We start from the raw sequence: 72,089 nt of genomic DNA on the forward strand, positions 1-72,089 counted from the left end.
TAATTATTTTGTGAAGATAAAATATTTATGTCATAAATTGATATAATTAGATGTCTGTTATATATAGCTGTTCTTTTTTATTTCAGAATGCGCAAAAAGTCAAGTCGATCGTTTCATCGTTTAAAGAGAAAGCGCTTGCAATTATCGCAAACAATACGATTAATTACACCAAAATACTTCTCGTCAACTGCATGTCACACTGGAGTTTGTCTGCAACAAATTACACCTGTGCTAACGCCCATTAAGTCACCATTTCGTTCACAAGTGTATAAAGTATCTCCACCCAAAAAGCGAGCAAAGAAAAGCATTTCTGCAAGAGCTCTTTTTGAGCAGCAACCATCTTGTGAAAAAATATGTCGAGGCGTTCATGACGCTACTGAATCAGATTATCTTCTGAACATTAGCCTAACGATGGATCAGTCAAAACGAAAAGCGAACAGTTAAGTGGAATCGATATCGTGTGAATCTCAAAGCTATGAGAATACTACAACACAAGCATACAATTTAACGAGATACATATTCATAAAATAGTTTGTACTAATGTGTATAAGATATGAAATAGTTGTATATTTACATCTCATACATTAACACTTCTCAGATTAACCACCCTCTTTTAATACAAATTTTATGAATTGTTATAGACTTTCCGAATGCTTTTAGAATGCTTTGTGCTATTTTATGCCAAATACAAATTATGTTAATGTTATGTCATGAAATAAAATTTAATGTTCATAAAGAAGTCATTATGACCTAGTGTTATATTTTATATGAAACATCATATAGAGGCCCTCGAATACATGTATGTGTTATTAAATCTTGACAGGGGTCAGAAGTGGCCACACGCAGGAAGTAAAATATTTTATTGACTCGAATAGCTAAATAACTGATAAAATAACTTCTGCCGGACATGTGCCCAATTTGATGGGGGGGGGGGCAGATATAAGACATTAGAAAATAACAGCAAATACACATTACACAAGTTATGATGCCTCAAGAGGAATTTACTGGATTAAGGCATTTTGAGGACTTTTATATATATTATCTATTTTATATCTATTATACCCGGTACATGAATGTCTTCCTATCAGAATATATTGCTGTTGATAGCCTGGCGCAGTTTTGAAATTATGCATTTGTGCACTTCAGCATGTGGTGCGTTTACAACTAGTGCTAAGGGCATTTTCTACATTGTCAGATACAAGTTCCAATAGACAACGTCAGTGCAGCAAGATTTTTTTTATAAACAAAAGTGTTAACAAGGTTTTGCTATAGCCATCAAGGTAAACTGCCCCGCTCCCTAGTGGCCATGTTTTTCAATGGACCGTAACAATTTTCGAATTCAGCCGAGGTATCATAACAACAAATGTTCGGACCAAGTTTCATGAAGATTGAAGTATAAATGTGACTTCTAGAGTGTTTAAAAGGTTTTACTATGGCCATGTGAGCAAATATGCCCCCTGGCGGCCATCTTTTTTAACGAACCTGAACCATTTTCAAAGAAAGCTGATATATCATTAAGACGTACGTTTTGACCAAGTTTCAAGACGATTGAACTATAAATGTGAATTCTAGTGTTAACAATGTTTTTCTTTATTTTGACCAAGTGACCTAGGATTTAACCTGGTGTTACCCAGTTTCGAACACGACAAAGATACCATTGGGACAACTGTTTTTACCAAGTTTCATGACAATCGAATGGAAATGAGGGACAACAATACAGAAACCCTCCTCCAGTCAAGTCTGTTGTTTGCTGCTTAGAGAAATTCATCCATGGAAAGGGATGTCCACTCTTACATTATCCATCCAGCTTTTCTTCTGACGGCCTCGGCGTCGACCTCCCTCTAACGTGCCATGGACAACAGTCTTGCACGGAGATTCGTGTCTGGTGAAGTGTCCAAACCAAGCCAGCTGTACCTTAGCACAAATATTCGTGGTCATGGTAGTGCAGTTATAAAATTTCCCTTACTGAAGCTTGTTTCATTCCGTTCACTGTTGTTTATTTCTCAATATGTTCACTGTTGTTTATTTCTCAATATGAAACAATCAAAAGTAATCCAGTGTAATTTGTCCACTTCATATTGATGGCTTAATTTATTTGCCAATCGATATGTATAGAGAACATTACCGGATTCGATTTGCTGTTGGCATATATGGTAAAGTCTTCTTGGACCTTGTGTAGTACAATCTGATCTAAGTTCTTAAATTTAAAGATATTATAGCATACAGTTGACAATATAACAGCAAATACATTTTAACACATTGAATAAACACACATTCACAGATGGGCAAGAAGGATTTCTTTGTCTATTAATTTTTGTAGTAAAATTAAAAGAATACTAGCGTCATAAAGTTATTGGCTGATCACAGACGTTATTACAATTTTATAATGATAAACATCGCATTAAAGTAAAAACAGAAGCAGTTCAGATGATGTACTCAAAACCGTTCAGACGATGTACACAAACAAAAAACGTTCAGACGATGTACTATTTTCCGAATTCCTCGCCACATATCTAAAAAAGCTTAAACAACGTACGAACCTAGTACAAAATATTCTAAGCATGTTATCAAGCATAACATGTTGTATTTATTTCGTTGTTTGTCGTCTTGAATAGCAAACACGTCAAAATAAAGTATGTTCAGACGATGTACAATTTTCATTGCTTATTGTTCCTGAATGTTTGAGAAAACTACAGAAATCTAAGAAAAACGATAATTACCAGAGAACATAAGGCGACTAAGCGGGTACTCTGCGCATAGTTATCATTTATTTTGATGTTATAAAATATGAGAATACCTTAATTTTCGTCATTAAGCGAGAGCTTTTTCCGCCATGTTGTGCGTACGATGTACTTTAAGTGATCACGTGATTTCCCGCAGTGGAGATGGGCAATGTTGATAGCTTGAATATATATATATGAATAATAATTGAATCTACATGATGTATAGAAACCTTGTGACATCGTTTGTCTTCACGAAATCTCAGATACATGTAACTTTAAGTCAGAGTAAAAACCTAGGTCATCATTTCAAATGATAATAATCAACATTGTATTCACAAACGTTTCGCAGTTATGAATTGGCACGTACGACAATGACTTGTTTTAAAAGCAGCATTTACTTTTAACCCCAATAGCTAAATCATATATTATGTTGCAGCCTGTCACCCTTACTTAATTCCATCTGTTTTATTCAACAAAGATGATTGGTTGGCATCACGGTGTATAGTGTCTTTACGACCACAAAATTTGAGCTAAATCGCCCCACCAGTACTTTCAGTACTTTGATTGTTTGTCATTCGCTGTTTTTACCATTTGTTTCATCAGATAATTTTGGTCAGTCTACCATCTCACTCTTTCCTGTATAAGATGGTGTTACAGTACTAGATGAACATTCGTATGCAAGTTCCTCGAAGCTTACCGCTCGATTCAAAGGTCAGCGATGAAAGGCCGTGGAAAAGATTTAATGACCATTCCCCCAAACAAGTTGTGTGGCCTGGTCGAAGATATATACCGCGGTCTTCGGATGCAAAGTCCAGAGTAATACAAACTAAGCTAACCGGCCGTGTCAACCATTTAGATTAATTGCAATTACTTGTTTAACAGGAATTCAAAATACGTTGAAGCCTTCTGCATAATATACTCATCAAGCTGTCAAGTGATATCCAGTCTCCGGTCCTCAAGCCCTAATTATATTCATGAAAACAATGACGAACGTAATTCTCTGGCACTCTGACCAATTTATCAACCGCACTGTTTTCAGCAAAATATTTTTTGAATTGAGGCAAAAAATTACTATTTTATAATATTTTAACTATTCTTAAATTGCTTAAAGGGGCCTTTTCACTTTTTGGTAAAAGGACAAAATTGAAAAAATTGTTTCAGATGCGCCAAATTTCGTTGTAGTTTTGATATTTGTGAGGAAACAGTAATACTGAACATTTATATGCATCTTTTGACGATAAAAAAAACTGACAATTATAAAGCGTTGCAACGCGAAACGATTTAATAAAAATATTTGGAGAGTTCTGTTGTTGTCGTTATATTTTGTGATGCTATGAAGATTGCTTATATAAATTATAAAAATAATAAAATACATTACTTATTGTATGAACACGGATGGCCGAGTGTTCTAAGCGATAAATTTTTACTACAGGGGTAAAGCGGTTCGAGCCCAGTGGAGGGTTACTTTTTTCTTTCTTTGATTTTATTCCTGTATTTGTAATGGAACTTTTTAGGTTCAATGTTAACATTTATCAATATAAAGTATTTAATTACAAACTACAATACATGCCAAAATCTGTGAAATGGTCTCTTTAATAGTTGAATCAACAATGATAACTAATTTTAATATAATTGACAATCTTTTATTGAAAAAGTTTTTAATACCAATATAAGAACCCAGATAATTTTTAAATGGTTTATAGTTAGTATGCTTGATGTGTGTATACTTTCTATTCTTCAGAATAGATTTATTAAACTATGCCAAAGGAAAATATCAATTACATTTCTAGTCAAGGAGTTATTTTTAAAGGAAATTATCTAAGCATAATCAAATATTGTCCCCAATTAAAAACCAATCAATAAAGAAATAATAATCAAATTTAGCAGTCTATATTAATGTATAATATTTTAATGTATATATGTCCACATAACTATGTGTCTTCTTTATCTGTGGTGTTTTTTGCGAAGCTAAGACACAAGTGTTGGTCCCTGGGGTCGCTCCACCCGCCGTTGGGTTTTGGGTCTTGAAGTGGCAAACTCGTGTAACTGCTTATGGACAATGTGTTTGGGAATAGATGATCCTTGTTAACGACCACAAGCTTGTCTATGTTCTTCTTTTTCTTCTCTGGTTGACACTTCTTCCCTTTCTGGTGAAAACCACTGCAAGTTAAATCATACACCATTTTATCACATGCTATACCCTGTTTCCCATGTAATACAACCATTACATATTTTTTTATATTACACATGTGTTATACAACATTTTTAAGCGTTTTCATTGGCTTAGTTTTCGTTTATTGACCAATCGCATTTTGTTATTTTGCTGAAATGACGTTGCAACGTCAAATGACGTCACGAAATGTAAACAACATGCGGGATTAATCATTATGTTTGCGTAAATATTTATTTAATTTGCTCATTTGAAAGCATGTGATAAAAAAGATCTGACACTTGTTGTCATATCATACCATATTTTATTAAACTCGTCCAGGAAATTCGTTAGTAAGCTCGCCAAAGGCTCGCTTACTAACAAAATTCCTGAACTCGTTTAATAAAATATGGTATGATATCACAACTCGTGCCAGATCCTATATATAGTTTCATTTCAATGGTATTCCGTTCTATTACAGAGAAATAATGTGCTTGTTTGAAGTTAAAAAATATGCATGTTATTATGGCATTTAATTTTCCATGAACTCAGAAATGGCACGTGATGTTAAATGCTGTTTAATTAGAGCATGGGCATATGCTAGTGTAATCATAATACGTTATTATATATATATAACACTACATAATACGTTACTATATATATAACACTACATTTAGCTTTTTGCGCATGCTATTTAACCTGGAGCATTGTGTCAATTTACTTTGAACTTATAAATTATGGACCTTTCATAGGGATATAACGTTGTTAAGTCATGCTGTCTTCTAAAATAGTTTAAGTGTGAAAATAAATCGATTTAAGATTGGGTGAATCCGTCGACAATTAAAGAAGATTGTATCGTTGCTTTTAAAGCAATTCATAAAAATAAAATAAATTGATAATCAACACTATAATTGGTTTAACAGTATAGTATCATAACTTCATGATGTAAAACATTTGTTGCCATTTATATAAGTAAGTTATTCGGTATTTAAAAAGCTTTTTGTTATCGTAAAATACATACAACGAATTAAATAGTTTATGTAGTGGTGCATTGTCGAATATGTATATTGTATGTCGAATTGATAGATTTTGTATAAAAATATATCAGGGATTAATGGCTGATTTTTGTAAACGTCACGTTGGTGTATTGTATTTGATTGCGCATTCATTTATCGTGGAAAATTATATGAAACACAAGGGTTGATTGCGTATGATTATATTTAACATATACTGATTTGGTATTATTTGATTACAAATATATTGATTATGTATTATATGATTGTGTGTCACATGGATTCATTGTGTATGATTGAAAAGTACCTGTGGGCTAAAATAACATGGATTCATTGTGTATGATTGAAAAGACCTGTGGGCTAAGATGACATGGATTCATTGTGCATGATTGAAAAGACCTGTGGGCTAAGATGACATTGATTCATTGTGTATGATTGAAAAGACCTGTGGGCTAAGATGACGTTGATTCATTGTGTATGATTGAAAAGACCTGTGGGCTAAGATGACTTGGATTCATTGTTTATGATTGAAAAGACCTGTGGGCTAAGATGACATGGCTTCATTGTGTATGATTGAAAAGACCTGTGGGCTAAGATGACACGGATTCATTGTGTATGATTGAAAAGACCTGTGGGCTAAGATGACATGGATTCATTGTGTATGATTGAAAAGACCTGTGGGCTAAGATGACATGGATTCATTGTGTATGATTGAAAAGACCTGTGGGCTAAGATGACATGGATTCATTGTGTATGATTGAAAAGACTTGTGGGCTAAGATGACATGGATTCATTGTGTATGATTGAAAAGACCTGTGGGCTAAGATGACATGGATTCATTGTGTATGATTGAAAAGACCTGTGGTTTAAGATGACATGGATTCATTGTGTATGAGTGAAAAGACCTCTGGGTTAAGATGACTAAAATACCACACAATCAACTTCACAATGTGTGATGTAGCCCACTGGAACATCAATATCATGAAGTATTTCATCCACATAATAATTATATGGAATTGTGTGGTTCTTTTAAAGTAAAGCAAATGTACATCGGCACAATTATTCGGATTTTTTTTAATTCCAATATCGCAGAATTTTATGATTAATTCTGCCATATTTATATAAATTTTAACCTGTTTGAATGTAATTTACTGGCATCTAGGAAAGACTAGAACAGGTGCTAGGTGGGCCGGCACCCCACCTGGCTGTTCCTGTGAGGGAACAACCTACGCGAGCTTCAACAACAAATGACGGAAAACACCCCCAGGGTCTCCCGAGAGGGGGGGGAGGATGAGAGACCCAACCGGACGGACACAATGGAATCGACAAGGAAAGAACAACGGACAATGACCGATACAGTGGCCTGTGCATGTGGGAAAGTCTGCAAAAACTTTCGAGGGCTAAAGATTCACCAGACGAGGAGCAACTGTCAGCAACCTGATAGATTGAGGCAACGCAAAGGGTTACCTGATAAGACGAGGGAGAAGACTGGTCCGGTGGCCAACCATAGTACCAGAAGTCTCTCAGCACCAGTTTTGTCACTAACTGGAAGTGGTTGCTCGCCCGAAGAATTGCAGTCCTTAGAATCCTTAGCAGAGACAGAAAAAGCAGCTGGGAACAGTTCAGAGGATGAACTGCTGATGACTCAGACAGACAAGACAGAAGAGTCTTCAATCTTCAGCCAATTCATAGGAGAAGAATCCCCAATATTTCCCCCCATGGCTAGAGAAAGCCCGTCTGTCACTCCCAATGAACAGAGCACAGACCAATGGTCAACAAAAGACAGAAGGAAAGTCTCCAACATCACCAAACGCCAGAAGATATCTTGGCCAAGAACCAATGACAAGAAGTGGGATATGTTCGACAACGATCTTGACATTATCCTTCAGACCACTCTCCAAGGTAGGGAAGAAAGGAAAATCAAAATCTTGACCACCCTAGTCTACTCCCTGGGTCTTGAACGATTCGGCACTGATGAAAAGGAGAGTCAGCCGAAACCAGCTCCTAACCCAAACAGGAGGGAACGTGAAAAGAAGAAGGTCAGGGAAGAGCTTAATTCCCTGAGAAAGAGATACAAGAATGCCAATGAAGTAGAAAGGAAGGGACTGGCGAAGCTTAGAGAAGAGCTTAGATCTAGATTGAAAATCTTGACAACAGCAGAACGACTTCGGAGGAAACGTAGAGAACGAACAAGGAAAAGGGCAGCTTTCATCGTAAACCCGTACAAGTTCACCAAGACTCTGCTTGGCGAAGAGAGGGGAGGTAGCCTTCAAAGTGACCAGGAGGAAGTAGCCCAGTACCTAAGAGAAGTCCACTCCGACCCAGAAGGGGCCCAGCCTTTAGGTGACTGTGACAAGATAACACCTGCCGATCACCCACAGTTCCCATTGGACCTGAAAGAGCCAACACTCCAAGAAGTCAGAGACGTTGTCAAGAAAGCAAGAGCCTGCTCTGCTCCTGGCCCAAGTGGTATTCCAAACAAGGTCTACAAGAAATGCCCATAGCTGCTGAGAAGACTTTGGCTCCTCCTTAGAGCTGTATGGAAGGCTCGGTTCCTGAATGCTGGCAGGCAGCAGAGGGCTGTTTTGCCCCTAAAGAGAAAAACTCAAAGAATGTCAAGCAATTTCGAACCATCTAACTTCTCAGTGTCGAAGGGAAGATATTTTTCTCTATCTTGGCAAGACGGCTTATCATATACATGACCACCAACACCTACATTGATACATCAGTACAGAAGGGTGGCATCACTTGATTCTCAGGGTGTGTTGAACACACAAGTGCCCTCACTCAACTGCTTCACGAGGCTAGAATAAACAAGAAGAACCTGACGATTGTGTGGCTAGACCTCGCCAACGCCTATGGCTCCATCCCCCACCAGCTAATCCAAGAAGCACTACAGCGTTACCATGTACCGGAGCATGCAAGAAGCCTCATATGGAGTTTTTACAGCAATATCCACCTCAGGTTCTCATGCAAGAGCTTCACAACATCTTGGATATCGCTCGAAAAGGGTATAGTCACAGGCTGTTCTATTTCCGTGATTCTCTTTGTTATGGAAATGAATATGATCCTGAGAGCAGGCGAAAGAGAAACACGAGGGCCACTTACCAACGCAGGCATCCGTCTACCAGCAAACAGAGGATTCATGGATGATCTCACCACAGAAACCCATATCCAAGCTAGATGGATCCTGAACGCCCTAGATGAGACTGTGACATGGGCAAGAATGGTTTTTAAGCCAAAGAAGTCCAGGTGCCTGGTATTAAAGAAGGGAAAGGTCACGACACAGTTCAAGTAATTCATCCAAGGCGAGGAAATCCCATCATTGGTAGATAACCCAATCAAGTGCCTAGGTAAATGGTTTGATTCTACACTCTCAGACAAGAGCAGCAAAGGAAGAATCCGGCAACAGCTTGAGGAAGGTCTTCGGAGAATTGACAGAGCAGAACTACCAGGGAAGTTCAAGTCCTGGATCTATCAGCACGGTCTACTACCAAGGCTTGTTTGGCCACTGATGGTCAACGAGATACCAGTTAGTCTAGTTGAGCAACTCGAACAGGCAGTAAGCAAGCACATAAGAAGATGGCTAGGGCTGCCACCATCGTTCAGCTCCATAGGACTATATGGAAGGTGTACAAAGCTGCTGATGCCACTGACATCCCTAGTAGAGGTATACAAGGTAGCAAAAGCAAGGCTGTTCCTAACACTACGGGACTCAGCAGACCAGAAGATCAGTAAAGCTGGAATAGAAATCCGAACAGGGAGGAAGTGGTCGGCAAGCAAGGCAGTTGAACAAGCCGAGAGTAGTCTGCACCACCAGGTCATTGTTGGAGCTACCAACAAAGGTCGGGAAGGCCTAGGGCATGGGCAACAGCCCCGATGGGAAAAGGCAGACAGCCAGGAAAGACGCTCCATGGTACAACAGGAAATCAGAAGGTCAGAAGATACCCATCGGTCTGCAAGATCTGTGCAGATGGGCCAATAAGGTTGTTGGAGTCGATGGAATCTGCCAGAGAGAAAGCTGACATGGAGTGAACTTTGGCAGTATGAACCCCTCCAGCTGTCCTTTTTACTGAGATCAGTATATGATCTTTTGCCAACACCAACAAACCTTGAAAGATGGAAGCTTAGCGACGACCCAAGCTGTCCACCATGCAGCCAGAGAGGGACACTAGCACATGTACTCTCATCCTGTCCTGTTGCTCTCTCTCAAGGTCGTTACAGATGGAGGCATGACCAAGTCCTGCGAGTGCTTGCCCACATCCTGGAGCAAGAAAGAAGGAAGGAGCGACCAATCAACACCAAAGGGCCAGGTTACATCAACTTTGTCAGGGAAGGACAGAAGGCAAAGGGTAGCCAGACCACAAGCCTGCTACAAGAGGCCAGACACTGGGAGATGAAGGTTGATCTCCAACATAAACTTGAATTCCCAGATGTTGTTCAAACAAACCTACGCCCTGATATAGTCATCTGGTCAACAGCTCCAAAGAAGATGATACTCCTGGAACTGACTGTCCCTTGGGAAGAAAGAACTGATGAGGCAAATGAAAGGAAGCGGTCAAAGTACCAAGAACTGGCAGACATGTGCAGGGAGAGAGGGTACACCACCTGGATCTTCCCTGTAGAAGTAGGATGTAGGGGCTTCCCTGCGCAATCTGTGTGGAAAGCGCTAGGAGCTTTGGGCATCAAAGGCAGCGCTAGGAAAAGCTCTGTACGGGCCCTTGGCAAGGCGGCAGAGAGAGCGTCCAGTTGGCTCTGGCTACGACGCAATGAAACGACATGGAAGCCATCACAGACGAGCAGTGATTGATCACCACTGCTGCCCCGCCATCAAGAGGGTGTTCCGAGATAAGGGGCGAAACACCTGATGACTGATGGGAAGTCGGCTGATGACGTCTGTGTTACGCAGTAACCACTGTATTACTCAACACTACATAAAGCAAATATGCATACACACAATCCTATTGCTTTACATATTCCATATGAACTTACACCATACTGAACAAAAATAAAAGGACAGTAAACGAACTCCGATGACACTTCCGTTTCCAATTTCAAGTTTTCATGAGACTGCAATATAACTGGAACTTTAATGTATCATTCGGACAAGACCATACCAATCTCCCATGTGGAACACCCTTGTGGCCTTCATCTGCAACACCTTCATCTGTGGGATGCACTTACTGCTCAGATGTTGCAGCGTCCAGTCATAGTTGTAGTCGTCAAAATTACAGAACTCCTAAAATATCGTCAAAATGTAGATATAAATCTGCTGACTGGGACCATATACAATACAATCATACTTTTAAAAATATTGTAAAGAAATTGTGTGAAAACGTTATCCAGAATATAAAACTGATGGCTGGATCAACAATAAACTGAAACTGTACTCCAAATTATGGCTTGTAATTGTTTTCGTTGTTTAAATGCGCTAGTAATTGTAAAACAAATTATAAGGGGCATTGAAACCTATATAAAATACAAATCATAAAGTCTGTCAACATTGACAATGTAATTAACTTAATCAATACACACAGACTATGTTAAATACATAAATTGGACAACAGAGATCTAATATATACTAATTTGCTATTATTTAATTCCCACAATAAACCGTTTACCTTTGCACAAATTTTGATTTCTTCCCAAAGGTCGCGGTTGAAGGCAATCCCCCTGTTGAGTCGCGATGCGTCCCAGTTAACTACTTCAACCTGGAAATATAATGTTTTACTGTGTTACCGACCTTTTTGGAACTTTTTAATTGCCATTTTACTTTGTTGGTCAACACGTACATTTTGCCGACTATTTCGGATGTTATTTTTTTTAAAGCAGTTTAGCATAAATACTTGTAAATTCTATCTGCTTAAACGGGATTATTCTTTTCGACTTTATCGCTTCTAAAAGTGCATTCAGTAGAAGTAGTAAGTACAGTCCTTTACCAAACTTCAATAGCTAATCTGGAAGTTTACTTTACGTACATGCATAAATCCCGGTTTTCACAGACACCAAATCGAGTATTCGCACAGAGATAATGAAAGATATGGGTACAGAGTACACGGATTTATTGCTTTTAATATTTAACTTCCATACCTTGCCAGCATTGACCCCAAAATTGTGATGCTCATCATAATTTCCTATTGCTATTATTTTACATTCCTTACAATCATTCCAGTCCCTGAAAAAATACATTAATGTTGTCTTTAAAACACCCACACAAATATTACTTCTAACAACATGAACACCTTATAGAAGTAGGGTTGGACTATTATAATTAAGAAACTTTATTGTGTAGCATGATACGATTGAATGAATATATAATGATTGGTGGAACAAAGGTTACCCTTATGTGAGGGCAACTACTGATATGGCACACACGGATAATTTATAATTACAATTGTCACGCACAATAACATATAAAATAATGATAGAGGTAACGTGTTACTTTGAGCTAAAACTATGTTTGGTTATATGGATGACACAATCCAAAACTGGCCAATAGGGGATTCTTAAATAAACCCCTACTCATGGTAACATAATCAAGGAATGGTTATTTCTACGACACGTATTCAATAGTGTCCCCATAAAAAATATTAATGTCATCAAGCCAAACAAAGTTTTAAACTCAACATGTAACTTTATCGTTTACAGGTAAGGTTCCTTGACAGAACAGTTACTTGAAAGTGGTTATAACCATTTAGACTTGTAATGCAATAAAAGATAGATAAATGCTTTAAAATCAATCAAAATGGTTTACTTCTCCCTCAAATTCTGCACCATCTGTATGATATGAATAATATCTGGTGTGACGTAGTAGTCCTCCTCCAGTAGTAGTATCTGTCCCTTGTAGCTCCGCATCACATGGACGTTGTTATACACATGGTGAAGCTGTGAATATGTAATTCAAATATATCAGTTGGGAATATATACATTTAATACATAGAACAGCTTGCATTATACATGGCAAACACATGGTGTAGCTGGAAATAAACATAGTCAAATACAAAATGCAGATGGGTATATACTAGTAAGACATATGTGCACAAAGAAATAAACAGTGTCAATCACCCGTTGTAGCTGGAAAAATACATTGTCAAATACATGGTGTAGAACATTTAGATTGATACTAAAATCATTTTAAGTCATAATCTTATTGTTCTTAATTAATAAGAAAACAAATTATTTCTTACGTGTTCCATTATCGATGGATACACATTAAACTGTAATAAGTTCTTAACGTCTTCTTTTAAATAACTATGGTGTTAATCACAACTTTACTCAGTATAATTATTACAACTGAAATAATAAAAGTGAGACAATTATGAATAAAATGTCATGAATTACCTTCCATAACCAGTGATGCTTCATCTGACAGTATTTTGCCTCACGATAATGACCATAGTTGTCCGGAAATGCAGCATTATTACACTTCTTCTTCATTGCTCTGTAAGTGAACATAATAATTTACCTTTTCTGATTGACATTTGATACAATGTGTTATCATTGGTTGAATAAGTTTGGCTGATTGCGTGGGCCAGTGGTTGGTTAGACCGCTGCGAAGTTGTACCTCCGTCCTTATGACAATTTTTAAAGGTTATCTCACTCGTAGCACATGGTCAATGGAGTCCACTATGAGCACAAGGAGGAGATTTTATTTCTAGGGAACCATACACTGGAGATAGAGCCAATATAACACCTCTTGATCACATGACATTCATGGCAAAGTACAAATGGGCTTTTTCCATTGCGGATGAGTGTGTCAACATGTCATCCCTAACAATCTAGAACGACCACCACCAGTTAGTAGGGAACTTAGCCCGGGCATTTCTGGTCAAGTATTAAATGCATGCAGTCAAGCAGTTTTGAATTAACAGAAAATTCTTATTTAAAAAATATAAATTACATCACGATACCCTATTGACTGAGCTGGCATTTTAAACTGGTTGGTATGGAAATATAACTCTTTAACCATTTAGTATGGACTTATTAATAATTGCACGTTTGCTATCTGCCTAAAACTGTACTTTCTTTAAAAAATATGCAAGACATCTAGTAAAACTGTATTTGTAAGCAAAATACGGACAAACACAGTAGACGTAGGTGAACATATTAAATTGCAGATATTTGTGTTATGTTTCTTTATAGACATTGCATACATCAATCAAAAATGCTACAATTTACTGGAATATGCTCAGATAACCTGCGTGAATTCACCAGTTCATTATATCCCGGAGTAGTTTTAAAAGTGTTAATAATAAACAGTATGTTTTGCGCTTGAAACGGATGTTATCTTCTCCTTGGAAAGGTATGAGAGAAACGCATTTAGTGTTATGTTTGATGAATTAAATGATCAGATTTCGATAATACTTCTTAGTAAAGCTACACAGAAACTAAATTCCAATAGAATTGAAGGCACTGATAACAATATTTATGAGTTTTTTGTCAATGGTAGAGACGTGCTTTTGCAACATTTGCATGTACTTTAAAAAAGTGGTTATTTTCCAACTTCTTGGTCTAAGGGCTTCGTTGAATTTTTACTCACGATTGATGAATATAAAATAATGATAGAATCATAACTTTATTCAGTACGTTAGGAAATCTGTTTACTCGCATTTTGAATATAAGACTCTCATATCGGGCGGCACATTACTATTTATACGTAGAAGCACGGGCGGGGTTTATAAACAATATGAGCACTCTCGAAAATATGTTTGCACTGCAAGGTCTTCTGACAGATTTATTAAATCGAGGCTTTTGTTTATTTGGTCACTTAAGTAAAGCCTTGGATTGGGTAGTTCGTGGTAACCTTTGATGTAAACTCATTAAACTGAGGCTAAGATTCAAAAATAGTATTTCATGCCACTACCATGATATTGAAATTGAGATAGTAACGAAGTTGAACAAGCTTTGTGTTGTATTAACGCCTGTTGGCTCTTTCTCTGATGCACAAAGTACACTAGCTGTTGGCTGTTAAAAAACCGTTCAAAATGATTTAATAAACGGCAAACTTGGGCGCCTTAACTGTCAAACAAACATTATTAATAATATTAATATTATTTATTGGGTAAAATATTAACACACTTAGGTTTTTATTCAGTAAAAATAACTTACATTGTTAAAAAATTGCGAAAGATATCATTACAAAAAAGTTTGTGCTCCCTACTACATGATTTGCTAAGCACACTATGTGTTTACGATGCCTGATTTTTGCAGGTTGTCTGTCAATATACTATTTTTATATGTGCTAATACACAAACATTAACATATAATTGTATGAAAGTTGGAATGGTCGATTCATAAACTCGAGTAGAGCTCTTATTTATAGGAGTATAGCAAACTTTCAAATTCAATCATATTAAGTATTATGTAATTTTAAAAAGTACAGATTTAGCCAATATATGTTACGATTAGCTTCTCATAGATTAAGAATAGAAAGTGGCAATTGGTCTAAACTCATTCCTAATCATGTTGAGCAAAGTACATGTATTGACTGTAACCGTCTAGAAGACGAATACCATTTTGTTCTTGAATGCAACTTATACTCCATTAGCCTTCTGGAAATATTGAAAATAAAAATCTTGAATCGTGAATGCTATACAGACACTCTATAAAGTCGTGTATGCAAACATAGACGCTATACAAAGCCTCTAAACTTCTGTCTGATTGATTAATATTGAATTGAACAAACGTAGTGATTCGAAACATTATAAAAGTAAAATGCTGCAGATGTTGCTACATCATTAATTATCAATATAATATTCTCAATATTCAAATTCAGATAGAAATGGGAAATAATGAGTAATATAAATATACAAATCAATAATACAATGACTTTTTATTATTGCTTCTTGACACGAAACAAGCAATTAAATATTGCGAGCTATTTTTTTACTGTCATTTATTCGCCAGACTGATGATGTATTACTGTCATTGATTATCCAGACTGATAATGTATTACTGACATTGATTCGCCGGACGGATAATGTATTACTGTCATTGATTCGCCATACTGATAATGTTTTACTGTTATTGATTGATTCGCCAAACTGATAATGAATAACTGTCCTTGATTCGCCAGACTGATAATTTCTTAATGCCATTGACTCGCAAGACTGATAGTGCATAACTGCTATTGATTCAGGCTGATAATGTATTATTGTCATTGATTAGCCAGACTGATAATGTATAACTGTCATTGATTCGCCAGACTGATAATGTATTACTGTCATTGATTCGCTAGACTAATAATGTATTACTGTCATTGATTCGCCAAACTGATAATGTATTATTGTCATTGATTTGCCAGACTGATAATGTATTACTGTCATTAATTAGCCAGACTGATAATGTATTACTGTCATTGATTCGCCAGACTGAAAATGTTTTACTGTTATTGATTCGCCAGACTGATAATGTATTACTGTAATTGATTCGCCAGACTGATGATGGATTATTTTATTCATTCGCCAGACTGATAAATAATTACTGTCATTGATTCGCCAGACTGATAATGAATTACTGTCATCGATTCGCCAGAGTGATATTGTTTTACTGTCATTGATTCGCTAGGCAGATAATTTATTACTGTCATTGATTCGCCAGATTGATAATGTATTAATATCATTGATTCGCCAGACAGAAAATACATTACTGTCATTGATTCGCCAGACTGATAATGCATTACTGTAATTGATTCGCCAGACAGATAATGCATAACTGACATCGATTAGCCAGACTGAAATGTATTACTGTCATTGATTCGCCCAACTGATAATGTATTACCGTCATTGATTCGCCAGACTGATAATGTATTACTGTCATTTATTCGCCAGACTGATAATGTATTACTGCAATTGATTCGTCAGACTGATAATGGATTATTTTATTCATTCGCCAGACTGATAAATTATTACTGTTATTGATTCGCCAGACTAATAATGTCTTAATGTCATTTATTCGCCAGACATATAATGTCTTAATGTCATTTATTCGCCAGACAAATAGTGTATTACTGTCATATATTCAGACTATAATGTATTACTGTCATTGATTCACCAGACAGATAATTATATAACTGTCATTGATTCGCCAGACAGATAATGTCTTACTGTCATATATTCGCCAGACTGATAATGTATTACTGTCATTGATTTGCCAGACTGATGATATATTACTGCAATTGATTCGCCAGACAGATAATGTATTGCTGTCATTGATTCGCCCGACTGATAAATGCATTATTGTCATTGATTCGCCAAACAGATGATTAATAACTGACATCGATTAGCCAGACCAATAATGTATTATTGATATTGATTCGCCATACTGATGAATTATAACTGTCATTGATTCGCAGGACAAATAATGTATTAATGTCATATATTTGCCACACTGATAATGTATTACTGTCATTGATTCGCCAGAATGATAATGTATTACTGCCATTGATTCGCCAGACTGATAATGTATTAATATCATTGATTCGCAAGACTGATAATGTATTACTGTCATTGATTCGCCAGACAGATAATGTATTACTTTCATTGATTCGCCAGACTGATAATGTATTACTGGCATTGATTTACCAGAAAGATTATGTATTTTTGCCATTGATTCGCCAGACTGATAATGTGCTACTGTCGTTGATTCGCCGAGACTGATAATGTATTACTGTCATTGATTCCCCAGACTGATAATGTACTACTGTCGTTGATTCGCCAGACAGATAAGTTCTTACTGTCATATATTCGCCAGACTGATAATGTTTTACTGTCATTGATTCGCAAGACTGATTATGTTTTACTGTCATTTATTTGCTTAACTGATAATGGACTACTGTCATTGATTCGCCAAACAGATTATGTAAAGCTGTCATTGATTCGCCAGACAGATAATGTATTGCTGTAATTGATTCGCCAGGCTAATAATGTATTACTGTTATTGATTTGCAAGACTGATAAAGTATTACTGTCACGATTTACAAGACTGATAATGTATTACTGTCAATGATTCGCCAGACTGATAATGGATTACTGTTATTGATTCGCAAGACAGATTATGTATTTCTTGCATTGATTAAACATACTGATAATGTATAACTGTCGTTGATTCGCGAGATTGATAATAAATTACTGTAATTGATTCACCAGACTGATGATGTATTACTGTCATTGATTCGCCATACTGATAATGGATTACTATTATTGATTTGCAAGACATATTATGTATTATTGTCATTGATTCACCAGACTGATAATATATTACTGTCATTGATTCGCCAAACTGATCAGGTTATACTGTCATTGATTCGCCCGACTGATAATGTATAACCGTCATTGATTCGCCAGACTGATAATGTATTACTGTAATTGATTCGTCAGACTGATTATGTATTACGGGCATTAATTTACCAGACAGATAATGCATTGATTCGCCCGACTGATAATGTATTACTGTTTCATTAAGGTATATATATGTAGACCCTGTAAAAATAATGGGAAAATTGTAAAAACTGCTATTTTTTCACGTGTTTGATTGTAAATAAAGTGAAAACAGAATCGTAAATGTTCTATTCTAATAGTGGTGATACAAAAACAGTTAACTTCAATATTCAGTGACAGGCCTTACATTACACGATAATAATATATTATTTTATTTCCTATATTCTGCACATTTTAGTTGCAAATACATATAAGAGGACTGGATACGTTCTACAGTCCCTGCAGTTTTGTCATCTGTCATGCAATTAGCAGATTGCGTGATGGTAGGTTTTTAGCAAAAACGTTTATATCAGAACACGAATGCGTTTGGCAGCTTACCCCTATAGACTAGATCAGTCATGTAATCCGAGTATTCGATCTCACTATTTTACTATAAAGAACACTTTATTGTTATTAGAACAACTGTCGTAAGGAAGTTGCATGTTGATAAGTGAAAGCTCGATTTCTCACTTGTTAATACAATCCTTCAATAAGGCCACACAATAAAAGTCATATTCTCTTGACGTCAAATTTTAAAAGAAATGGAAACAGTTTTCCAAATCATTACAGCTATTATTATATAAAGCAGACAATATTATTTGCAATTTTCATGATGATTTGTTAAAACAAGACTTCCGAAGTTTTCTATTTAAAGGCATTTCAAATTTTATAGTGACCTAGTTTTGACGCCGCATTAGCGAATATAAAATGCAGTCTATTTATCATTTACTCAGAAAAAATACACTTCCGGAAAATAGTTAAATGCATATATATTTTTATAATAAAACTTTCAATAAAAGTTATTTCTGAAATATGTATAATGTATATACATAATTATTTCATTTATATGTACATTATTTTGTCAGACATTCCATAATTAAAAATATTTTCAACAGAGAATCAGGTATATGTCCTTTCTGAAACATTCAAATTTACGGATGAATACTTTTCTGGATTCACCCAGTTAGCCAGTAGCTGGTTGTTTCTCCTGCAAAAAGGAAGCGAATTGTCCTTTTGTGATGAGTTTAATATTAACCGCCCCACCCCATGGCAACCATGTTTGTATACGGGTTGGCGCAATGTTCAAAATATTATTATAACAAATGTTGTTATCAAGTATTATTAAGATTGGAACAGAAATGCCACTTGTAGAGTTATATCAAAGTTTCACCACGATAGCCATAAATGAAAAACCCGTTCTTTCCATGTTATTCAACTCATCGCAATAATTTTCAAACTCGCATGCCCTTTTTAATTTAACCTTGTGACCTAGTTTTTATCCAAACAGCCCAATTTCAAATTCGGCCAAGAAATAGTTGGAACAAAAGTTTTGAGCAATTTGCAACCACATTTGACTAATGATTGCCTTTAAAAAAAGGTCAGATCTTTATTTGATAAAAAATGACCTTGTGTATTTACCGAACGTGACCCCGTTTTGAACTCGGAGAAGTTTAAAACAAATGTTCTGACCAAGTTGCCCTATTTAATATTACATCGAGTGTCAACAAATTATGTTAAATAAGCAGAACGCACGGCGAACAGCTGAAAGAAATCGATAGCAAATGCTTAAAACTCATTAAACATTATAATTGAAACAAACTTGCCCGAGTTCATATTGATAACATTCGAACATCACAAACATTTGCCTGCAAATGTAATTGCATATGTAAACCATGTAATTAACTTTTTGAAAATTGTGTAAGTAAATATGGGCATTTGAGCAGCAGAGAAAATTAAAAACACAGTAAAAGACCATTACTCTTCTTTTGTCATGTCCCTCGGACAGTCATTTGGGTCATCTCCCGGGAAGGACTTCGGGTGCAGTTGTATGGAAAGTGGGAAGAATATCTGCATTACCTGAAGGAAAAAAACAACGTCTTCAACAGTGCAGTTCTAAAACGTGAAGTCCTAAATAGTTCCTCCTACACCGTGCAGTCCGCAACAGTTCAGTCCACAAAAGTCCAGCACACAACAATGCAGTCTGGAGCAGTACAATCTGGAACAGTTCAGTTTGCAGAGTTGCAGTCCGTGCCAGTAAATTGTACAACAGTGCAGTCCACAACATTTAAGTTCACAAATATGCAGGGACAAAACAGTACAGTCAGCAACCGTGAATCCCCATCTGTGTAGTCTAAAAGAGAAGATCGCTATAACAAAGATGGGGGCAGTATTATTATCACAAATGTTCATTACAATATTATAGTCCGCAATAATGCAAACAAAGCATTCTTAGCAGTCCATAACACAAATCAATGTTAGTCCAGTAACCAGCGTAAACCAAAACAGTTCACTGATCAACAGTGCAGATCTCAGTCAACAAAATTACAGTTCGCAACTGTGCAATCCACAACAATACAGTCCTCAGTAATCATGTCGATAACCGTGCAGTCTACGACAGCTCCATCCGCAACATTCTAGTTTACAAAAATGAAATCTTGAGAGGGGCGGTCGGAAACAGATCATTCCGTAACATATAAGTATGAAATAGTGCAATCTGGATCAGCACAATGTACAAAAGTGCATTCAACAACATTGCAGTCTGCAAACGGCTATTGCACAGCTGTGCATTCCACAATCAACATCGGTCCACAACAGTGAAGTATTTAACAATACAACAGTTGATTCCAGAACAGGTGAGTACACTGTTTTGCAGTCTGTCACAATGTAGTGCATAAGAGTGCAATCCACATAGGTGTAGTCTAGAAAAAGTCTTCAAAATTTAAGTCTTCAACAAAGCGGTCCTTAACAGTTCGGCCCTCAAAAGTGTTATCTAGAACAGTGCGGTCTGGAACAGAGTAGTCCTGAACAGTGCAGTTCGCAACATTGCAGTCGACCACAATGCAGTTCGCAATGCTGCAGTTCGCAACAGTGCAGTCGACCACAATGCAGTTCGAAATGTTGCAGTGCACAACAGTAAACACGTGTGCTTGTAAAGTACCAATGTTAACAATCTCTGAACAAAATGTGCATACAAACCTTAGGTACGTGGCGGATTTTTAAATATTTTTTTAGAAAAAGCGAACTTGATAATGATTCAACTGGTTTCGTATGGTATCCTAAGCTATATATATATACATATAATTTCTCTACAACATAATTTAAACAAAGTTTCAGGCATTATATTTTAACAAAAAACTATATTTTGAGCAGAAAATCATTTATAATTATCCGTAACACTAGCCTTAACCTTTATTTGATTGGACCCAAATGACTTTTCATGCTCGGTCTGTCTTCAAGAAACCTACAGACACACATTCAGAGTAATAATACCGTTAAAACTTGAAAAACATACATGTTATCACTTTAATATTACTGTAACCTATGATCAAACTTGAAGTTAACCTGCGGTGTGTTGAAAAACTAAACAATAAAACATAATATATGAAAAAGGGCACATACCATGTCATACAACAGTATTTCTTTACCTATGGGTAAGGGGCATAATTTGAGAAGACTAAGAAGAGAACCTGTAATTATCACACGGCCACGATTTCAACCAACTTTGTATCAGCTGTCTGCTTGGCTTGAACATCAGTACAATGTACATGTAACATCAAACTGTTGATAGGTGTTACTGGCTCAGTTCAATATGTGTTTAATTTCAATGCGCGGAATCTCTATTTATAAAAAGAGCTTAAACTGTCATTATTCAAGTATTTTAACATTGAAAAATAACTTTTGATTTGTCTTTCTGCAAGCAATCGCGTATTTTAATGTTCGTATGTTTGTATGAATCAATTTAATATTTACGTTCCATGTTAAAAAATTAGGGAAATGATTCGAGCATTATATGCGCGGGACCTGTCTATTATTAAATACAAAATAGCCAAGCTCTCGGACATATGGTGTTAGAGATGAAGATTTTAAAAGTATTCAGTCGCCGCAAACGTCTGTCGGATCTTAGACAAAGCCAGTGAAACTGCACAAGATGCACACCAATTTCCTATTTGCCAAGAACAACTTGACCAGCACTCAAATCTGAATTTGGGTCATAACATTTAGTGTTTTAAACTAACGTAGATAATGATTATTTTGAATTATTTTCTATACTAGACTTAACACTATAATGTAAACCCTAAACAAATCCAGTTTTGAATCGATTTGCATGATTTAAACAAATTAAGTACTGGGCCATTCATCGCATAAATACTTCCCCGGACCCTTTCATGGTCATTAAGGTTATTTATTCCTTTTTTTAAAATATATTTCAACTCAGTAACCCTTCACATGCTGTGGGTCTAAATTATTTGAACAATTGTGAAAATGGATTTAAAAAAAGGACCATGTCAGTAGGTGTTGTGGTAATATACCCAGCAGCTTAGGTGATGACGTTGGAATTAAACGGATAAAGACCACATACGATCACCCTGTGAACGTTATGGACAGGTTTGATACAAATATAAACATATGTGTTTTTAGAATAGCGATTACCACTTTAATTTATATTGTTTTGTAAATTTCATATTGCAAGTCATATGTGGTAAATCAAGGGCATATCGGTGTATTCACAAATGCTAATTAGGAAGTGTTGCTAGTTATGTCATGTGTAAATGCGATATGATATTTACTTTTAACCGAAATAGTAGAATAATTATTAATATTAATAGATAAACTGTTAAAAAAAAAGAACTGATTAATGAAATAATACATTCATTAGCACTTTATTTAACTTACATTATCTTGAATTTCACATATCTTGAATAGCTCTCTTACCGGACAAAAGTCGACTTCTTCTACAAGTTGATTGAGATTATCAGAGTACAAGTCATGACTGATGATCAAGAGAGTTTTCTCAATGCTACGCACTTTTCTCAAGGAATCGAGGAGTATTCGAAGATGCTCGAGTCGATCGTGTACTTGAACCACCATCACCACGCTCAGTTGGTCAAGTTTAAGTCCATAGCGATACAAGTTGCGAATCTTTTGTTCTGAATTGATTCGTAATATCTCTTCATAAATTTGAGTTAAATTCTCCGAAGCACTGCGCATCAGGATGTTATTAGTTTGATTACGGATTGTATACGGTTTGATCATTAACTGTAAGGTATCTTTTTTTGCTGACTTGGCCTCTATGCCGGCTTTTGCATCATCTCGACATTTAATGTGTTTATATTCCACCGCCACGTAGTTTCCAATCTCTTGATATTGACTGTCCGAGCATTGAGGTTCAAATTGTAATGTAATGTATAAGTTCAAAATCACATACGTCAACAAAACCACCATCAATAGCCAGCGAAACACCCTGCTCATTCGACGCATTCGTATTGGTCTTCGTCTCTTATGCAATCAAACTTAATAATGCATCGTATCGCAGTTGATAGTCAGCCTTTGCACTGATCTTTTCTTCCACGGTACAGTATCTAAAGATACGTACGCTTCATGTTATGATAATAAAAAATGCTGACATTGACTCGTTATAACTGCTGAAAATGACTCAAGATCAAATACTGAAATCATCCACTATAACTACTGAAATTGACTTCTTGTTGAACTCAACACATGTGTTTATCATTCTTGAACAAGATTGTATCTACACGTTTTGTGTGCTTTAAAGCAGCAATCCACCGTACAAATTCAATGCATGCTAACATACATAAGGATATGATGTTCATTTTGCTAAAACTTTTTATTTTATCAGAAATGAATGTTATTATATTCGTATGCTTTGGAGCGCATGGAATATACTTAGCCATGGTTTTCAGCTTACCTACTCAAGATGCATCCTTCGTTACTGCGGCTATAGAAAATATGTGATTATATTTTGTAATTCCTAAATTTTAGAGCGAATCAATTAGGAATATTATTGGTCGTTAGGATTTTTATTAAAATCTTGTTTTGCAATAGCGTGTTTAAATTATTTGTTGAGTGGGGCTTTAACAGTCTTGGTGACGTTGCTTAGTGACGTGGCAATGTCTACGTAATAAACATGCCCGCAAATTTAAGTCAATACATACATTCATCCCTAACAACCCTAACATACTGTTACATTATGTTTGAAACTGTAGATACATGCTTTGTTGACACAGCCCACGGTTAGTACAAAAGGTGATCGATACGTTTCACGTGCTGTTAGTTTAGCAAATATATATGATCAACGAAGACATTATACGGTTTATTTCCCGGTAAGTTGTCTCGCAGTTTTCTTTAATATCATTGTCTCGTACGCCCTTCGTTATTGGTATGTTATTACATGTGGTTCTGGTAAATTTTGCTCCATTTCATTAAACACGTCTTTAATAATTGTGCATATTAGAATTGAAAGCAAGAGCAACGTGTTACAATAAACAAACACGTGTATCAGCTTTCACGTATATATTTGAGATAACGCGCATATGTTACACTCATATAGAATTTAAAATAGTTTTATTTTAAGGCAAAATAATTTAATTGTTAAGCGCATATTCTGTGTCTGTCTAAACTGTATTTTTTTAATGGATGTTTTAATACAAAACAGTGACACAATAATATAAACATGAAAAGCATAACGAGGAAACATTTTTCTGAGATATTTGTAGGCGAGACAAAAGTCTGCGGCATCTCTTTTTGTGCTGGTAAATACCCGTTTTGTTTCGCTGAAGACTAAAATCTGTCTGTATTTTTAAAGCAAATTAAGTCTCATTGGATATAAATTTAAAAGGGGAACTGAACACGTTCAGCGAAACACAAACACGGTGATTATAACTTTATGTTCTGTTTTCAACTGAAAGAGGATACGTTATTAAAACTTCATGACTCCACCAGCGAAGATGAAATAATAAAATACAATTACATGTATTATGTTAAAATAGAAACTTTTTGCGAGATTTTAACAACGATCCAAATGATACATTTTTATCGATTATCAAAGAACTTTCTTATATTGGTTACAAACAATCAGACTTAATATCTGGTTGTTAATACCTATTAACCTGTAATTGTATCATATGTTTTTTTTAAAGTCGATCAACGAATGTTAAGAATAATTCAAATTTTGGTATGGTAAGTCATGTGACTGAAATCAGGGTATCAGCGATATTCGACGGACGCTGGCGATAACATAAGTCCATATTTATTGATATATCTGGTTATACAATACCTTATCGCTTTCACGGGCTTAAGTTTGGCGTTTAAACGGCTTTTGGTCCGAACTCCTTAATTTTCGTTCACTTGAGCCTGTTGTCAGAAATGGGTCGGCTTCCGCTGAGACTTATAAAATCAGAGTATTTGTAGCATCTCGATATAGACACTATTGTTCATAAAAGACTGAATATTTTACGGCATTGTTGATAAATATCCATTTTTCGTATCTTTCTTGTTTGGATGTGATTGTACGTTACTTGCTAGTACGAACCCGCCTTTGACCCTGACTTTATGTACTGCGGTCACTTTGTTTGTTATATCGGCTTTTTATCGACCACTGTAGTTTTTTTAAAAGAAAACTTGCCAGCATCTCATAAGTAACTACTAATTTGTATGATTGTTGTATGGACTAATCAAGTGCAATCTATAGTAGTCACAAAAATCGTTTCGACCTTCTAATAGAGCGAACTCTGGAGTTGAAAATATGGGACTTTAAAATGATATCTTCGTTAATCTCTAAAAAGATTCATACCTTAAGTGTTTTATGTTTAAGTACCTGAAATACTGTTACAAACTAACTTGTTGTGTACGTTCTTATGCGTTATCCCGAGTGTTTTCAAGCCGTATGCGTGTGTTGTTTGTGCTTTTACATATCATTTATGTCATATCTTTTGGCAATATGTCACTTTCTATAAGGCAACGTGACATTTGCCATGACTTAAACACTTCATAGTGGTACGATTCTTCTCGAATAGTGTTCATTATCACATTTACTTATGAAATTTATCACAGTCAATGTCTTTATTTGTTTGATCGAATCTTACACCTCTGTTTTATTTTGAAAAACACATCTTTATGAACGATATTAGATACTTTCTTTTCATAGTTTACAATCAATTGGAATCAATATGTACATGCGTGATGAGTGATTGCAAAAGAGTGTAAAGCAAAACGGGTGGTTAAGAAATGTACATTGCAGTAAGGGACCGAAACCCGTTTTGCAATAAAATTATTGCATTTCTGGGTTTTATCCAATTAAGTTTGAAATATGTTGAGGTCACTTTATATATACATTCTGTGTTTGTTTGATCACATTTACTCATAAAATCGGTCACTTGCATTGTCTTTAAAAATTGTGTCGTATCTTAAACCTCTGTCTTATTATCTCCACAATCCTTAAATACAATTTACAAAATGGTGTCTATCATCTGTTTTTTTTTTGTTATTTGTTGAACGTGTTGCAAGTTTTAAATTTTCTTTGTGAAATAACAATTACTGTCAAACCATTTTTTTTTTACTTTTAATTTTTACAATTTTTATTTGGGCTCATATTTTTGCCAAATACTTTAAACGCAATGTTATAAATGAAATATGTGATAATTTTATTTCGTCATTTATATGTATTTTTTACGATGACTTTGGAATTGCTCAACCAGATTCGAGTTAACACAATTTCAGTCATTTATGTTTATTCTGGTTGTTTTTCTTTGCTTCTTGAGATACATTTAAGAGACATGAACGGCCGTATGACCGAAAAAACATGTCTAGTCGAGTATTTTAAACTCACTCATGCTATCAGCATCGTTCGCATTTATGAGTAAGAAATCAGTTATACTCAAGCCGCGTGTTGATGAAAATATTAACTGGTTTTCTTGCTCATTGTTTAAACGACCATTAGTAATTGTGTGATTTGTGGATTTACATAAGTTGATTATTGTTTGCCATTGCTATCAACGACTTTGTCTGTATTATTTTGTTCTATCGATATTACTTCGTTTGTATTTTCTGTGTTTGTAAGTTCAAGAGACTCAAGATACTTGTCGAATTCTGTGATATCTGCTAAATATCCTTGTATAGCATTTAGATCACCATTGATACATGTTTTACATAATACACACATATGGAAGCAAGATTAGTGCCTATTGTGTACAGAATTTCCATTCAATTAAATCAATCATCGTATGGAAAACCATATAAATCATTGATTACTAATATAGAATAATGCTCACTTTAAATACATAAATCAATAATAATTTTAAGGGTAATAATTCTTTTAGTGTGGACGCAAGAGTTATGGTTTTTGCAATGCACTACCCGTCAATTAGACAATTAAAAATAAAAGAAAGAGTTATGGCTTCTGTGTTAAGCACATCCCATCAATTAGAAACGCATATCTACAATGAACTTTAATGTGAGACAAATTATAATTCGTTTCGAGTTTTGCCCTAAACAAAATTAATCGAATCCGGGTGACCAGCTGTACAATCTGAATCAAGTATACCTACCCCCTCTTACAACTTTGTTGTTCGGGGTTATAATGACTTAGTGTTATTTAAATGACTAGTTTAGCGATAGTGAAATCAGGCATATGAATAAAAATAATAAACAGCAGGAGTCAAATTGTGTCCCTGTTTAAAAGAAACACTGCATCAGCGAATGAGGATGAGATCCATCAATTGGCATGAACAAATCCATTGCTCATTATTTTAGTAAATACCTTAGTTTTACACAGTACTAATATAACACAAGGTTATCTTATTATTTAAACTATATGTAAAAGCAGTGAACTGATTGGCCAAAAAAAAATCAAATAAATCAACCAATGCGCATTTGTTAGCACTGTTGGGTTCATTTCAACTATTGGTTGCATAATTATGCGATATGGCCAAAAGAGCCCAAATCCGCATTCCCTTTAAAAAAGTTAACACTGATTATTATAAGTATTGGCGTCGCCCTGGAGGGCGGCGACTAGTATGTTATGCATTTTTTTTCGCTTATGGGAGGAGAAGTTATTTTACGGATCAATGTATATATTTTTGTTTTAAGAATATCTTGCATAGTGGTGATTTTTTGTGTAAATTAGTGTAAATAAGTACTGCATTTGTTCCCATTACATTTATTACAACATTTATTGCCAATAATGCAAAGCTAATTGTTTTAATTAATAACTGATCCACAAATGATCACAGGGGAAAGATCACAGGGACTGGGCAATTACGCGAAACTTTCTGGTTTTGTATAAAAACAAATGATGTTTTATATAATCAAAATATATTTATTTTGTGGTTTTTCTAATTTGCTTATTTAGTGGAGAATCAATGTAGTACGATATTTGACGACCTATCGCGCAAGCAAGTTTATTGGAAGGCGTAGTGGTACGAAAACGAACAATGTATTAGTTTATTAATAGACATATAATAACGATCGCTATACACAACTTCACCAAATAGCAGTACATAAGTGAATGTCAGCCGGAATAGCTCAGTTGGGAGAGCGTTAGACTGAAGTTGTATACGCAACAGTCATCTAAAGGCCCCCGGTTCAATCCCGGGTTCCGGCACGAACGGAACAGTTCGGCGGCTGACAATTGTTTCAGTAAGTTTAATAAATATAATAAAGCTTTATTTTATGTAGACATTTTAAAATCCATTTTACTACAATTGGACATTTTTATTAAAATTAATGGATGCAACGTGGTGACAACGTTAATTAAAATTTCTTACATCACTTAAATATCTTATAAAAAATACACGTGTTTTTATATTAACAAATAAATGCAAACAGCACATCTATTATCCATGTATTTTTATGGTTGTCTATCATAGGCCTTTCCCTACCACATATAGAGCGCGAAGCGCGACACGTATTATTGATTTTAACAATGAGTTGCGATAAAGGAAGCAGCCGCTTATCAATGAGGAGCTGTGTCCCGGCAACCCGTTTCCCTAGAGTCAAGCACTCCTCGGAGTTTCTTTTTTAAGAACCACATATAGAGCGCGAAGCGCGGCACGTAATACTATCCAGGTGGTATGGGCCCTTTATCCGACCATTACGTCCATAGTTATCTTCCTTAGAATTTGATAAATTTTGAAATCCTTGTTCGAAGTCCAAAATTTTCATCCGATTGTTCCCAAGCTTTCACAGGTTTTTTTTATCAATGAGGACCCAACCCAAACTCTATATGAGCAATATCGGATCATAAGTCCAGAATTATGTCTCTTTGAATTTAAAAATAAAAGTAAAAAACTGCTTGGTTCGGTGATTATGTAAACATTTTTCATCAGATTCTTTCCAAACTTACAGTGTCTTCATATCAATGAGCATTTTGACCTCATTAAAAATGAGAAACATCGGAACAATAAGTCCAGAATTTTTTCTATTAAATTTGACAGAATAAACAATTTCCACTTGTTTAAAAGATTTCACAACTTTCGTCTGAATCTTTCCAAACTTGCTAAGTGTTTTTATATCAGTATTACTCGAACTCTATTGAAAATGATGAATATCGGAGCAATAAATCTATTATGATCTTTTACTGAATTTCAAAGTATTGTGAAATGCAGCTTCTTTATACAATTTACAGTTTTCATTCAATTTGTTTTCAAACTTTTACAGTGTTTTCATATCAATTAGTACTCAACCCCTATCGTAAATGAGCAACGTAAGAATTAGTTCAGAATCATCTCCCCTTGAAGTTGAGAAAAATATGAAATTACGTCACAAGATGAAGCAGATTTTTTAAAACCTACACAGTTCTCTTCCATTAATGACAACTGCACACGGATACCAGTAAAAAAAGGGAAACCAATGTAAATAAAATGAACTATGAAATATTTGGGAGTTACAACACAAAATCATAGATAATGGTTATTTGTGGGTTATAACACAACATCATAGATAATGGTTATTTGGGGGTTATAACACAACATCATAAATAATGGTTATTTGGGGGTTATAACACAAAATCATAGATAATGGTTATACCAGTATCTTTTTCTATTTTGTTTAAAATAATCGGCCAATATATTAATATTTACAGTAGAAAAAAAATCGTTCCATGTAACTTCATTGAGTGCATTTTACACTGAAATTCCCGACGCCCTTTGATGCATCAATACTTATCTTGTTTAAACATGCAACGCCTTTTCCAAAGCAATTCACATTTGCTAAAAAACCAAAAACAACGCAATTGTTGATTCGGACTGACGTTGTATTTAAGAGATTCGGGATTGAGCTCGTAGATTGAGAACTTGTCAAGCTTTTTGTAACTAGTATTGACTACTGTTCTTATTCAAACTCAATAATATGCAGTGTTTTGTTGTTAATAGTGACGCAATGTCTTTGAGTGCTTCTTATGTTTATGTTTATTTTTAAATCTCTGAAACTGATGCCGTTTGTGTGGGAACGAAACTTGTTTTAACAAATAATAAATGTACTAAGTGAACAATTCAATGTGCTCTTAAATGTTTAATAAGAAGTTTTCCTCATTGAAATTAAAAATACAAAGAGTTTAATAACAATAAAGGTGTTTGCACATAACACGATGAGTCTACAATGTTCTACAATGAGTACTAATCAGGAAACAATGCAAGAGATTGAAAACAGCAACACATTTTGAATACATCTATATTATTAAATAAATAAAACATGGACTAGTTGTTTTTAAAGATTATTTAATTAATGGAACGTCCGGGGAATACTCGGAGTCTGTTACTTCTGATTGTGCGAACTGAAGGTATGTTTAGGCTTATCTCTTTGCAGAAACGAAAATAAGCGAATCATGAAAATGTTCATACAGAGATCAAGTTTACAGTATAACAATTTATTATGGCTTTAAGATTAGGTTACCTATTCTTCGCAATATTTGCGTACACTTTTATAACTCAGCAAATAAAAAAAAAAACGCTTTTTTACTTAACATTGACAGCATATAAATCTTTCATAAAAATGTTAACGATTTACATAACGTGAATTTTAATACATATACTCCACACTAATGAACATGGAGTACTCCAAGAAAAAAAAGTAGTGGCAATAATTAATTATATGCTTTCCAATTCTAAAAGTAACATTCGTGTTTATATAAGCATAGTCATGCCATAAACATAGCCATGCCATAAACATAGCCATGCCATAAACGTAATGTGTGACAAACATATAAATAACGCTTTAGTGTGCGTTTACCTTTTTTATGCTGATTTGAAATATTCACGAATTGCAGCTTGCTGAAGGCCGTGTATCTTAGGCTGTACACGTCACAGGTGCCTGAACCCAATCCGTTGTCCTCGTACTTCACATACCAACAGTCATCACTGCAAAGTGCAGCGCATGCAAAACGCCCTTCAGCAGATCTGCTTGACATTTCCAAATATGGCATTTGTATTGCGTTAGACACTTTTATGAATTTTGATGTATTTGATGCGCCCAAACATGCCGCAAATGCGTGCACCAGAAACATTACTCTCAACAATTTCCCGCACATGTTGATTGTAGCAGCAAAAATGCAGCGCTTAAATTTCCAATGCGACATTCGCTCCTATATAGTAATATAAGACACAGCGCACATATCATTGGACAGTTCAGACATCGATCGCTGTTAGTCATGTCACGTGACAAAATTGCTACATACAAGTTGACGATTGACGTCACGCCGGACAAGTAAATACTCCGCCTACTGTTGGAAAATATGAGGTATTCTTATAATTGCAAAAAGAAATTATTGTAGCGCATTTAATCTAGCCCGAAATAGGGCTATACCTAGACAAAATTGGAAAAGAATTTATTGTATCATAATTTGAATCCCAAATTCTTGTACTACAACATACCAAAAGCTGCATCCCTATGTATTTGGTGAAAATGGAAAATTTAAGATGGCCGACAAAATGGCCGCCAATTTGGGGAAAAACGCCCATCAGACAGTATTTACCCAAACAATCACCCACATAGGTAGTTTTAAATGTTTGTTTGTTCACCAGTAATGTATTGCGATTACTATTTTGCTACTTTTTTTGTGAGTAAACGATAGTTCGTTAAACAAAATGATGGTTTTCAACAAAATGAATTGGTTGAAAATCAGAATTTTGCCACATTAAGCTTAGATTTTTACTTTTTAACCAATAAAAGTTACAAAAATGCGGACTTTAGCCAAATCATTTCTAGATACACTTTAAATGTAATATATATTGATTGTTTTAGGGACTCCCACTGCACTTCTGAACATTAAAACCTATTTTTAAAAGTGGGTGGGGCCAATTGAGATTTAAAACTCCTATGAACAGATTCATTTAAAACTATAAATCCATAAGATTATAGTAACACAAAAATGCTTATGAATGTGGTGTTGGGGTAGGGGCGGAGGGGGGGGGGGGGGGGTAAATTAGTTTGATGATGACAACCATTATAGAAAAAAAAGATTGATATCAATTATAGTTAAATTTATTGAAATTATCAAATCAATACCATCGGTCAATTTGCTCAATAAGCATTTATAAGTCAAACATTAATAATCAGTATGCATATACTTATATGATATATATAAAACTTCAACAAACATACATGTAAGTTATTATAATGCGACATTTATGATATATTTTTATTAAAACAACACATGCATTAATGTTTCATAACATTCACCAAAACTGACCAATACGCACAACACAACAGTGTTAAACCAGTGGCGAGTTAGGTTGTACATGAGGTATGAAATTATGGCACTATTTAAGACAAACATTATTTCAAGATGTGTATGTAACATTATTGATAACAGCGAGATACCAAAGAACTAAAAATGAATGATTTCCTAAATCTCTGGAAATACTGAGAAAATACACTGCACAATTATTCATACATATATAACTATGCAAAATACTAACAGTATTTAAGGGACATCACCGCCAATTTGTCACTATTGGTGTCTTGCATAATACTAGTTGGATGTGTTTTTCTACTTGCGTTATTTATAGTTAACTGGTAGTTACGTGGTACAAATACCCAGTAAAATTGTATTACCGAATATACTGAAAATATGAAAACGTAAGAACTTTTTCAAGTAATGTAATATACCAGTAGCCAATTGTATAAATCTGCATATCTCTTATCCAGCGGATAACTTTTGGTTATCTTCAATTTTATGATAGGATAACCAAAAGTTATCCGCTGGATAAGAGTTATCCAGATTTATACAATTGGCCGCAGTCGTGATATTTTAATCAATATAAACTAATAATTGTAAAAAATACGGTATTTTAGAAATTTTCATTTTTCATGAAATCTTGTTGACGGCCCCTTTAAAACAAAGTGTAAAATATAAGTGATGTTGCTTGCCGGTGTGTGGGTTTTCCGGTATTTAAATTTAGTTCCCGATGGCCAGTTTGGAGGGAGCTGGTGTGTTGAACTCCAATGACCAGTTTGGATTGAGCTGGTGTGTTAAACTCCAATGACCAGTTTGGATGGAGCTGGTGTGTTGAACTCCAATGACCAGTTTGGATGGATCTGGTGTGTTGAACTCCAATGACCAGTTTGGATGGAGCTGGTGTGTTGAACTCCAATGACCAGTTTGGATGGAGCTGGTGTGTTGAACTCCAATGACCAGTTTGGATGGAGCTGGTGTGTTGAACTCCAATGACCAGTTTGGATGGAGCTGGTGTGTTGAACTCCAATGACCAGTTTGGATGGAGCTGGTGTGTTGAACTCCAAAGACCAGTTTGGATGGAGCTGGTGTGTTGAATTCGTGTGTTTAGGTAGCTAGTTGCAATAATCCAACTCCAAGCTATTAACCCTCGATGTCGCTAGGAGTTGCAACTGGTTAAGGCATTTTCCATGTCAAGTCCCCCACCCAAAATCAAATTTATGCACGTTCAATACCAACAACGAAGGATATTCTTGTACTAGAGAAACAAGTTGTGTTTTGCGAGTGAAGGATTATTTAAAAGCATTCACCGACATAAACATTAACAAACTTTTGTAAAGTGTATATGCGATCAAAACATAGGTCGTACACGAAACTGTGTAGAGCTCTCAATAAATTGCTAATGGATTCTAGAGAAGTATGTGAAGAGAAATGTGTGAGTGTGTGTGGGGGAGAGGAACAAATCGTAGCATCAAATGGCCTTATGTCTCCCCATACCGAAAGCTGTTGTTAAATAGTCAATTCTGCTAAAGATACTTTTTCCTAAGTCAACAATGCAGGGAAACACAATCAGTGGAGTTGGTCAATTAATTGGACGGGTGCATTTGTCTTCCTGAAACAAGCCAAGAATCTTCTCGATGACTTTTCTTATGAGGCTGAAAATGTGCTCACATATGTACACGACGGACACTACTGAAGCACTGTAATAAAATGACAGTTTTTGAGTTAGTTCGATGCACATGCACATTCACCATGTTTTATACCGATGGCAGTAAAAAAAGTAGCTTCACGTGTTCTTGTGGTAAATAAGAAACTATTTAAATATGAGGGAATTATCTATGTTTATTATAAAAAAAAGTTTGTCCGGCCATATTTGATAAGGTGTAGGCCTTATGCAATCAGAAAGTCCTAGTTTGATGCCCATTTGCACTAGAATGAGTTCTCGAGATCTTTTCTGAAGGCACCTAGTATAAGTTCTACCCAGGAAAAGACTCGAGTTTCTCAACAAACCCCGGACTTTCTATCGGTGCAAACTAGCGAAAATGAATTTGTTTAAATTAAGATATATAACAATAGACATGCCATTGACATACACCACAGGTGGTTAGCGTGTGGCTATGATATTAATTAGTGAAAACATCATTTTGAATGATAAATAATCATATTATAACGAAAAATTAACTTTTCTGAAAAAAATAATTTCACTATCAAATATATATATAACAAGGTATGCAACTCAAAATCACCCCAAAACGGGGTGCATCGCTTTGAACAGCCATATCTTCATCAATTGTGCAGTGATTTTCACGATCTCGGTCTTATTCAACGCAGAAATGAATTTCCTTTCTGGAAATGTATATGTCTTGCAATATTTATACAAATGCTGGGTCAACTTTTAAGAAATAACACGATACACAACACGCATGACCCAGTTGACAGTGATCATGTATTCTTTATGAATGAAATCTCCAGTTGTAAAGACACACCTCCGCATTGGACCAATGAAATCACTCGTATTTTTAAAATGTCAGTTAGTTGAAATGTATGTAAACAAAGGTTTCAAACGGCGCTGGACAGTTAGTCTTGATGCAGAATGTAACGACAAGAACGGTAATAATGTTTTTTCATACGTTTTATTGAATTATGGTATCGAACTACATGAACTTTGTAGGGAAGTTGCCCTTTACTCCGTGAAGATTTCAGTCTTAAAGACAGCATGATCACTGTCAACTGGGTCATGCGTGTTGTGTATCGTGTTATTTCTTAAACGTTGACCCAGCATTTGTTAAAATATTGCAAGACATATACATTTCCAGAAAGGAAATTCATTTCTGCGTTGAATAAGACCGAGATCGTGAAAATCGCTGCAAAATTATGAAGATATGGCTGTTCAAAGCGATGCACCCCGTTTTGGGCTGATTTTGAGTTGCATACCTTGTTATATATATATTTGATAGTGAAATATTTTTTTTTTCAGAAAAGTTAATTTTTCGTTATAATATGATTATTTATCATTCAAAATGACGTTTTCACTAATTAATATCATAGCCACACGCTAACCACCTGTGACATACACATTCTGCGCAGTTATTTATTTTACCTGTACCATTTCAATCTTGGTGGTTAGTCACTCGTAAGTGAACTAGACTACAAATACTGTAAAAAAATAATTATTATTGACAGTTTTTAAAAAATAACGCCCATGTAGATCTCTCTCTATATAATATATTTTCGTGTATGCATACGCTCCGTGTACATTGTTGACACTTCCTTCCAACACAGTGTCACAAACTATTCCGGGAATGCAATGCTTTTGGTATATTACGTCATAGTTTAAACGTCATTTTCTATCTTATGTTTATTGAAAATGATGCAATTGTGAAAGAGTTAACTTTCGAGTGTGTTTTCTTGTACGGAACAAGTATAGGCGGATTGGGTAAGTTTATCTCTTATTCAAAGTTAGTATAAATACTTATCTGATATCAAAATAAGGTGTGTTAGTACGGGAGATTCTCTGAAATGTGATAGATCTATTGTGTGTATTATCATCATTTACCAGTAGGCAATACCGGCATAACTGATTTCGCCCGTCACCACTAGGCACTACGACACCAGACATGCCAGAGGCAGAGGTACACTAAAACTTTATAGGCGTACTAATTTTACCTTCCTGTATTTTCTCTTAAACTGTATTTATCCCGATAAAAATGCATATGTACGATATGCTTGTTGCTTTGGTATATATCCTCGAGGCTCGATTACCGTAAATTCGCGACCTTAATATTTGAGGTAAATATTTAAATCGTAACATATAAAAAATACAGCAATAACAAACACTAACCCTTCTAACCCTTTAAAACAAATCTACATCCCTCGCTGATTAAAAGGAAGTTCGTTCCCAAAAGGGGGGAGGGGGGATAACCCGTTATAATTCGGCATTAATTTTTAAATGCATTAATAGACATTAAAACGCATCGAGATAAAAAAATAAATCGTGATTTATGTTATATGTTACTGTAAACATGCATAATTACTGTTTATAATGAGAGAAAATGATATTCCAACATCCAACATCTCGAAGGTCAAGAAATTAAACAACAAATTTGTCGACGGTTTTGCTTCAATAACTTTTTTTTTCCGACGTCTACGGTATTGAAACAAAAAACCGATGGGAGCACAAACACCGTAGAGCCGAAAGGGCTTATTAAATTTAAAAGAAAAATATATGTAAACTGGCTAACCGGGTGAAAATATCCGCTACTCCTTCACGAAAAACACTAAAACGACGCCATCTTGGAAGTGTACTTCCAACTAACCTCACTTAAACCCGGTGGGCTCCCGTATATGCATGCTCCCCTGAAAACGTTTGATGAAATCATCGTGGATTCACGTCAGGCGATATATATACGCGTGTTCAGTTAGAATACCCTGTTCCGATTGGATGTTTATTTTATCAAATCTTTCAATAGTTCAGTGAATCAATTTTTTAAATTTCATTTGCACAATGACTATTGCAATCGAGCACACCCCCTTTCCAGCGCAGGATCACGTGACTTTGTGGGGTTCCCAATTTAACGTTAAAGGATGTAAACACACCGGTATTAAAGTGGTCTTTTTTCAAATAACTTTTCAAATTTTTCTTAAGAATTTTCAATTAGTGCATAATTAAAACTTTCGAGTGTGTTTTCTTGTACGGAACAAGTATAGGCGGATTGGGTAAGTTTATCTCTTATTCAAAGTTAGTATAAATACTTATCTGATATCAAAATAAGGTGTGTTAGTACGGGAGATTCTCTGAAATGTGATAGATCTATTGTGTGTATTATCATCATGCTGATGGCAATGTGAAATACATTAGAATTACTTATTTTAATAAGCTAGGCAGCGTTCTTGTTAAAAAAACATTGTGTACTGCACGGTTATGCTTTAAGCAACGTGATATTTTGTCAACGATTCTATACGTATTCAAGGATTTATTCTTATATCTTATCGACACAAACTACTCGAAAAAGTGTCTTATATGCATTAAAGATGATTGCAAATGTATTTCAATAACTTGAGATATTTGAAAAATAAAGTCCTTAACGGTGTTTTCACATTTTGTCCAGCCTGAAACTATTTGGGTACTGTTGATTCAACAGAACTAATATCCCACGTATACCCGACCGCAACACTCTCGGCGGAAGTCGATCAGGGCTTGCACGAGGCCAGTCAAACTGCAAAAATGAAATTCTTTCCTTCATGGCCATTACAGATTCAGGTCAAGTACCGACTGTGGTTAAAGCGAGTATATACGATTTCAATGCCATCTTTTATTATCCATTATTAAGCGTAATATGATCGTATATACTCGCTATTCAATGTTAGTTTACAGTCCTGAAAATATGTGATAAAGAACTTATTAAACTAAGCATGAAAATCTAAATTGCGAAAATGCATTTTGTTGTATTTTCCCTAAGCGGAGTTTTTAATAGAAATAAAACATTAAGATGAGATTGTTCATTACTTTTTTATGCTCCCCGAAAATTTTCGGGGGGGGGGACATATAGTCGCCAGTTTGAAGTTCCTTACTTCCTTCCATCTTTCCTTCCTTCCGTCACACTTATGTTCAGTTGCTCATAGCGCCTTCAATATTTTACCAATCTCTTACATATTTGGCATGTAGGTACCTTGCATGGACCTCTACCTTTTGATGAGGTTTGGAGTCACTGGGGTCAAGGTCACCAAGGCTATTAATAGATTTTTCAATCACAATTTTGTTATAGTTTCTCATAGCACCTTCAATATTTTTCGAATCTCTTACATATTTGGCATGTAGGTACCTTTCATGAACCTCTGAGTCTCCCTTTTGATGAGCTTTGAGGTCATTGGTGTCAAGGTCAAGGTCACCGAGGCTAATAATGGATTTTTCCGTCATAATTTTGTTACAGTTTCTCATAGCGATTTCAATGTTTTACCGTTCTCTTACATAGTTGGCATGTATGTACCTTGCATGGACCTTCACCTTTTGATGAGGTTTGAGGTCACTGGGGTCAAGTTCAAGGTCACCGGGGCTACAAATAGATATTTCCGTCACAATTTTGTTACAGTTTCTCATAGCGCCTTCAATATTTTACCGATCTCTAACATATTTGGCATGTAGGTACCTTGCATGGACAACTAGTGACTACATTTTGATGAGGTTTGAGGTCACTGGGGTCAAGGTCACCGAGGCTAATAATATATTTTTAGGTGTTTATTAACACATAGATTGACAAAGCGCATCATCGGGGAGCATCCATCAGTTTCACTGATATTCTTGTTAAGTTTAAAGGGAACATTTTGGTAGTGTTTTGGATGAACCTTGTATCTAAGAAACGTATAACGCCTTTTTTGAAACTTCACAAACATCTTTAATAGCTTTTCATATGGCAGAACATCTGCATCCATAAACTGCACTGTTCGTGCAGTGAGAATACCAAAGCAGGTGATGACGTATTGAATCTGTCATCAGCAATGCCGCATACACGTGTGTGATATTTTGTCTTAGACCATCAAATAACAACCGCTTGTTTGTGACTTTATTTTAAGAGCAGTTTGAAACGAACTTGTTAGGAAATCTGCTCAGAACGTTATATTTGTGTTTAATTTTTAATGTATTTCGAGATAACATATGTGTTATATAATTCTTGCAATCGTGGATTGAATTAGATAGGATTATCAGTATTGTCGTACATTTAAAACATTTCTGTGTTGATGTAAAAAAATAGAAGCCGTGAAATACTTAAGCAGCCGGACGGTATGCGTATTTTGTTGTAAGTCTACAGTAAGATTATACTGTAGTGAGACGAAGAAATATATACAAGTTAAACTAAAGAAGTATAGAATTCGTATTGCAGTTTTGTTTTAGTTTTTGTGCATGATTTAATGCAGTGAATTAGTTTGACGTCATGGAATTTTAAATCAAGAAATATATCTTGATAAAAGATACAAAAATGTCATTCAATAAAATGTTTGAAATTTCTATTATATTCATTTCGTTTTGTATTCTTCTGCCATATACAATAGTTAAAAGTTTGAAATGAACTGGGATAAAATAGCTTTTATTTTTGATAGTATATACCTTTCGTTTTGTGTTCGTCATTCATATACGCGAGACTTGTATTCAATTTCAGTACAAGTGTTTTCTATTTCAGAAGCACGCTATTAGCCGGACTACTTTTTAAATTTCAAAACAAAGTGCGGGACAAAGTGTCGATCAATTGGCAATTATCGTTATCCCGCGAAAAACATTGTATCTTTATATACATGTTTATGTTCTCCAGTCTATACCGGGCGACATATTGCTTTTGCCCTGTCTGTTTGTTGGTTTGTTTGTTTGCGTCAAACTTAAACATTGGCCATAACTTTTGCAATATTGAAGATAGCAGCTTGATATTTGGCATGCAGGTGTATCTCATGGAGCTGCACATTTTGAGTGGTGAAAGGTCAAGGTCAACCTTAAGGTCAATTTTTTAATCTTATTGATAATATGACGTATATAATACTAAATAATTGGTACATTACGCTGATATTGTGCCATGAGCATCGTATTGTATTATGTTCGACGGTTGTGTCAGGTTGCACCGCAGCGATCATTGCGATACCGGCAGAGCTCCAGATAAGGGTGGTATTTTCGTAATTACGAATTATTTTCAAGTCTGTTACGTATATATTTTAAAATCTTGTCGTACCATTAAGAATTACAAAATCAAGTTACGAATATTATTTTGACATCGATTCGTATCAATTTGTATTGAGTTATTTTGCGTATTTAAGATCTTTTCGTTGCTTATATAGAATGGTTATCTGGTTTGTTTAACAAAGCGCATTCTTTCCAATAAAAGCGGCGTGTACAGTCTATCTGTCAAAAAACAATGGCGGCGCCCATAGAGCGTCCTCAAAACTGCAAGGCGTGCAAAAACACGCTTTTAACATATTGTACTCAAAGTGAGCCGAAGTTGAATGTTAAGAAAGACATTATAGAAAAGATCATATACGATGTTGTATGTTAAGTTGCCAACACAGTCGGAAAAGCTATAAAAAAACGCGACACGACGGGTCCAAACTTTAAAAAAAAAAACATTGAACGAGTGGAAGGGACAATTCCCGTGGCTAATTGTTGAAAAGATTGAAGGGGAGACCCATTTTAATTGTGAAATATTAAAAATTCATCGAAGGCATGCAATCTAAGCACAGTTTGAGCATATGAAGGTATTTGAAAAATAAAATTGTATAATACTGAATAGACACTGTTGAACTCGTATAAATTAAGTTGCTAGTATGTTTATTTTGATTTTTTGCATGAAAATAATAATTATTATTTATTTTTAGGTCATTAAAAAAGTTAAGAATTATTTTCCAAAACTTAGAAGTAACGTTAAGAATAAATTTCAGAGTTAAGAATTCGGTTTGAAAATCTGGTAGTAACGTTAAGAATTTCATAAAACCTTATCTGGGGCTCTGGATACGATTTGACAGAACAAACACGACTTAATAGGACAGTTGTATAGTTTCATGTTCATTCATTGATATTACATTATGTACACGTACAGGTTACTCACCGTTACTGTGTTACTTACTGATGTTACATATTGTAACTTACTGAGTCTTGATTATTTCAACCAATAGGTAACTACAAAACAGTTGCTCATCAAAGTGGTTCGACCCGGGCGGGGGTAACGCCTCAAGTAAAACATGTCGTAAGTAAAACCATCTACGAGGTTGATTTACTTTATGTTTTATTGTAAAAGTACATCATGTTCAGTATAAAATATCACTTAATAAAATTGATAATTAACTGCTTATGAACAAACGAAAAAATAATAATATGTTATAAAACTATAAATTGAACGCACTTTCGACGTTGCGTATTTAAAATTCTGACATGACGTCATTATGGGAACGCCATGTCGTTATAATGCCCTCGAAACTTATCTTAAAAACAAGGGTAAACCAAAAAAAAACACTAAAGCATAAAGATAAGATGTGTAGATTTCAGTTCGATTAAGCATTTGATTTCAATCGTGTTTATATGGATATTAAAGTTTAAAAAAAAACATACGGTGTAAAAAGCATTCATATACACAGTAAATTTGTATACGCTAGGAAAAAAAATTAACGTTTGGTCAGGTACATGTAACGGGGATTCATATGACGAAGTCTTATGAAACCTCACATTCTTTTTATACATCTTGAGTTTTTTTAGCAGAACTTTGACCCATTTAAAGAATTAAATCCATTATGATAATAATAGATTATAATATACGACGTAAAACCATCATTTTGTTCCCACTGGCAATTGTTAGTGCGATCTAAAACAAATGTATTTCCGCACCATTATAAAGCGTCGTAACCAGATTGTGTGTGCTCAAAGTAATGTTACGGATGAACCTTGGCAGTCCAAGACGACACTTACCCACTTGCATTTAATCCAGTTTTCCCGCGAAAAGGCCATTTTATGTGTACACATGCATTTCCGAATAGAGTTCGTGATATCCTGGTGTCATGGACCACGTGGTCGAAACTCGCCGGCAACGCCGATGACGACTGGGCAGACCGGCTAAGCCATATCTACACGGTGGTGATCCTGTGTAGCTTCTCGATGTTCGTCCTGGGAGGCTCCTATATGGATGACCGGATCGCTTGCTGGATGAAAGGAGAATACACGGGTACGCACGTGATTAACAGGGGGCGCTTTGGGAAGGTCTAGCGGGTAATTGGTTATGTCTCATTGTTTGCAGCACACGAATTATGAAAGACTGACATTTCTGGTAACAATTTTTTTAATTAATATTATTTCCTGGTAAGAGGAAGGAAAAGTTTCCACTTACCCGGCAGTCCTAATTTTTTAATGGCAAACCTAAGATTTTTGTTTGATGGTGAGTTTTCAATCATTTTCTTCTTTTTTCGATCATATTCACTGAATTAATTATAAACTGCGTTAGCGATAATTTTCGCTACGATGTATCATACTCTCTTAACTAATTTGAAGTAAGACAAATTTATGCACATGTCATGTTAAGGAAGCGCACCCTTAATGATTTCCCGCGATTTATTTTACGATCATGCCGATCTTCAATGATCGGTTATTTCCGAGGGATGCATTTTTTTTTTCAAACTTCGAATTCTGATATACGTAATTCCTTTAGAATATATTATTTTCACAATAAATATTGACTTTGACCCAAATATCATCTGAAAAAAATACGATTTCGCGATTTCTTCAAAGATCGACGAGCCTTTTTACCTGTTTACTTATCCATATTTAATTTAAACTCGCACAAATCTGAAGTTGTCGTGGCCGAGTGGTTAAGGCGATGGACTTTAAACCTTTTGGGATCTTCCCGCGCAGGTTCGAATCTTGCCGACATCGCATACTTTTTGCAACGCGTTTTTTTTCTTTTCTAACGTAATTTGATTTAATATACCATATAACCTATGTTTATTGTTAAATATGTTGAGATTTTTATGCACATCCTTCAATTTTTAAAATTAAAACAACGTTATGGCTAAATTGGGTGATTTACTGCTGAAAATACGAATGATGCATGTTGCATTTTTATTTTTATCTCAAAAAGTAAACGGTAAATCTGTCTTTTTCTTGGTATTTTTGCTGTATATAGTGTTTCTATAAAAACTACGTTTAAAATATAACTTAAATGAAACTATTTTGAATTTTATGACACTTTGTTTTTAACCGACCCAATTTTTACGTGGCTAAAATCACTTACATTTCATGGCGCTCTTCCATAGATAAAAATTTGTAAAAAATAAATGTCTGTAAAAGAATACTTATTTTATTGTGTTTAAACTTTAAACAACTTTACTGCATCTGTACACACCAACTGCATGCCCATATTTGGAAATTTGAGTGAATTATGGAACTTTTATATACCCCAGGGGTAAACCGGACAAAAGCCGAGCGTGGGGTGGTTTTGAAAAAATCGGTATTTGTTTTAAAATCATGGAAAGCCTACCTACAAATTTGCATGTAGTTCAGTGAAATGATGCTGATTAAGAAAATAATTAATTAGAGTATATTTGGATATGTGGCCATTAGGGGTGCGCTACCTTAAATAGAGGTTAGGAAGATTACTGCATGTAATTATGCATGTAATTGTATAACAGTGGAGAAATGTAATTGTTTAAATCCATTTAAATCCATTTATGCCTAGCGTCTAGAAAAAATGCCTTGGCAAACAGCGTAGACCCAGATGAGACGCCGCATGATGCGGCGTCTCATCAGGGTCTGCGCTGTTTGCTTTAAGGAATTTCTGTAAGAAATATTCTAAATATAGAAATAAATATACTAGACATCCCTAATTTTGGAAATGAATTGATCCAATTTAGAAGGATGGGAGAGTCCACTAGGCATATATGGGTTAAATGATTGAGCCGTCCTACCTTCCAAATTTTGAGCGATGCTAGCGAAAACAAAGGACTTTTGTGTTGGCATGACAGCCAGTGCCAGCGGTAACATTTACACTTAAATTGCATCGAGATTCGTCACTCTATTACTTCTCGTACTTCTGTTAACATTCAGCCTCTTTCTTAGATTCAAGTAACGCAGATATCAATAGCTGGTATAAGTATGTACACTCGGTACAGATCTGATGAGCTTGGACAAGTGTGCGTGAGCTAACTATAAGCCGTCCTATGATAATAACTAAAATCACGTTATTTAAAATCGATACAAATCGACAAACAAATACTTTTACAAACAAACAAATAATATAATCTATGTTGTATTTTCGTTGACAGCGCATATGGCGAAGTACGCGGTGAACCACTGCTGGGTTCACAACACATACTTTGTGCCCATGGATGAGCACATTCCACGTGGAGACACTGGTGATCTCGACATCACGTACTACCAATACGTGCCACTCATTCTGCTCTGCAGCGCCCTCTTCTTCAAGGTCATTGTTTTTTATATTGCTTGCTTTAGAATACTCGTTTTTATTGGCTAAATCCAGGTCACATTCTGACTGATTTTTTCCAAATGAGGACAGGATCTTGTCATTTTTAGTCGTTAAATGACGTCACATAATAAAACAAGATGACGTCATATAGTTTCTTGCCCCATATGAATTTACTGCCCTTGTAGCATACACGCCGTACGCAGTCAGTAAGCAGTCGTGTAACTAGTAATAGGCATGCATTCACCAAATAACGTCATGAAGTGTTAATTAAGCAGCTGTATTACCATCTTGTTGAAAACACGTGCAGGATAATGACGTTATTGTTTATGGTCATTACGTCTTTTGACCTGAGTATGTTTAGTCATTTTATTTGATTTTTATTAAACATAAATATACTATACAAAACGTGAAAATACTGATAATAATAGTCGTATAACATTATGTAAATGTCGAGTGCAGAATACTTGTATTGCTCTTCACGAAAACCTGGATCACTCGCAAAGGCCTTAAGAGATCAAGCTTTCTAACTATCTAAGACTCCCTTCAATAATATCTTGTATCCAACACATTAATTTTATATACTGGTATATCAAAATTATCTATGTAATTGTAACCTTCATTAGAGAACCTAAACTATGAGCCTTGATGACAGGCTATTAATCTGAGTTCAACACCTATTCTAGATACTATATCTCATTGTGTTCGTATGTGTTAAGTTTTCATTACGAAAACACAATTGGCACACACACACACAACACCACTCATGTCGTGCAGGTACCGTGTCTGCTGTGGCGCTGCTTTGCGAGCTTCTCTGGAATCGAGATAAACAAGGTCGTGGAGATGATGGCCGCCAGCCACTACGTAGAGGACGCCAAACGGGACGAGAAGGTGGCAGAGGTGCGAGCAGTATAGCAGAGTTTTGGTTTCCAGAGAATTTTCATTACAAAACCGTTGTCTAACTTTCATAGCCAGTACTTGGTATTGTTTTCAATACCGGTAAATGGTTGTGTAACCACCATCATTGCAAGAGATCTTGTGAAAATATTCATTTAACTCTATTGACTACCATGACATTACCACTTCTAGCCTTTTCCGCACCACGCATATGATAAATAATGTCTGACTCCTTTATGACGTCATTTACCGCACATGTTGATCAAAACAGAACACAGAACGTATGACGTTTAAGCTTTCTTTGCGTTTTTTATTTATTTATTGTACTAAAGCTTACAAAAAAGACCATTGGTTGATTTTGGGGAATGTTTGAATATTGCTTTCACGAGTGGATTTAGAAAACACAATGTTTACGAGTGGCACAGTAAAATTTAATTCGGTCAAAACATCCTTTATATCAAACAAAGGTCATTATATGCCTTACATAACTTAGTTTATTAATTGCACTGCTTCAGATCGTCTGCACCATTGACCGCTGGCTTGATGCCAACCGCCAGTACCACTGGAACTGCTTTGTGCGCATGCGTCAGAAACTGGGTCGCGTCCTGTTCTGCTTGAACCGCCGCGAGGGGACATTCCTGACAGGTGGGCAATATGGATGCTGCGCTCATTAACAGCATCTCAAATTTTAGCCTAGTCCGCACGCACGAATCTTGTAAAAAGTGGTCGTTGTATTGTTTTCATAGCCATTCTCCGAATTTTACATCTCAATTTCCAACCTTTAATCAAAAGTAACGGAAAAACGGCCTAGATGTTTTCATGGCAAACAAACTCTATAGTTTTGAGACAAGCCGACCTGGAATTTGAACTCAATATCACAGGAAAGAAAGTCTGGCGTTCATCTGACTGAGAGCGCCGGGTCCGACTGACATATTTATGTTGTTCGTCCTGTATTTCAATATATCAAGTAGTAAGTATTAACTTACATGTATGTCTCCCCCACGCAGGTCTTTACATGCTGACCAAGCTGCTGTTCCTCGCAAACGTAGTGGGCCAGTTCTTCCTACTGGACGCGTTCATGGGCGGTTTCTACAGTTACTACGGACTCGAGGCGATGAAGACGCTCGCATACGAACACCAGATGAAGGAGTCGAGGCGGTTCCCGCGGACCACCATGTGCAGTTTCTCCATTCGGTCCTTCAAAGTGGACGCCCCTGTAAGTATTTCAGTCCGTGTGTCGATTGTTGTGTGGTAATTGTTTGGGCGCGTGTGTTTTGCGGGGATGGGGGGAGGCGGTTGACAGTTTTTTTTACATCTTTATGTAAACAGTATTACTTTTTTGTATAACTTGCTAAAATATAAATCTATAAAATATCTAAATAAGTAATATAGCACATTTATGAATGGATACTGTTCATTCTGTATTTAACTATATGTATGTATTTAATGATGTTTGCCTTAACAGACTGAAGTTGGTTGTATTGAAATGCTGTTGATCCGATGAACAGAAATGTTATTACTTTTTAAAACAGAATAGCTTAATGAAAATCCGGAGTTTAATGCCCAACCTGATAAACAAAGCAACCTCCCAACTTTACGACACTGAAATGTAACGAATATCACAACAGTGTTTCCCACCAATTCCCGTGAAATGGTTTTGATATTGCTGTAACAATTAAGTCGTGCGTTCAGACACAATCTTTTTGACGTCACTATTATGCGTAAATATTGAACACTGCGATAAATATTTCGAAAGGCAACTTTGTTTCATTTATTCGTGGGTTAAGAACTGTAAATTTATTAATGACCTCAATAAAATTACACATGTCGGACGTCTTCAATTATGTATAACCTCGAAAGTCCATACGTTACATTTAGATACATCATCTGCTTTGGCTTTAAGGAAAAAGAAACAATCCAGTGCATCTTGCCTCTGAACCTTTACAACGAGAAGATCTTCCTTTTTCTCTGGTTCTGGTTCATACTTGTTGCCACGGCGACCGCCATTAACCTTCTTGCCTGGATCTGGCGGCAGATATTTGTGAAGAACAGACTTACGTTCGTGAAGCGCTACTTGAAAATGAGGGGAAGGTGAGATCACTTAAATTCAAATGGTTATGTATAAAACGCCGGCTTGAAAAATGGCCGAGCTGTCGGTTTGAGGGACGGCGTGGAACATTTGTTCGGAGCATCACAACTTTGTCAAACAAAGTGCTGCTATTTCAACCAAAGTTCCACAAAGTGAGTTGATAGTCATTCAAATCATTCCCATTGAAAGTCAGAGTTCATCGACCAAAGTGTTTTGTGCATGAGTGGGCATAAATTATGGCATGCATTAAGGTTCTTTTTTCAAATCCTCAGTATGTCAAGAACGTAATGTTTAATATTGTACAGTATTTCCTTTTGTCAATTTGACTGTATTTCAACCCTTGTTTAAGAAATTTGTTTTCTTATAGTTTGTTTCCAGACAAATTTCGAATACGGACATTAATAACGCACGAATTAACACATGTTCGGCAGCATAATTTCGTCCGTAATTTCGCTTCTTTCACAGGCTGCAGACGACGACAGACAAAACCCTGTCTCGGAAATTCGCCAACTTCCTGCGCGGTGACGGCGTCTTTCTGTTGCAGATGATCGCCAAAAACGCTAATCAGCTCATCGTCACCGACGTAGTTGTCGGCCTTTGGGACCGATTCCTCGAGAAGCCCATAGTGAAGAAAGCGCTCGCGGATAACTTGCCCGTGAATAACAACCAAGGCGACGCCAAAGCGAGCTACAAGTAAACCGAAAACTAGACCTTATATAATATTAAATCGTTATACGAACTCCTATGGTATACCTCTTATCATTAAGAACGTTTACAATACAATAGCGCAATAGATTTTACCATGTTTTTATATGTTAGATTTTCCAACGACATGAAACTTAGATGAATATCATTTAGAACTTTATACAACTAAAAATAGATTTTATTCAACTCAAAACCGAGCTATATTTAACGCAAACATCTTAAACGGTGTGAAAAAAGTATTATACATCACAGGCAGCAGTATCATAAATTTGCCCCCCCGGGGACCCTACCCCCCCCCCGGGGACCCTACCCCCCCCCCGGGGACCCTACCCCCCCCCCCCGGGGACCCTACCTCCCCCCCCCCCCCCCGAGCTTACCCCAGGGGTTCCAGATTGTTAAATGTACACCTATTTTGTATGGTTTGACTTTTCAACAACGAATATTGACAAAAATACACAGTTTGAAAAAATAACCCTCGTATAGGTATTATATATACACAAGGTATGAAACGTACTATATGTCTATTGCTGAAAGATTGTGTAACACTGGACGTGACCTTTTTCACCGAAAACACACATGTTTCCATGCAGTTGCCGACAAAATGCAACTGGATTCGTTAAAAGACAGTAAAAGCAACGTGATTACACAACTAACCGATCTCCTGCTCGGCTAATAACTTTAATATATTCAATTAAATTTGACTTTCACGCTATATGTCAACGGTGTTTCATCTACACATGCACACCATTTTAATTTTATAACGCGTCATCTGGTTGATTGTTCTCATTGTGTTGGCCAATGATATGGCGTTTAAGAACCGAGCATTCGATCGACAAAATATGACAGCAAAACACAGACATGTAGCGAGAAAGTCGAATTTAATTGAATATTAAAGTTATTAGCCGAGCAGGAGATCGGTTAGTAGTGTTATCTCGTTGCTTTTACTGTCTTTTAACGAATCCAGTTGCTTTTTGTCGGCAACTGCATGGAAACATGTGTGTTTTCGATGAAAAAGGTCACGTCCAGTGTTCCACAATCTTTCAGCAATAGGCATATAGTGCGTTTCATACCTTGTGTATATATAATACCAACACGAGGGTTATTTTTTCAAACAATGTATTTTTGTCAATATTCGATGTTGAAAAGTAAAACCATACACAATAGGTGTACATTTAACAATCTGGAACCCCTGGGGTAAACTCGGGGGGAGGGGGGTAGGGTCCCAGGGGATGGGGGGGGGCAAATTTATGATACTGCTGCCTGTGTTATACATGCATATACATTATTGAAACGATCATGAAAAAGATTTATGAAATCTTTTAACTAAACGTCGATTATTGTGTTACATTTTTGTTGTCTCGTTTAGGCTTGTAATAGTATTACAGCAATTTTACGTTCATTAAAATATTTCATACTCGTAAGGTTAACTAAATGCTTTGATGATGAAGATTACAAAAATGAAAATACTAATACGCATAACTAATACGCATAACGTGATTAACATATGCTTTACAGACAAATATACACATATATTTTATTTACTTTATCTGCAAGCGTAGCACATTATGTCTGACAAGGGGAGTCAAGGCACAGTGTTTTCACTATTGATACAAAATGTTACAACAGTGTTTCTTTTACGTTGACGTTTGTTATTATGAATCTTGTTAATAGCGAGATGTTTTCATAGACAATTTTTCTTTGATGTAAATAGTTTTTTTCTTTAAGTTTTTAAAATGGAATAATGTTTATTGAATGTATGCCCATTGCAACAAGTGTTTATAGTTATTATGCCCCCCCCCCCCCCCTTCTTCGAAGAAAATGCCAGGGGTATATTGTTTTGCTGGTCGGTCTGTCGGTAGACCAGTTCGTTTCCGATCAATAACTCGTAAACGGATTGACCGATTGGTTTGATACTTCATGTGTGCATTGGCTTTCGACAGTAGATGACCCCTTTCGAATTGGGTCACTAGGTCAAAAGGCAGGGGTGGTATTCCAGAAACATCTTAAGTCATTTCTTAAATTATTTCACTTAAGTTCAACATTACAATGTTTTGTATTTCTTTACTAAATAAGGAAATATATGTGTTTTTGGTATTCCTAAAATAACATTGGCATAATGTAATGGTATTATTTAAATGTATATCTTAATGCCAATCGATTGCAATATGAAATGAAAAACTTAAGAATTTTTCCCAATTTAAAGATAAAAATAAAATTTACCTTAAGATGCTTCTGGAATACGACCCCAGGTCACTGTCTCAATAAGTGTGAAATTCGTTTCCGATCAATAACTTTTCAACCATAGACAGATTGGCTTGAGACTTCACGTGTGCATTGGCCTTGGGCAGTAGATTACCCCTATTGAAATTTGGATCACTAGTTCAAAGCCATGTTTTGGGGGGCATATGTCTCCGACTGCGGAACTCTTGTTTTTAGCTCACCTGAGCACAACGTGCTCATGGTGAGCTTTTGTGATCGCTTTTTGACCGTCGTCCGTCGTGCGCCGTCAACATTTGCCTTGTTAACTCTCAAGAGGCCACATTTATTGTCCAATCTTCATGAAATTTCGTCAGAAGATTGGTCTTAATAATATCTTGGATGAGTTTGAAAATGGTTACGTTTGCTTGAAAAACATGGCTGCAAAGGGGCGGAGAATTTTTCCTAATATGGCTATAGTAAAATCTTGTTAACACTCTAGAGGCCACATTTATTGTCTGATCTTCATGAAACTTGGTCAGAAGATTCATCTCAATAATATCTTGGACGAGTAAGAAAATGATGCCAGTTGATTGAAAAACATGGCCGCCAGTGGGCGGGGCATTTTTCCTAATATGGCTATAGTAAAACCTTGTTAACACTCTAGAGGCCACATTTATTTTCCGATCGTCATGAAACTTGCTCAGAAGATTTGTACCAATGATATCTTAAATGAGTTCAGAAATGGTAACCTTTGCTTGAAAAACATGGCTGCCAAGGGGCGGGGCATTTTTCCTTATATGGCTATATAATCATGGCTATAGTAAAATCTTGTTAACACTCTAGAAGCCACATTTATTGTCTGATCTTCATGAAACTTGGTCAGAAGATTTATCATAATAATATCTTGAACGAGTTCGAAAATGATGCAGGTTGGTTGAAAACATCGCCGCCAGGGGGCGGGGCATTTTTCCTTATATGTCTATAGTAAAACCTTGTTAACACAGTTGAGGCCACATTTATTTTCCGATCTTCATGAAACTTGCTCAGAAGATTTGTCCCAATTATATCTTGGATGTGCTTGAAAATGGTAACCTTTGCTTAAAAAACATGGCTGCCAAGTGGCGGGGCATTTTTCCTAATATGGCTATAGTAAAATCTTGTTAACACTAGAGGTCACATTTATTGTCCAATCTTCATTAAACTTGGTTAGAAGATTCATCCCAATAATATCTTGGTCGAGAACAGAAATGATACCCATTGGTTGAAAAGCATGGCCGCCAGGGAGCGGGGCATTTTTCCTTATATGTCTTTAGTAAAACCTTGTTAACACTAGAGGCCACATTTATTTCCAATTTTCATGAAATTTGGTCAGAAGATTTGTCTTATTGATATCATGGATGAGTTCGAAATGGTTACGTTTGCTTGAAAAACATGGCTGCCAAGGGGCGGGGCATTTTTCCTTATATGGCTATAGTAAAATCTTGTTAACACTCTAGAGGACACATTTATAGTCCGATCTTCATGGAACTCGGTCAGAAGATTTATCCCAATAATATCTTGGACGACTTGAAAAATGATGCCGGTTGGTTGAAAAACATGGCCATCTTGGGGGCGGGGCATTTTTCCTTATATGGCAAAAGTAAAACTTTGTTAACACTATAGAGGTCACATTTATTTTCCGATCATCATGAAACTTGGTCAGAAGATTTGTCCCAAATGATATCTTGGATGAGTTTGAAAATGGTTTTGGTTGCTTTTAAAACATGGCCACCAGGGGCGGGGCATTTTCCCTTATATGGCTCTATATGGCTCTAGTAAAACCTTCTTAACACTCTAGAGGCCACATTTATTGTCCAATCTTCATGAAATTTGGTCAGAAGATTGGTCTCGATGATATCTTGGATGAGTTCGAAAACAATTATGTTTGCTTGAAAAACATGGCTTCCAAGGGGCGGGACATTTTTCCTTATATGGCTATAGTAAAATCTTGTTAACACTCACATTTACTGCCCGATCTTCATGAAACTTGGTCAGAAGATTCACCCCAATATCTTAGAAGAGTTTACAAATAATGCCGGTTGGTTGAAAAACATGGCTGCCAGGGGGCGGGACATTTTTCCTTATATGGCTATAGTAAAACCTTGTTTACACTCTAGAGGCCACATTTATTTTCCGATCTTCTTGAAACTTGGTCAGAAGATTTGTCCCAATAATATCTTGTTATCTCAGGTGAACGACTTTGGGCCTTTCAGGCCCTCTTGTTATTTGATGTACATAGTGTTTTACTTTTTGCTTTTAAATTGAATTATGTTTATCAAAGGTGTGTCCATGTCAATAAGTGTACAGAGTTTAGAATGAATTGTTATCTAAAGAATATGTGACTGTTTATACTAATGAAATGACAGCATATTGTTAGTCAAAATTGAAACACGTTTAATATCAATCATTATAGTCATGAACCATACACATAAGGTTACATTCATATAAGCAATACTATTTTAGGTATTGAGGTGATTCATATTGTTTAAATTTAAGATACGTGTCACTTAAAGTTTCCTTTACTTTGTAAACTTCATTTAGTCATACACTACTACTTTATTTTATTAAAATATGATGCCTTTAAATAGCGCATGCCGTATTGTAGATCAGTGGATTTTTTGTTTTAATTGCGTAAGATTTATTTACAAAATCATTACTTTTATTTATGTTAATGATTTTTATATTGCGTTTATTTATTTTTCTTGTACACGAAAACGTTACCATCATAATACTGCTGCCATTAATTGTATAGTTTTAATACATTTTATTTCATGTGTTCGTAAATATTTGCATGTAGATCAAGTAATCGATGAGTAAAAGATGATCAAATTGTTCTTATACTTCTTTCATTGTGACATTCATTTTTGTTTGTAATTGATAACAATCATTTTGTGTTTTATTATTGCATAGCCACATTTGTAGATTTGTTCCGTTTAATAAAATTTAAATTGAAATGATTTATTTTATTTGGTGAAATCCATCACCAGCAGTTTTCTATCTACACCTATCTTATATTGCGCCGATAAAAAGCCGTGGGTAGAAATGTACAGGAAAAATATAGCCCAAAACCAAACTCATTTTATAATAAGTTTGTTTTTATTTACAGATCTACGGATATGTGTGAATAATGCAAAAACAAATCGATACGAAGGCTAGTACAATTGAAGTTCAGTTATTGTTGCGCATTTCTAATTGATTATCAATGAACTCCCGTCATAGTGGTTATACAACGTAACAGGACTCAAAATCGTTGTACATTGACCAATAAACAACTATAAATAACAAATTATTTCTCAAGAAAAAGGTCGATGAGGAACTGCTGGATTTGGATGAAGTACTAATAAGAAAGATGAACAAGAGCTGTTAGTCTAGTAGGAACGGAGGTCCACCATGCATGATTGGAAGTGTTTTTTTTAATATGCTGATGATGTTCTATATTGCCTTGGGTAAAAGAAAAATTTTGTTCCCAAGAAAAAAAGTGTTCCCATGGGGTCTAAATCCAAGATGGCTGACCAAAAACCTTGAAAATACCGTTATTTCGCAAATGACACTAACAACATTTATTTTCCTAGATTTTGGTAACTTTTTTAATTTAAGCAATTAATAACATATTATTCTTATTAAACAAATACATTTTTTGGTGAAATATTATACATTTTATGAAAATAATGACTACATATATGAAAAAAAGGCGCCAAAAATCATGTTTTTTTGGCTTATGACATGTTTCAATTTGTACCTGAAAAGCAGTTTAAGTACAATTATCATCCTAACTAAATTTATGTACACATATGGGACCAAGGAATATAATAATATAACATTTTATGTGAATATTATCAATAATTATGATATATAAGACAATAAAAGTGGGTGGGGTAAATAACAAATTTGAAGAAAAAATTCCTAATGTGCATCTTAATATATTTTGAGACGTACTAGCTTTTTTAACTTGTTATGTTTATGTATAAAGATTGTTTCTGACACTTACAAGTGCATTCACAATGTTTTTTAATATTGAATGCATTTCCCTAACTGATAATAGTATTTTAACCGTTAAAAACACGAAAACATATCATTTATATACAAAAGTAACGCATTATAATATCACACAGTAAGCATATAACAGATAATGTGGTAATATTTCACTTCAATGGTAAGAAGCCAACAAATGCAAATTAAAAATACTTGTTTTAACACAAACAGTGCCATAAAAAACATACTTAAGAGCGTGAATGTGTTTTTTTTTTTTGGGGGGGGGGGGTAGATGAGGGAGATATTAATTTTCTCGAACTGGAAACGACAATGTCAGATACAGATTAATCCTCATCTGACAGTGTCATTTCCAGTTCGAGGAAGTCAACATCTTCCTCATCTTCTTCTTTCTCATCAAATTCTGTGTTCACATGGTCCATAATGTCAATTAAATTTGAAGGCAGAATTGGACCCTTGGCCCATAATGGCTCCAACACATTGTCCTTTACAATCCATCCTTGATTATCATCAAATGGTTCTGCATCTCCCAACGTCCTACAAAGTGAAGACAAAGAGAATACATAAATATATATATATATATATATATATATGTATATATATATATATATATATATATATATATATATATATATATATATATTTATGATATGAAAATTTTATTTTTTAATTTATTTCAATTAAACTTGTGTGGGAGATAATCTCATGAATTGTGTTTTTATGCACATACCTGAATGTTTCTAGATATTTTGGATAACTTTGCAACTTTCTGAGTGTTACTATCTTTCCCTTGCCCTTAAATGCACTTGTCACAACTTCTCCAGTGAAAACGTGAAGACCTAAGAGGGCTGCGCAATAGTTGACACCTAGAGCTTCTGATAGTTCACTGATGTTCAGCACCTATTTCAAATATAAAATTGTACTTGAATTAATGTGTATGTGTTTGTTTGTGTGCGATTATTTGTGCTTGCGTGTATGCATGTGTGTGTGTGTTAAGATTATTATCAGTAGTAGTAGTAGTAGTATAAGTATTATAACAAATAATACGTATGTAATTAAAGTAGTTTACGACGGTAAAGATTTAATATATAATATATTAATAGGTCTCTCTCTCTCTGTCTCTCTCTCTCTCTCTCTCTGTCTCTCTCTCGCTCTCTCTCTCTCTCTCTCTCTCTCTCGTCTCTATCTCTCCCTCTCTCTCTCTCTCTCTCTCTCTCCCTCGTCTCTCCCTCTCTCTCTCTCTCTCTCTCGCTCTCTCTCTCTTCTCTCTCTCTGTTCAGATACTGAAATAGTTATGTTTTGAATTGTTTACGACGGTCAAGATTTAATATATAATATATTAATAGGTCTCTCTCTCTCTCTCTGTTTCTCTGTCTCTGTCTGTTTCTCTGTCTCTGTCTGTCTGTCTAGTCTGTCTGTCTGTCTGCTCTCTCTCTCTCTCTCTCTCTCTCTCTCTCTCTCTCTCTCTCTCTCTCTCTCTCCTCTCTTCTCTCTCACTCTCTCTCTCTATCTCTCTCTCTCTCTCTATCTCTCTCTCTCCTCTCTCTCTCTCTCTCTCCCTCTCTCATCCCTCTCCTATCCTCTCCTCTCTCTCATCTCTCTCTCTCTCTCTATCTCTCTCTCTCTCTCTCTCTGTTCATATACTGAAATAGTTATGTTTTGAATTGTTTAAACCTTTCTCTGTTTCCCTGTACCAACATCTAGAAATATTGTCAGCGGCACAGATGTTGCATGGTGGAGACTTATAAAAAATATGTCAGAAACAGGAGTTCGCACTATGGCAGACTTGTATCCGAGCTTTGCACCATAGTGCATATACAGGACCACTCTGGTATCTGTTTCCTCTTGATTTGACGCCAAGCTGTGTATTTCCTCTGTCTTCACCTTGAATATAATAAAGCATCAAATAGCGTGACATTGTTTTAAGGCAAATAGGCTAAAACTTTATAAGCGTGAAACAAACATTATTTCCTTATAAAACATATACATTAAATGTATAATTGCACTTTAAAACGTGATAGTGTATGCCTCATTGTTAGTTGTTTGCAATTTGTATGCCCTGCCACTAACGACCACTATTGCTGTTCCACACCTCTCAAGTCTGGATGCTGCCGTTTGACTACTCCATACGCGCAGTAAGAGGTTACAAAGCTGCATCTTGTTGTCATCATTTGATAAGAATTCTTTAAAATCGACTGGACGACGAGTTGCCGGTCCATCAATGTTAAACTTCCGACAGCAGCCCCTTCGCATTCTCTCTTGTCCTTTTATTGAGTTTGGAAAGTAACTATCGGTGGAAAAGACAAAATCCTTTTTTGAAACCATTATGTCTAATAACTGTAGACATATACCACCAAATGTTGGAGCAAGGTTTCTTAGCTCTTAACTGTTATAATTAAGAGTAATGAAAATGTAATACAGAGAGTTACTTTCAGAAAATAATAGAAGCATCTTAGCCACAAACCTGGGCTGTTTTAACAATTGAAATATCACGTGGCTCTAAGTTTTTGCACAAGGTGATATATTATAAAGATGTATTACTTTTCCTTGCGGTGCAGTTAGCTTTACTGTTTTGTTGGCAGCCTCCATTGTTTTCAATCTATTCCTTGGTAGAGGGTCGAAAAACCTGGATGACGCTGCTCCACTAGTCAGTCGTTCAGATATAAATTTTGCCTTGGCTTCTTTCCCTACTAACTCTGCTCGAAGAACATCATGCTCAGCATCAATAGGAATTGGAGCACCAGATGCGAGACTGCACATAAGATACATTACTTAAGTTTGTTAAGACTGGTTAGACTACTTTATGATTATTGAAAAACAACAACATGACGGCACCAAAATAGTTTTTAAATGTGTTTATATTTATATAATATATATATATATATATATATATATATATATATATATATATATATATATATATATATATATATATATATATATATATATATATATGCCTTATTATCATTAACAATTAAAGTATATGTACCTGTATAAATGCTCCTTGTCTGTAGATATAAACGGATTAGAAAAACTGCGTATTGCTGCCATTGTGTTGACAACTGCCTCTTCCGACTTTCGGATTTTGGAGCGTTTCAATTCACGATGTCGCCCGGTGAATCAGGATCTTCTATTAATCCGCACATGTCCAACATCTTTTCATAGAAGCGGACTCGCGTTGATGTAGTTCTACACCGACGATGGTATGCCCCAAACATAGAGAAAAGACCTGTAAACCCTCCTAAAATTAAACAAGCAAGTGTATAACGTATATGAGTTTGATATTGCTCATCATCAAACGTGTTAATATATAACTTATTTTACATTGTATATGCCGCATTTTCATTTACTGATTAGTACACTTATCAGTTATTGTTTAAATTCATTATCGTGGTGCAATAATAATTTACTGACCCTGTATAGTGAAGAATATTACTGTTATAAAAATACAATTAACAGCATGCATACCAGCAGATTTGGCAAATCTCATGAAAGTTTCCTCCATTGTCTTGTCTACCGCGCTACAAGCACCTGGGATAAGGGACCGTGTTACTGAAATCCCACCCTTTTGTAACAGTTCTTTGGCTCCAGGATGTGTAAGGTCAATGTTGGTAAGGAATACATCCAACCATGTCAGGTACCTGCATGAAAATAGAAATATATAATATTTGTATAATTATTTTATTTAGTCACTGCTAATTTACAATGGCCATTATATTTTGTTATTTATCAAAATTAAATTTAAATAGCGCACATTGTTGAAATGTAATTAAAAAATAATTTCTAACACGGTTTTTTATCCTTATATAACCATTTGGTTAAGCATTAATTACATTTTACAAACTCGTGAACACATGTTGACCCAAACTTACTATGTATAAGAATGTTAAGTACTACCTAGAGAAATTAGGGCCATCAAATGCAAAGAACAGCTCTGCCATCTGGCCACAACATTCGTGGAATAACATCAGGTTGTTAGTCTTTACAGAATACAGCAACATCATGACCAAACGTGAATGGTCAACAACACTCAACCAAAACTTTGCTGTTTTTCCCAATACGCCGGTTCGTACAGACTCTTCAAAACGTATGTATTGGTCAATACAATCCATCAAAGACTGGTCATTTAATGCATCTTCTAATGTTTTGCGGCTAGCAATTGAGACCAGCTTCATCAGCGTCGTCGAATTAAATTCGCCTGCATTCTGTTGCATATCCATGAAGCTTTCAAAAAGCAAGCGCTCCATTGCTTCTGTAACGGACTTTAAGCAGAACAACGCCTTCGCATAAGCCTTACCGCTTAGTACACTTTGCAGGCATCCGGTCGTTACCAACCTGGTTTCTATTAGGATCTCTGCATATCCTGACCCTGAACATTTGTTTTTTGTTAGCATTCCAATGTAATTCATAGCCGTATGGAATGCACCCGGCGTGACAACGTGGTATTTGTATTTATCAGGAAACTTCCAAATCAATGGGAGCGCCTTCATACATCCGCCCAGATCGAATGTAGACAGAACGTACTTTTGTCCAACCTCCTGAGTAGCCAGTTCAGACTGTTCAAGATGTTCTGCAACCGTTGCATAGTCCGTAAAAGGCTGATCTATCGGAGTAAAGTAGTCGATTGTGGATTTTCGTTCAGGACAGTTACCGGTCATCGAAATAAAACCCCCGAATCCTGGATAGATCTGTCCATCTCCACTACTGCCAACTATCTGAGCTACCGACCAGAGACAATACTCAAGCAAGGCCTTTAAATACGACTCATAGTTTTCAGAACGTGGAGTGAACACGGCTCCTTTAGGAAATCTCGGACCGCAACGTTGTGGTATGGTTAATGGTGGCAAGCTTTGATTTCCATCAGCTTTCAGGGAACGAGCCTTTGATCGCTCGTTTACATTTAATGTGCGTTCAGAATGTGTAGCAACAGAACCAGGTTTAACTTCTTGAACCATAATACCCGCTGTTCGATTCACTACATTTGGGCCGTGTACATTAGTGGTTATTTTGTTAAGGTTATCCCACTTCACATGAAAAACCTGATTGCCCTCACCAGTTACAATGAGTGGAGTAAGAGTCGTCGTCGAGTCGTTGATTGCTCTTGCTAATGATGTTTCAAGTTCTTAACTAAAATCGTATGACTCACAGTGGCCCAGGCGGCTCAACATTGTAGTGAGTATCTTGCTGGATAGAGATGCCGAACCGTTGTACATAACAAAATGTGCTTGGAAAACTTCCACTCGCCATTTGTTACAGCACGGCAAATATCCTAGAAAATGAAAGATATACAATGTCAATTTCACATTTCTTGTTGTTTTTACAATGTATTTGTATTAATTGATAACTTCTTTGAAGTGGTATATACAAATGATTTGGTTAAAGACACTTACCTGGGCAATTGAAAGTATGATGCGATACTTTTCACTGTTTGCAACGTCCGATTCTCCACATATTAGCTTTGTAAGGAATGACAGTTCCTTAGGAATGATATCTTCAGGTGCATAAGCATCAAGATCGTCTGCTGTCGGGGGCCACGGTAGTGGTTTAGCATCAACAAAAGCCTGTTTTAGACTTTTGCGAATGTCCAATGCGAAATCTCCCTGGTTTGAAATTAATTCAAAATCAAATGCACTACCAATTGCTTCCGCCACTGTCATGCTTGCGTTAAACATAACGCTATTCTTTATGAATCCCACACCATTTACGTTTGTGAATTTAATATTTTGGCCAATATCTTCCGTTTGCAACCAAACCTTTAGAGTTCTGTTATTAAAATTCAACATTGGAAAGCCGCGTTTGCTCATTTCAGTTTTGTAAAAATCTGTCATTGATTTTAAGGGAACAAGCTCTTTTTTGATAATACTTTTTCTAAAATGATCTCACGTAACGAGCATATGCATGAGCTTCTGCTGAAATTCGGCGATTCTGGAGGCTGTCACCTGAGACAGACTTCGGCTGTTTTCGTTTCAAAAAGTTAAAGTATTTTAATTCAATTTTTTTCTGGCATGTATCATGGTACATGGCTGATTTTGCAACCAGATCTTCCCCTTGCACCTTTCGATACAATGAGAACTGTTCCATTTGTAATGCATGTGGTTCTATTTGCTTCCAGTGTGACACTTTCATCGAAAATGGGACACATCTTTCAGTACCGGTATTATGAGAAGCCCTACGCTCTAATTTGTTGCAATAAATGCATTCTGGTGGAAATGTATTTAGTGCATTGGGAACTAGCTTTCCATTGACTTAAGCGATCCTGATTTTTGGTAAAAGCATGGTAGCATCCACGATGGTAACCAGTTGTACCCAAGTCGATTTCACTTATTGTTTTAGGGATATTAAAACAAACGTCATGCATGCGATATGGTGAGTCGCATGATTCCTGTAATCGCTTGTTGCGAATTGAGTGCAGTTGACCTAGCTTTTCTTCAGCAGAGAGTTTTAATGAATTAAGAGTCACAAAGTCTCCATAATCATTTAGCCCATTTGCATGTAAAATGCACTGGAAATTAGAAGGTATTGCATTCGACTCTTGGGATTTCCGTTTTTTGGAATTCGACATGATTTTATGTCATTTTTATTGTTTATTTTCTGCGTAGAGAATTTTGATGAGTGACTGGAGTTCAATCATCTACCTAAAATGCACATTGTATTTAATATTAATTAATTATAACATTAATTTAAGGTAAAAAAGTTAATCTGGAATTAAAGTTTTTGTTTGTTCAGTGTTTAGAATAATTTGAATTGTGTCACGATTAAGAAGCAATTACTTCATATTTTATTATCTGATTAAAATACAAACCTGGGCTCTTTAATGACCATATCGTACATTTCGTTAGGAACGTCTTGTAGTTGTAAACAAAACCAACACAATTTGTTTTCATGTCATTAAATATTAATGCACTCTGTTGAACAAAAAGAACACAAATTTCTATTAAAACTACATTAGTCAATAAAAATGGGGTAAATAATTTTACCATGCTGTTTGGTTTCCTTCATATTATTATATTAAAATGGATCTTTTGCTGGACATTTGATTGCAGACGAATATTTTTCGTGGCTAAATTATTAATAAGGGGAGTAGTAACTATAAAATAAATGTTATTTGGAAATCAGTCAAAATATTTACGCAATTATCTCCCTTGTGCGAAGCTAAAACTATACATATTCAAACTATGTACCCAATTACCTTCCTTTTAACAGTTTAATTAATATATACTGAAACAAATTAGTTTATAAAGCCAATTTAGGATCATAACAATCACGCTGTATCATATTTTATTCACCACATGAAAGTTCTTTAAAACAACTTCTAGGATGAAGATATATCCTTTCAATAGTTATAATATCACCTTCACCCACTTAACTACATCCATAAAAAGAAAATTCACAAAATCTTCACATTCTCAGTATTGTATAAAACATGACACTGTTTTGGAACAAATATGATTTTTATTGGACAATTTAAGTGTTAATTGCAACAAATGTGCTATTTGCTCAATGTGAGACATTTGAATGCTGTTTGTTTTTAAATTATATTTTTTCATATATTTACGGTAAATACACTTCTATCAGTAAGTGAAATGTATTTTATATCTAAAAACAACTAGAATCTACTTGTAAGTATCAAAAAATCTTCATACATAAACATAACAAGTTAAAAAGGGCTAGTATATCAATAAATATATCAACATGCATTTTTCTTCAAATTTGTAATTTACCCCACCCACTTTTATTGTCTTATATATCATAATTATTGATAATATTCACATGAAATGTTATATTATTATATTCCTTGGTCACATATGTGTACATAAATTTAGTTAGGATGATAATTGTACTTAAACTGCTTTTCAGGTACAAATTGAAACATGTCATAAGCCAAAAAAACATGATTTTTGGCGCCTTTTTTTCATAGATGTAGTCATTATTTTCATAAAATGTATAATATTTCAACAAAAAATGTATTTCTTTAATAAGAATAATATGTTATTGATTGCTTAAATTAAAAAAGTTACCAAAATCTAGGAAAATAAATGTTGTTAGTGTCATTTGCGAAATAACGGTATTTTCAAAGTTTTTGGTCGGCCATCTTGGCGGCCATCTTGGATTTAGACCCCATGGGAACACTTTTTTTCTTGGGAACAAAAATTTTCTTTCACCCGAGGCAATGTAGAACATCATCAGCATATTAAAAAAAACCTTCCAATCATGCATGGTGGACCTCCGTTCCTACTAGACTATGTGTTTGTTAAACAAAATGCCTTCTACTGCGCTTTGAAGCCATATATTTGACCTTAAAGGATGACCTTGACCTTTCACCACTCAAAATGCGCAGCTCCATGAGAAACACATGCATGCCAAATATCAAGTTGCTATCTTCAATATTGCACAAGTTATGACCGAGGTTAAAGTTTTGGGACAGAATGACAGACAGACAGACAGACAGGCCAAAAACAATATACCCCGATCATTCGATCATGGGGCATAACAAGCAGTAAATGGCCGAAAGTAACGGTAGAGACAGGAGCGGTTGCTGTAGAAACGCAAGCTGGTATGGTAGAGGCAGAAGTGGTAAAAGTAGAAACAAAAGCAGTAATGGTCAAAAGTAGAAACAGAACCAGCAATGGTTATGACGGTGACAATGATAACAGAAACACAACGAATAAACAGAAGCGCTCATTCTAGAAACAGTTGCGAAAAGAGATAATTGGAACGAGGAGACGAAGAATTGGTGCACAAAGAAGCGGTTATGGTAGACAAAAACAAATTTATCACATGCCATACCCTGTTTCCAATGTAATATAACCATTACATATATTTTTATCTTACACATGTGTAATATACTTTTTAGGCGTTTTCATAGGCTTAGTTTTCGTTTATTGACCAATCGCATTTTGTTATTTTTCTGAAATGACGTTGCAACGTCAAATGACGTCACGAAATGTAAACAACATTCGGGATGTATCATTATGTTTGCGTAAATATTTATTTAATTTGCTCATTTCAAAGCATGTAATAAAAATATCTGACACTCGTTGTCATATCACACCATATTTTATTAAACTCGTCCAGAAAATTCGTAAGTAAGCTCGCCAAAGGCTCGCTTACTAAAAAAATCCTGAACTCGTTTAATAAAATAGGGTATGCTATGACAACTCGTGCCAGATCCTATATTTATGATTGAATTAAATGCGGTAAGTATAGAAAAAGACGTGGTTATGGTAGAAACAGAAGCGGTAATGCTTCCAACAGACGCAGTATTAATAGAAAAATAAACACATGAACATATTAAATAAATTTGATTGCGCGTTAGGGTCATTTTACTATATTACTTTGTAAAACATATTGATCACTGTAAGAAGTGTTGGTCCCTTTATATTTAAAGGAAGTGAATCTTGCTAAAAGCGCGCGGCCTTAATTAATTGAGTCGGAAAAGTCAAGTAAACGAGCATCTTGGTCCTCCTTTATACTCGTAAAATCAATGTTTACTCATAAACATGTTTTCAAACTCATTTCGTGTTATTATTGTTATTCCACGTTGGCAAAGGTATGTGTTTATACAGACAACTGTTGCAAAACATTAAATCCACCTTCCACATATGTGTATCAAAATTCAAAAATATAAATAGGCATTATAATGCTTATATATGGGCTATTTATGAGTATTCTTTTTGGATAATAAAGTAAGATATAAAATGTATGTCCGTGTATGAGGGAGTGGCTGGGAAAATGGGTATTATAACTCTAACATATGATTGTCAGGTTTTTGTATATTTCATCTCCGCTTCATCGAAAAAGAAGTTTAAACTATACAACAACTAAAGTTAATAATAATACCTTAATACGAGATCAAAAACTTAATCAACATGCAAACGTTCATAAAAATCTTTATAAAAAAGACACCAACACGATGCAACAATAATCAGACCAGGTTTCAAGAATTAGACTGAGCTACGATTAGCAAGAGGAACTAAAAAAACGGCGGTTCTACATTAATCCGGTGTAACCACACTAATCACACGAAACAACAGCGATTCGACAGGTCTGCAATGATCAGGCGTACTACAATGATCTGACGATAAGGCAATTATTTGAGAAAAGTACAATTACTAGAAGAGACTACAATTGTTAGACGTTATTACAATTAAAAGTGTTAACGAACAGTGAACAGCGTAGTCGCAGTCAAATATTTTTCAAAGTGCAATATCGAATTAAATGATCTTTACTTAAGCATGATCTTAATAGAATACTTTCATTTCACGACAAAACATATTATTATCGAGTTGTATTGAGAATATATCATAAAAATATGTATTTTATTTTTAAATGAAGATCTTGACAATTTCCAAAAATACGAACCGAGTCGTTTCCTATTTTAGTTTTCTGTATTTTGTCCCGATATATTGAGTACTATACTTTAACGATATGATCGAAATACTACGTGTCTTGTGAATGTTAACCGATATATTAGAAAATAATTCAAAATGACAGAGGAGGTTAAGAGACAAAATTATCAATGTACAGAACCATCTGCTTACAGTTTCATAAGACCACTTATATATGTGTTTTTTTTCTAAATGCCGTTCGCAATTACGGCCATGCTATTTTCATGTCCCCAAGTCTATACTGGGGGACATTGTTTTTGCCCTGTCTGTTTGTTGGTTTGTTTGCGTCAAACTTTAACATTTGCCATAACTTTTGCAATATTTAAGATAGCAACTTCACATTTGGTATGCATGTGTATCTCATGGAGCTGCACATTTTGGGATGAAAGGTCAAGGTCATCCTTCAAGGTCAAAGGTCATATATATGGGGGGGGGGACATAGTGTTTCACAAACACATCTTGTTACAAATGTTTTTGCAAGGACATAGATTAAAGGCATATGGAACAATAGGGTCTCCCTATTTCAGATGGGACATACTGAAATGCTTTAATAGAAAATACGCATGCCTGAAACGATTGGTGTGTTTTATTTTTTTTTAAATGAAACGTTTGCATCTTGGCCCGAACATCGAACAGTTAAAATGTGTCCACTGCATTAAAGAGACAAGGTGTAAAAGGCATATTCAATGTCTAACATCATAAGTAATGCATAGTTTTATTTCTGAGTTTATTCATTACACCATTTAAAAAACGCGCGTTTCATGCTCTTTCTGAAAAAAAACCTTCTGACTTACGATATAAGTGTATAAACCCAGATGCTATTTTATATTCAGTATTTTGTAATTTAAGGAAATATCTTGGTATTTTGTTTTCAGAATTACGCGTAACAATACCATGCCATTGTTTACCGAAAATATTTTATTGAAATATGGAGCTATAAGACTTGTACGTATTAATATTCCTATTTTGTTAAAAAATTGTTTGAAAAGTCCATCCGATATCGGGCTTTTAATATAGATATTACTAAAGTTATGTATACTCCAGAAACTTTTTTTTTTAACTTTTGCGTGGGACTGAAAAGTTACTTATATAAATATTACGTCAATTATTTAGTTTGGTTGCATTTCTTCTTTTTGGTGTTATGGGTATTAGAAATCTAAAATTCCTTTATGAATTCCTGACTAGGTACATGTATATACTGTTATATCACATTCACTTTGGTCAATATTATATTTGTGCAGGTGTAGTGTTGTTTTTTCTAATGAGCATTTTTAACCATTGAATTGTCTTCGTTCTTACGTTCTTAAAGCTTTGTTTGTCTTACATACGTCAGTTCTTAATTTTATTAACTAAGTAAGTTGTCCTTGGTTTGAAAGGACATGGCTGTGTTTGTTAAATTTTCGTAAAAAGCTTGTGGTCATGTTATGAGTTAAATGAATGTTATGCCAAGAGAGAGAAATAGTTAAACCTCTTATTTTCATAAAAGCAATTATAAAACAGATTACAGCTTTTGTTATTCATAGAATGGACATTGTCAAATGATAGACTAGTTAAAACACTACTTCACTGTATATAAAACAAACATATATCACCAAAAGTATATATTTAAACAATCTTCAAACACGGTTATTGTCGAAAATGATTGGAAATAAACCTATTCTTTCTTTCATGCAAATTAGTTTTGTAGTATTAAGTTCAAAACTCAACGAATAAGCACATTTCCGTTTGGTAGCATTTATTGTGGTTTAACGATCGTTATATATAAACAAGTAAACTGCACTAAATTCATTTTAAAAACATATATATAACAAACAATGTTAATGGTTGTCTAAAAATAAGCCTGAAGCTTTATAATGATTTTGATCGAAAGTTGTTCAATTTATCCAAAGTCATTCTTGATAATAACATTTTTGATTCGTGATAAAAATAACGTTCGTACATGTTAATGCACCAATGCATTATAATTTCTTGGTTATACTTATTATCACAGCAAACACATTGGTAATTTTCGAACAACAGAGACTATATATATCCAAGTTTTCTCGTTATGCAGTAACCCATTTTAAAATATATTAACAATGCTGGGACGTAAGTAGCATTATTACAACATTTTTGTTCACAAGTATTTACCACTGTTCTGCCATGCCTCAACTAAATTGAGGTATGTGGCTGTAAATAAAATATTGGTTCTAGTAACAGTTGTATTATAAGAACAGTATCGACAGTGTTATCATCGAAGTAATCTTCGACCCCTGGTTACCTGTTTTATTTGTAGAATTTCTATTAAAACCAGTTAACATTTTAACGGTATTATTTTAACAACATGTGAGTTTTAAGTATAGGTCTTATAAAATAATGTAGGAACAATGAAGCCGTATTTTGTGTTTTGTATTGATTTTCAATGTAAGAAATATAGTTGGTGCGCATTAAATTAAATGTATGCATTAGGTGACCGGAAATCAAAGTACTGAGTTTATCAAACACGTCGTTACTCTCCTGAAAGCTTTGCATATTTTGAGAAGAGTGTGGATATATATAAACCAGTCGCGTTCAAAAACCGTTATCAACAACAGCCATGGAAAACACATGTGATTGTGTGATATTTAACAAACAAAATTATATGTGTTTTTCGTGAAGTCGGACAATCAGGTTATTGAACTAATTCATAAATCTTATTTCACACGTTTAATCTACAGGAAACATTCTTAAAGGAATTAATTTTTATTCAACGCAAAATTGCACTGTGGTCGTAGTAATTTGGCAGAAAACTTAATTGTACAGGATTAATTGAGTTCATTCCTTTTATCTTTAGAAGAAGTGTATTTCAGCAAAAGGTTTCTCTTGGACTTCAACGTGCTACAGCATTCTACTAGCCAGCAGGATTGCAGCTGTCAGAAACATGGACATGGCCACTGCCGGGGCTTCAGACTCAGGGGGTGTGCCTAAAACAGTAGAAGTTAAAAACGATATCACTGACATTTTGGTGTGTTTTTTTTATTTCATTATAACATTACTTTACATGAATGATTTTACGAAATGTTGTTTTGTTTTAAGAGTGGTGTGATCAGGTAATAAGCCGATATCTTTTTAATTCTTTTTTGCATGGAATATGGTTATAAAATAGTTGATTCAAATAGAAATTCAGGTTTCTAAAGTTCAATGCTCCCCCTTTTCTTTCCCTTTATTTACAAATGACATAACATATACTTTTCTGGTATTTGCATTTCGTGCAAAATAAACTGAGTTATTGTAAACAAATAATCTTTGAAATCACATTATGCATGTCTTGTTAAAATGCATATATCTGCAGGATCGGTTAAAGACTTTTAAATGATTATTATTAATAAGCAACATCGATCAGGTTTAGCAAACAAAGAAATACGTGTAAGCTTAAGTGGAAATGCTAGACAACCACAAACAGAAAATAATATCCAATCAATTTATATTCTTATTTTAGTTTTATAGATAAGAAAAGGACCCCGATGACCAACGCTTCCCTGGCTCTAAGTGATTCAACAATTAGCTAAAATTGAGCTATACGTCATTTACCATTTAACAACTTGCATTTTCCATCGCTGCCAATTGTCAACCCGGATTTGCAGACGCAGTATCCTTTACCACACTCAGAGTTGGCATCCAAAGTTGAGCAGGTGGTTGAGCCAGGCTCGCACACTGAAATAAGAGTTTTCAGTACAATCAAATCATCGGCCATTAATGAAGTACTCATACCGCTGTGCAAGTATTATTTTAGATTCTTGTAAGATAATTATCATATACTGGACATACAAATTAACTCAACGGATCAACTTTATAATTTAAGAAATATGCTTTAATTAAGAACAAATTACATAGATATTCAATGGGATAATGTTGTTGGATTAACTATAACGAACGAAGACCATTAAACTTTGTTATTGTTACAAGTTGTATGCCAAACATGTATGTACAACATATCATTTTATGTATACCTTTTGTAGTACAGGCCGTTGCAGCAGCAGTGTAAATTACTCCACAGGCGCACACAGCAGTTGATGTAGCAGTGTTGCAGTAACCACCAGGAAGGTTCCCACATTCCCCACCACTCGAAGTACAGGTAGCACCAACACCTTGAGCATTGGATTGAATTGATAATGACTTTTAAAACAAAACGCATATTTTAAATCAGAAATAATTGCAAAGAGAATGACTGGCTACTGTCGTTTCGTTTTGTAACATTATGTGAGGCTGAGAATTTAAAAAAAACGGCGGGACCTGTCTGTTTTTCTTTCTGTCTATCATACCATGATGCCACATGATTCGAATCTAAAATAATTAATCCTGATCAATAGGGCGTTCCTCCAATCAGTGGCTGATATAAACGGCTTATGTCGTTATGTAAAGAAGAAGAACACCAGGCTCCAAAGATTGTTTACGTGGCAAACTACAGCTAGGTAGTATGATAATCGAGACTAAAGGTTTGGGCTTTTGACGCCAGGGACATAATTTGAACAAATATTGCAATGTAAGTCTGAATAGAAGATAACATACCACCGCATGGGTGTAGCAATTCGAGCAATGATGTATAATTTAAAAAAAAAAGTAGATGACCACTCTCTGATATTGCATCCCAAATAGTACACTTAAGGGCATTGGAAAAGTTTTACATTTATTTTGCTAAAGGCTATATAAGCAAATAACCACACCAATGCAAGTTTTGATTAGAACATACTTGATTTAGGACCACAATATGATGATACATACTAAGTAGTAAACAAAAGGGCCAACCGGCTATCAGAGGAGAGAATTGTATAATATTTCATTTTTGAAACCCTTCCTTTTGTCTAGTGACCTTATTTATCAATGGACCGTGCACTTTTGAACATTTTCTTTCAAGAACATTCCAAACTTTCGTAAACCTCTTTCTAGCTGATCGGGAGATGTTCATTGAATAAAAAGATGACGGAAGGACATTCACACACGCGTCACACACAGGCGAACGTCGGATATCACGGTATTTTTATCGCTCAATATGAGCACTGTGTTCACTTGTGAACTAAACATACATCAGACACGTTTGTATCTTGCGAATATCAGCGTGGCAATTTGGCTATCACTATAAACTGTAAATCAATTGGTTACAGTTCAGTTTTGCAAATCGATTCTAGCATTATAAATGAATCTGTAGTGATTTCGTGCGTTTGTACACAATACGTTATATACTCATATAATATTGAAATATGTTCTTACCTGGCTGACACGTTGCCTTTGTTCCAGATGAGAAGATTCCATAGTTTGTTTTACACTCGCAGGTTCCACCACTGGTACATTGCGAATTACCATCAACGCCCGTGCAATCAGTGGCGCCGTTTGAACACGCTGGTTAAATAAATGGGGCAGTAAATAGTTAGTCATCATTATTTAAACATTTTGATTGATGTTTAATTCAAATTATCGGAAATAATAATGTTTTAAAGTTTCTAAACGGTCTAAATATTCGTTGTTACAAATAAAATACCATCCGAAATAAAATTGTTTGACGATAAAACTATCAGAATTTGTAAATGTGTTTAAGTGTAATACGTTCAACCAATATACATATGTTTTGATGGAAAATGAATTAATTTAACTGTTCTATATTTAATGGTAAAGTTTTTTCAAAATGTACTTTTCGCCGTGCAACTGGTGCTTGTTGGATAAATTGTTGCGCATGCGCAGACGGGAGCGCTCACTCCTGTGTTGCAATATGAGTTAGCCAATCCGCTGCATTCTCTACCAGTGGCCGTGCAGGTGCCACCAATAGCTAAAACACATATTCAAGATTTTAATTGAAAAAAAATGCTCAACACTTACATAAATTAAATTATTATTCAATTAACATAAGCTGCCAACATATTAAAACATCTGTCCTGAATGCATGCAGCATTGAGCTGGTTGATGCGGAAAATCTGTAAATGACAATACATGTATATTTTACTTAATTTCAAAACATTAAAACGATGCAAAATAAATTGAAAATAAAATATCATCATCTTCTGGAGACTTTGTGAAATGATTGTGTCTGCTTCTGTTTAAACTTAGCCGTCGAAATTAAAGAAACAGGATATAGAAGTATTCAACATACTGTTTTACTGTAATATTTTATGTTGGTTTAAATCGATGATAATCATATGTTTGTACATCTTTAATATTGTCTTGTGGAAATCTTACCTAGAGCAACGCATGTAGCAGCTCCGGATGCTCCAGTATAAGTTGGATAACACGCGCACTTTAGGTTGGATCCGCAATGACCATTTGCAAGGCAATCAGCGTTCAGAGCACACGTCGTTCCAACCTCTGTTGTCAGAAAATCAGTATAATATAAGCTGTCTGGCAACGAAGAGAAACCACTCGAAGATTGATGAATTGTTTATAAACTATTTCAATTGATCGAACCACAAGACCTGTCGTTCATTACACAATCGAGTAAAATGTGACGTGCGTGTTTCAATTTTAAATTTCTATAAATGTAATACCATACGACATATATATATGTTTTTACTAACATTAACTTTTTATTCTTATAGATTGGCATCCAAATGAGGTTGTAAAAGTTATTGACCTTTAATCATATGTTTGACAAAGATTTGTAGTTTTAGTTGACAATTTATTGAAAGCTTGTGAATGAGAAATCTAAAATACTACTTACTCCCTAAACAAGTTGGCACTGTACCCGTGTAGCCAGTGCCACATTCGCATGTGTTTGCTCCCCCCGTGGTCTGGACTAAATGTTTGCTGGTATCACAATTACACGAAAGGGTACCTCCTGTCGTGGCAGCTGAACATATTGCTCCAGAAACGGCGCATGTGTCAAGTGCGGTACAAGTATCCCCGAGGTTTGGCACTTTAAACAGAGACGTGAACGTTACTTAAGAATGGTATTCAATATAAGATGATGCTTGAAACACATGGCAATAAAATACATTTGTTTCAAAATGTATTCATAAAAAATATCAAACTGTCGTGCTAACATATTTTACACATTTATGTATTAATTGTG

General features: G+C 35.3%; 5 protein-coding genes and 1 non-coding gene across 13 annotated transcripts in view; 2 read left to right on the forward strand and 4 right to left on the reverse strand.

Moving 5' to 3' along the window:
• Positions 1-4,298: 4,298 nt before the first annotated feature.
• On the reverse strand, positions 4,299-37,356 carry LOC127869196 (alpha-1,6-mannosyl-glycoprotein 2-beta-N-acetylglucosaminyltransferase-like). 3 transcript variants are annotated; one of them, XM_052411549.1, is made up of 8 exons: positions 37,145-37,356; positions 20,121-20,218; positions 13,227-13,326; positions 12,640-12,770; positions 11,976-12,060; positions 11,507-11,596; positions 11,003-11,124; positions 4,299-4,883 (listed from the first exon to the last, which is right to left on the reverse strand). In XM_052411549.1, the coding sequence occupies exons 1-8, from the start codon at positions 37,205-37,207 to the stop codon at positions 4,655-4,657; spliced, it is 918 nt and encodes a 305-aa protein (XP_052267509.1). In that variant the 5' UTR covers positions 37,208-37,356; the 3' UTR covers positions 4,299-4,654. The 3 variants fall into 3 exon arrangements, with proteins under 3 accessions (XP_052267509.1, XP_052267510.1, XP_052267511.1); XM_052411550.1 differs by having other exon boundaries at positions 37,070-37,213; XM_052411551.1 differs by lacking the exon at positions 37,145-37,356 and adding an exon at positions 31,385-31,682.
• On the forward strand, positions 28,671-28,760 carry Trnaf-gaa (transfer RNA phenylalanine (anticodon GAA)). The gene is given in 2 exon segments: positions 28,671-28,707; positions 28,725-28,760. It is a non-coding gene; the product is annotated as a tRNA-Phe (tRNA).
• LOC127869193 (innexin unc-9-like) lies at positions 36,133-48,767 on the forward strand. Of its 5 annotated transcripts, XM_052411544.1 has the most exons (10): positions 36,182-36,264; positions 37,937-38,088; positions 41,478-41,548; positions 42,333-42,517; positions 44,610-44,767; positions 45,545-45,667; positions 46,180-46,309; positions 46,672-46,880; positions 47,568-47,755; positions 48,219-48,767. In XM_052411544.1, exons 3-10 carry the CDS (start codon positions 41,544-41,546, stop codon positions 48,448-48,450), a joined length of 1,230 nt encoding a protein of 409 aa, XP_052267504.1. In that variant the 5' UTR covers positions 36,182-36,264; positions 37,937-38,088; positions 41,478-41,543; the 3' UTR covers positions 48,451-48,767. The 5 variants fall into 5 exon arrangements, with proteins under 5 accessions (XP_052267499.1, XP_052267504.1, XP_052267500.1 ...); XM_052411539.1 differs by lacking the exon at positions 37,937-38,088 and having other exon boundaries at positions 36,133-36,264; XM_052411540.1 differs by lacking the exons at positions 36,182-36,264; positions 37,937-38,088 and adding an exon at positions 37,471-37,544.
• Positions 48,768-54,273: 5,506 nt separating this feature from the next.
• LOC127869202 (uncharacterized) lies at positions 54,274-57,158 on the reverse strand. Its single transcript, XM_052411567.1, has 4 exons — positions 56,779-57,158; positions 56,361-56,570; positions 55,417-55,586; positions 54,274-55,223 (listed from the first exon to the last, which is right to left on the reverse strand). Exons 2-4 carry the CDS (start codon positions 56,499-56,501, stop codon positions 55,013-55,015), a joined length of 522 nt encoding a protein of 173 aa, XP_052267527.1. The 5' UTR covers positions 56,502-56,570; positions 56,779-57,158; the 3' UTR covers positions 54,274-55,012.
• A 934-nt stretch (positions 57,159-58,092) lies between these two features.
• Positions 58,093-59,509, reverse strand: LOC127870124 (uncharacterized). Its single transcript, XM_052412780.1, has 2 exons — positions 58,584-59,509; positions 58,093-58,327 (listed from the first exon to the last, which is right to left on the reverse strand). Exons 1-2 carry the CDS (start codon positions 59,342-59,344, stop codon positions 58,093-58,095), a joined length of 996 nt encoding a protein of 331 aa, XP_052268740.1. The 5' UTR covers positions 59,345-59,509.
• A 7,279-nt stretch (positions 59,510-66,788) lies between these two features.
• Positions 66,789-72,089, reverse strand: part of LOC127869195 (fibropellin-1-like) — a 7,682-nt gene continuing 2,381 nt past the window's right edge. The window contains exons 3-9 of one of the 2 annotated variants that reach the window (XM_052411547.1): positions 71,739-71,933; positions 71,261-71,386; positions 70,719-70,853; positions 70,301-70,429; positions 69,043-69,180; positions 68,624-68,746; positions 66,789-68,016 (exon numbers count right to left, since the gene is read on the reverse strand). In XM_052411547.1, the coding sequence (XP_052267507.1) occupies positions 67,931-68,016; positions 68,624-68,746; positions 69,043-69,180; positions 70,301-70,429; positions 70,719-70,853; positions 71,261-71,386; positions 71,739-71,933 (932 nt within the window). In that variant the 3' untranslated portion in view covers positions 66,789-67,930. The remainder of the gene's footprint in view (positions 68,017-68,623; positions 68,747-69,042; positions 69,181-70,300; positions 70,430-70,718; positions 70,854-71,260; positions 71,387-71,738; positions 71,934-72,089) is intronic. The other variant, XM_052411548.1, reaches the window with a different exon arrangement.

The sequence above is a fragment of the Dreissena polymorpha genome, chromosome 2 (assembly GCF_020536995.1).
Source record: "Dreissena polymorpha isolate Duluth1 chromosome 2, UMN_Dpol_1.0, whole genome shotgun sequence".
Taxonomy (NCBI): Eukaryota; Metazoa; Mollusca; class Bivalvia; order Myida; family Dreissenidae; genus Dreissena; species Dreissena polymorpha.

What these genes read in the sequence shown, in the direction of transcription:
- LOC127869196 (XM_052411549.1), bottom strand. Translation starts at nt 37,207, where the DNA reads ATGATTTCATCAAACGTTTTCAGGGGAGCATGCATATACGGGAGCCCA. An exon ending in TTGGGGTCAATGCTGGCAAG is followed by an intron (nt 11,597 to 11,975) that starts GTATGGAAGTTA and finishes TTATATTTCCAG; the next exon opens with GTTGAAGTAGTTAACTGGGA. An exon ending in AAATCAAAATTTGTGCAAAG is followed by an intron (nt 11,125 to 11,506) that starts GTAAACGGTTTA and finishes ACGATATTTTAG; the next exon opens with GAGTTCTGTAATTTTGACGA.
- LOC127869193 (XM_052411539.1), top strand. An exon ending in CCTTCAAAGTGGACGCCCCT is followed by an intron (nt 46,881 to 47,567) that starts GTAAGTATTTCA and finishes TTTGGCTTTAAG; the next exon opens with GAAAAAGAAACAATCCAGTG. An exon ending in TACTTGAAAATGAGGGGAAG is followed by an intron (nt 47,756 to 48,218) that starts GTGAGATCACTT and finishes CTTCTTTCACAG; the next exon opens with GCTGCAGACGACGACAGACA.
- LOC127869202 (XM_052411567.1), bottom strand. Translation starts at nt 56,501, where the DNA reads ATGCACTATGGTGCAAAGCTCGGATACAAGTCTGCCATAGTGCGAACT. An exon ending in GTACAGGGAAACAGAGAAAG is followed by an intron (nt 55,587 to 56,360) that starts GTTTAAACAATT and finishes TATTTGAAATAG; the next exon opens with GTGCTGAACATCAGTGAACT. An exon ending in AAATATCTAGAAACATTCAG is followed by an intron (nt 55,224 to 55,416) that starts GTATGTGCATAA and finishes TTCACTTTGTAG; the next exon opens with GACGTTGGGAGATGCAGAAC.
- LOC127870124 (XM_052412780.1), bottom strand. Translation starts at nt 59,344, where the DNA reads ATGACCGGTAACTGTCCTGAACGAAAATCCACAATCGACTACTTTACT. An exon ending in GATGGCCCTAATTTCTCTAG is followed by an intron (nt 58,328 to 58,583) that starts GTAGTACTTAAC and finishes ATTTTCATGCAG; the next exon opens with GTACCTGACATGGTTGGATG.